Source organism: Cornus florida, unplaced genomic scaffold, assembly GCF_030987335.1.
Source record: "Cornus florida cultivar Cherokee Brave unplaced genomic scaffold, ASM3098733v1 CherokeeBrave_3.0.0_Hap2_Chr06, whole genome shotgun sequence".
Classification (NCBI taxonomy): Eukaryota; Viridiplantae; Streptophyta; class Magnoliopsida; order Cornales; family Cornaceae; genus Cornus; species Cornus florida.
The window spans coordinates 104213693-104285781 of NW_026775576.1; the positions used below are offsets into that span (position 1 = coordinate 104213693).

General features: G+C 36.8%; 1 protein-coding gene and 1 pseudogene across 1 annotated transcript; both read right to left on the reverse strand.

Annotated features, from left to right (window-relative positions):
- Positions 1-13845: 13845 nt before the first annotated feature.
- On the reverse strand, positions 13846-14967 carry LOC132313580 (zeatin O-glucosyltransferase-like; annotated as a pseudogene).
- A 6944-nt stretch (positions 14968-21911) lies between these two features.
- On the reverse strand, positions 21912-22424 carry LOC132314747 (uncharacterized). The gene has a single exon (XM_059813570.1). The coding sequence runs from the start codon at positions 22422-22424 to the stop codon at positions 21912-21914; it is 513 nt and encodes a 170-aa protein (XP_059669553.1).
- Between the last annotated feature and the right edge of the window lie 49665 nt (positions 22425-72089).

A 72089-nucleotide genomic window follows, 5' to 3' on the forward strand; every position in this document is an offset into this window, starting at 1 on the left:
CTTTGTTATGTTCTTGAAACACATTCAAATGATCATCCATAATGATAATTGGTGAGGCATTGTCTTTCAAAGACTCATTTGGATTAATAAGAAACACCCTCTCTTCATCCCTCTTCTCCTCCTTATAAATTACCATTTCCTCACCTTCTAAGTAAGCTAAGGAGTCCATTAGAGAGTTTATTTCTTTTTTAGAGCTTTTAAAGTCAAAACCACAATTTTTATACATTTCCAAAAGACACTCCTCAAGAGGGTCATTAGAGATAATAGAAGGAAGGTCCTCTTCAACAAGTTCCTCCTCCTTCTCTCCTAACTCAAGTGTGGTCAATATCTCCTCACTCTCTTGAGTAGCCATCTCCGAGATAAAATCATAATCAAAACAAGGAAAGTCCTCATTAATCATGTTATGTTCTATTGGATTAGACACTAACTCACTTGCCACTTCCTCCTCTATACAAGATAGAGTGCTAGGCATTAGCTCACTTGTTTCATTCTCCTCATTCTCATCATCCTCATCTATATACATTGAAGTTCTTGCCATTTTTTCATTTGCCTCTTCCTCCTCCTCTTGATGAGAAAGAGTACCTACAATTTGCTCAACTTGAGCTTCTAAGTTGGCTAAAGTTTGAGAATGAGAATTAATAAGTGAAGTGTGTGAAATATGCACATCAAGTAAAGCTAACACTTTTTCTTCAAATCCGGGTGAGTACTTAGAAAGTGGTGGAATTGATTCATCATAAAATGGTGGTGGAGGGCAATAGTCATAAGAATGATTAAATGAGTGATCAAGTCCATAATATGATGATGCATGAAATAAATTGGACTCAATCTCATAAGGATTAAAATGTGATGGAGGAGCATAAGGTGAAGGGATGTAATTCCCCCCCAAACTTGGATCAAACAATTCCTCCATTCACAATTAAAACCCAAATGCAAGAAAAAAAAAAAAAAAATTGGCCTCAACAAGGGCCTATGCTTGGACAAAAATTTAGCAATAAAATGAGCCTCAACAAGGGCTATCACAAGCATACAAAGAAGTGAAACAATTAAAATACAAGAGTGCCAAGAATTGTTCACAATGGTCCTTTAGCACTTCAACTCCAAATTTAGCTTTTAAGCTCCAATGATTGCTTTAAGTTCTTTGCTAGCTCCTTACTCAATGCACCTTGTTAATGAAGAACAAACTTAATAAGTAATAAAAAAAAACAGGAAATAAAAAGAAAGTAAAGACACGATCAAAAGAGTACTAATCCTAATTGAATTTCACAATTCGACGTTGCCAATTTAAAATCCCCGGCAACGGCGCCAAAAACTGACCGATCCTTTACAAGGGTCGCGATACCAAGTCAAGCTTGAAGAGTTGTGAATTTAGGAAGTGGCCAAGTTTTACATTTATAGAAAGCCACTACTACCTTTCTCTATATAAAATATAGATAGGGCGAGTAGGGATCGTCCCAAGGGATTTGATGGTGTATCGAATTGTGAAATTATGGTAATTAGGGTTAGTAGGTCGAGTGATCACACAATTGATTGGTTGGTTGATTAAGCTAAATTGAATTCAACTAAATAAAATAATATGAAGTAAACAAGAGAGAGAGAGAGGTCTTGGGGTGTAGAGATCACCACCAAGCAATACTTTTCTATACCACTAACAAGTGATCAATTGAGGGTAATGGATGTGTTGCAATATGATAAGGGTGTGTGTGCATTAGGTTGATTCAATTGGCAAGGCTGACAAATCAAGCAAGTATTGTTTAAACATCATGTGAAGAGCACAATATATCTAAACAATAGAGCATATATTGTCTAGACAATATGGGGATAGCACAATAGATCAAAACAAGTCATTAATCCTTCATTAAGCTCACAATCCACATACAACACAATATTAGAGGAATATGCCATTTGGACTCACAAGCATGGAACATCAAGAGTAGATTGTCCTCCCATCTAACATTACACTACCACTACACTAAATTTACACTACTAGCATGAAAATAAAGCTATCTAGACTAAGGGAGAGGCACAAACCATCAAGAATAGGCATAAACCATCAAATGAACCAAAATAGCATTCATTAAGCATATCATCTTGATAATCTCTAGATCTATAGCATCAATACACATAGACATGCATCAAAAACACTAAATCTAGAGATAAGCACATGAATATCCTACTCTAGCATACATAGACATATGGATAGAATAGAATAGTCAATTGGAAGCATTAAACCATACAAACCATGAAATAATCAAGATTTATATATACATGAATATCAAGATGTATCATACAACACTAATCCCTCAATAATACACAAGATTAGAGTATAGAAAGCATGCTTGGGGCTAACTCTAGCCCCAAGAGGATGTCTAGCCACTCATGGTAGTGATGATCCAACCCTCAAGGGCTAACTCCATGGCTGCTCCTTGTTGGTGAAGATCTCCTCCAATGGTGCTCTAGCTTCCCTTCTTCATCCTCTCCAAGAATAGCCTCTAAGATCAATTTTCAATGTGTGACAAGAGACTCCCTCAAAAAGTGCATCATGTTCCTTATATAGGTAGGTCAAATACACCCCATGATGAGCTGTGGTCGTGCAAGGCATATTCTCCAATGATTGGATGAAGGACGGAATAAATGAGCTGGACTTTAACTTTTTCTCGCTGGAGGAAGTTTGATCGATCGAACCTTAACTTGGATCGATCGAAAATGGGTTCGATCGATCGAACTGCATCTTGGATCGATCGAAGTGGTCTGACTCCTCCGGATAATGACAAGGCTGGGATATTTTCAAGATATTTATGGGAAAAAGACAAAAGTGGTTGGTAGGCGTACAGCTGTGGATAAGATCAATCATTTGAATAGGACAAAATAGGGTTCGATCGATCGAAGGTGATGTTCGATCGATCGAACTTGGAATTTCAGCAAAGGCCAAAGTTGGATCTATCGAGAAGTACTGTGATCGATCATAGATGTTCGATCGATCGAACTCTAAGTTGGATCGATCGAACTTTTCAGCTGCACAACTTGATTCCTTTTTACTCCTTTCTTTCTCCACTTTGCTCCCTCTTTTGGTTTATCTCAGGATTGCTTCAATTAAGCTCTTATTTGGCTGAGTTAGCTCAATTTTGGGATTAGTGCCTGAAAATATAAATAACACGTAATAAGTCTAAAACGGCAAAGTAAGATAGATAAAGGTACTAGAATGCTTAAGCTTAACGGGTTTAAATATGCACTTTTCAGTGCTCATCACAAGTCATCTGCAAGAAATTTGAATAATTAGTTGCTACTTTTGTAATTCAGGGGGGTTAGTTGCAGATATGCCAATAGTTCAGGGTTTTTTTTACATTTAACCCTAATATATATGGAATAAGACAAAAATGATGATGATGTTAAATTTAATTAAATTAATATTTTGTCAACGTCTATATAATGGTTTTCTTTTTTTATTTAATCAAAATAAAAGCAACTTACTTTTTTGTCAGGTAATTTTATGAACCTACCAATAAAATTAGAAATGCGAGGACTATTATTAGACCAACTATGTTGTATAGAGCAGAGTGTTGGCTCTAAAAAAAAAGAAGAGTAAAGCCATTTAGTGGAAATGAAGGTATTATGGTGAATGGGTGGAGTGATTAGTTGAGATAGGGTCACTAAGGACGAGAGTGTGAGAGAAAAATTGGGGGTGACTCCCATTGCTAGTGAGAAAAATTGAGAGAATATCTATATGGAAGACGTAAACATACAAAATTTAAACGAGGAAAACTAGTTGTAATATAAAATAAGACATGGAAAGAGCGACCAAAAATAATACGAGATTATGCTATTAAAAATGATTTTGAAAAGCTAAATATTATAGGTGAAATGACATGTAACAAAAAAAATCAAAAAAATAAAATTAACGTCACTGACTGCATTCATATTTATTTATTTATTTATTTTTTTTCGAAATGTTTAAAAAATGGTTACAACACAAGAACTTCCAATTAAGTTTACTATTCTCGCCCAAAACACCCTTAATTGCAGAGTTATGGTGGGAAAAAAATATTAGTGATAATGATGGTGAGGTAGCCTCTCCAATTTGAGGAGACCTTAGTGTCACGAAGTGATTCCTAAGACGCTTGGAGGATGGAAGACACGCATGCTGGTTAGCAAAGAGCAGAGTTTGACTGGGAATGGTTCCAGGGAAGGGGCGTGCAGGAGCACAGGATGGTACCTCTTCAGAGTTCAGGCAGGTCGACTCGGTTCAGTTCGAGGTGCTTGTCGCTGGTCGTGGACTTGACTATGAAGAAGGGAGTTGGCCATCCCTGCACAAACTGGTCGGGAGCTGGAGCCGTTCCCCTGACGTGGCCATGGCAGGCCGAAACCAGTCAGCATGTATCCTTGGGAGGGCAGGTCGTGGTGGCTGACCAGGGCGCTTGCGCGAGCTGAAGCAACGCCTTGGTGCCGCACGGGCCGTGCCGCTGCGCCAAATCTCTAGGCCCGTGACAAATGGTATCAGAGCAGGACTTGGGGAAAAGCACAGAGGTGTGCCCTCTTATCGATCCGGGGGTCTTGAGAATGAAGACGGTGCACTGAAAAAGCGTCGGTGGGTAATCAATGCTGTTGGAGGAGAGCCTCCATCTCCCCATGAAGATGCGTCCTTTAAGCCGGAGGGCCGCGCGCACCAAAGTTCTTGCAAGTTCAAGAGGCGTGCAAACCGTTGTGAAGGGCGGGTATCAAGTCAGCCGGAGGGCGCTTGTTTGCTCGGGGTGTCGCGGAGGCGGCATAACGTGGGGTTGCGTCCTGAAGAAGTGGGCGTCCCTTTAGCCCGAAACCCTATCATTGGGCGAGTGCAGCCTGGGGTTGTACAAGGAAGCGATGGTGGGCAGGCGAGCATACCACTTGGAGGAGACAGGCTTTGGAATGTTGGACGCAGCGGAGTCAGCGCCGCACTGCGACGAGGGCGTCGCAGGATTTGGGTGGGGGAGAATGTCACGATCCGATTCCTAACGACGCCATGAGCATAGAAGATACGCATGCTGGTCGGTTAAGAACATTCATTGACTGGGAATGGTTCCAGGGAAGGGGCGTGCAGGACCACAGGATGGTACCTCTTCAGAGTTCAGGCAGGTCGACTCGGTTCAGTTCGAGGTGCTTGTCGCTGGTCGTGGACTTGACTATGAAGAAGGGAGTTGGCCATCCCTGCACAAACTGGTCGGGAGCTGGAGCCGTTCCCCTGACGAGGCCATGGCAGGCCGAAACCAGTCAGCATGTATCCTTGGGAGGGCAGATCGTGGCTGACCAGGGCGCTTGCGCGAGCTGAAGCAACGCCTTGGTGCCGCACGGGCCGTGCCGCTGCGCCAAATCTCTAGGCCCGTGACATTAGGCTGGCCTCCCTTTCATCTATGAGCATAAATTCAGCCCTAAAACTTTGATGGTCCAAAATCTAAAATATTTTAGGAATCCAAAACCTGTAGACATTTAAATAATAATAAAATAATAATAAATCCTATATGATACATAATTTATTCAGTGAAGTCTAATTATAATTTGATACATAATTTATTCAATGAAATTTAATGTTTTATTTTATTGGGTTCTATTATTACGTGACAATATTTAATAGATTAATAATATTATATCATCGTTACAATCAATATTAACACCCATCGTTTTCAGTTCAGTAACTTCCGAAATGAACAATATAAGATGGAAACCTGGTACTGTCATTGAATCATATTTTAATCCAAAATTTTCTTGTGGATTTAATTCGATCATTTAATAATAATTTAGATCTGATTATTTATTAAATTAATAATTTTTAATATAAATGTCAATTCATCTGACTAAATATAATATATAATATGTCATACATAAATTTATGTGGATTTAGTTCGATTATTTAATAATAATTTAGATCTGATAATATATTAAATTAATAATTTTTTAATATAAATTAAAACCAATTCATTTGACTAAATACACTGTTTAATATATCATACATATATTTATGGACAATATAAGACGGAAAGTTCTGTCATCCCATCACGTCGGTTTCTCATTGAAAACTCCAAATGTTTATTTAATTTGATTATTTAATAATAATTTATATTGGCAATTTATTAAATTAATAATTTGTTAATATAAAAATTACAGCCAATTCATCTGACTAAATATAATATGTAATACATTATACATATATTAATGGACAATATAAGATGGAAAGTTCATGTGATGGTTTATCATTGAATCATATTTTAATGGGATAAGTGCAGAAAATACCTTTAAAATATACTTCGCGTAATATTTTTACCTTTTTTTAAAAAAAAATGTGCAAAAAACGCCCCTAATTTTTTCACGTTAGGCAAAAATATCCTATCCGACATAAATAAGTGTTGTAATACTCATTTTGCCCTTCTACTCTTTCGAAAATACCCAAGGGATGTTATGTGTACATTACCTTATATATATATATTTTTGAAACTTATTTCTCTATATATATCTCTAAATTTTATTTTTATTTTAAACTTTGAGAATTTGTAAAGTAAGGATTTGAATTTTTTGAAATTACAGTTTACCCTTTTAAACTAATTTTTTTTTTTTTTTTTTTTTTTTTCTTACCAACACTGTTAAACAAATAAATAATAAATAATAAAAAATAAAATTCTCAATATCAGTGTGCATTGGTTTCGTAGTCTGGAAAAATTTTATTTTCTTTAGTTTGCATTTTATTTTTGTTTTTTGTTTTTTATTTTCTATTTTTATATTTACTTTTATTTATATTTTATATTTTTTTCTCTACTTGTCCATTGTTCGCGTCCTTCAGTAGTGTCATTTTCGGTCATTTTATAAAATTATTTATTTTTATAAAATAGTTCAGTAAGGATAATTTAGTCAACTTAGGGTTTAAATTTGTCAGAGGGATCTATTTGTACGAGATTAAAATTTTAGGAGTGTTTTTTATACGAGAGGGGTATTATCTAATAGTGTCTTTTTCGGCCATCGAATTGGTGTCTCATAAAATGATTTGCTGAAGACTTAACCCGATACAGTTGGTGTGTGAGTAGAGTGTGCTTTTTATCATTGAAAAAAAAAAAATTGGTGTCCAATTGATAAAAGTTAATAAAATTTTTTATTTTTAAAGTGATTTATCAAAATTGAAACTCTTTATTATTTCAATTACTTTATTTCCTCTATTGATTCTTTCTTACTCTTTATTACTATATTTTTAAAACTAAGAATCAAATATATATAATTTTTCTTCTCCTTTTTTATTTGATATATATATATATATATATATCTTCACTCATTTTTTAAAATTTATAATTTAATATTTCTAAGAAAAATTACACACCTTAATAAATTAGATGAAAAAAAATATAATTCACTAATAAATATAATTATTGGCATCCATATATAAGTTGGTCAATGAGAGTACTTTTAGGTTTGATAAAATTAACAAAGACATTCCGAATTTCCAACCTTCACATATCATATCTTATGTATGATAAATTGATATTATTACCTTTTAACTTGTTAATTGATTTATTTGAATTATGAAATTATCTTTTTTAACTTTTAAAAAAATAAAAATAAAATAAAGCTAACTAAGCCCATTAACGTGGGCCAAAATAATTGAATGTTAAATGATGCACACCCAACCCACCACGGGTTTGGTAGGAAGCAACTTTCATATCATTAAAAAAAAAAAAAAAAAAAAAAAAAAAAAATTATAACATGATTTGCTAGTGATTTTGTTTCGTGGTTTTTTACTTTTGCTAGTGTACTGTAGCAAAGTAAAAAAGCAAAGCATGTTTTGTAATATTTGTTGTGCTTTTAAATAGCACCGACTTTCAAATTAAATTGACGCCAAACTTGGAAGTATCAAAATGATGCTTTTTGTTTGCTTCGCATCGTAACAAAATATTGTTCAAAATTTTATTATTATTTTTTTTCCCTAAAATAACATTTTTAACTAATCATTCAAATTTTCAAACTTGCAACACTTTTTACCAAACATGATTTCATATTTTTGCTTTTAAAAATCTTGTAACAAATTTACTTTACCAAATAAGTTTCTAAATAGTGTTGAACATATTGATTTCTCAGTGAATAAACCATGAGTGTGCTAGGGAATGCTATTATTTTTCTAATTCTATATATATTGATGACATCCTACTCATTTAGAATGACATGAAAAGTTTTGTCATCTTTAAAGAGGTAGTTATTCAATTACTTTGGAATGAAGTCTGAACCATTGGTACTGGTATAGGTACTGGCTGTACCTGAGGTTGATTCTGAAGTGTAGCTATTACCTCTGCTTCTATACCCCGAGCAATAAGGTCATTCATATTTTGTCATAATAAGCAAAATGAAAATAAAGATTGAATATTTGGATGAAAATATTAAAGGTACCTATTATGTCACAAAAACTTTTTAATATATAAAGATTGAATTTTTGAAAGAAAAAATATAAACATATTCTACAATGTATTCTAATAACTTCTACTTTGAATCAAAGTAAAAGCACAAAGTAACTTTGGTTGCCAAACGAACACTTAATAAAGCTAAAGATACAACATGTCAAACAACTACTCAATTTTTTATACAAACGAAATTGCCCATCCGAGTCGAAATTACAATCTCAAAGATATCTATCCATAAATCAAACAAAGAGGAAAAGGGGTTTCATATACTCCTGTTAATTCTGCTTCACAATCATTAGCAATCACCCATTAAGTATTAGTATTTCAAAAAAAAAAATTGTAAATCACATAAATCTACATTCCCGAATTCAATTTTCCATATATCAACTAAAATAAACTACTAAAAGTGGCAGAATTGTTTGTGCCAAGAGTATAAACAATATATATTCAACATAAATAAACGGTATATTAAAATAAACAAAATTGATCTTATGTTGTATGTTAATAATTCGGAGTATTTTATAAAAAAATGGTATTAACAATATATTTAACATAAATAAGTATTATTTACATTTATCCATGGATACACATATATATTTATATTATTTTTTTCTTTTACATATCTTAGTTTATAAAAATATATATGTAGTCCTTTGTATCCATGCTTCATGAGTGAGAGTTTATTTAGTGATGAATTCATGCTGATTTATGTGCTGTGAAACGAAATCTCATCTTATGTGTGTGGTTTTTTTTTTTTTTTTTTTTTTTTCTGAATGTATTTGTTTTATATATACAAATGAAACACGTGGAGAAAGTGATCAGGTAGAGACCACCAAGAGAAACCAAAAACAGAAAACACAATCCGAAAAAGTGGTAGGTAATACAACACCTACACCTCAAAAAGGAAAGAAACAGATAATGTCAGTATCTTGACATACACTTTTTATAGTCTTCAGTCTCATAATATTTGTCTATGTTTCTACTAGATATACAAAAAAAATTTCCTCCACTTTAAAATTGAATGTATTATTTTTTATAATATTTTTAAATTATTTTATTAATTAAACAAGTGTATTAATTACGAAATATTATTTTATCTTTTAATAAGAACATATTTAAAATTTCACTCTTATCAATATAATAAAAAACTATTGAGACTATACTATCATAAGAAGTTGAATTTAAGTCACATAAAGCGAAAACGGAAGTGAAAGCGAGAACGAATTTGAGGGCGGAAGAGAGAGAGTGACATAATTAAGAGTGTGCTTGGATAAAAAGGGGAGAAAAAAAAAAAGAAATAATAAAATTAGTTAGGAGAGAAAAGAAAAGAAAAGAAAGGATAATAATAATTTCTATTCATTTTGGATAGATAGGGGAGAAAAGAAAAAAAATGATAATTATTCTTCTTTGGATGAGATAGAGAAGAGAAAAGAAAAGAAAAGAAAGAATAGTGACCAAATTATTGCCCTAACCTTTTATAACCACTTCATACATTATCCATTTCCAAAATACTTGTTTCTTTTTGATAGTTTAATGCCATGGGTAAAAACAAAAGTAAAAAATAAAAACAATGGGTGAAAACAAAATTAGATAGGACTCATTCATCAGTTGCCTGCTCAAATAAACAATAGCCTGCTCAAAGTTTTGTTCAGCCTCATATAATTCAGCAATTTCCTGCACATGAAGAAAGTATTCCACGTCATCATTCTTCACAACTTCTTTATTTATTTATTTTTTATATATATATATTTTTTCTGAATACAACTTTTATTGTATCATCTTGAGCAACGATCATACAAGTGTATTCTACATAATCATAATTTGCAGGAGTCAAACATCGATGATTATGCAGATTAAAATTATGGCAAACAAGGGTGACATTAAAGGAAATTTTGTTCAAATTCAGGATCTAAAATCTAGAGAACCTGATTTACAGCTTGCTCTAGGCAATTTATGGACTCTGCAAAGCATCCAATGTTAAAGAGGAGCATAAATTCTTCTAGCTTAAAATGGAAAAAAAATACTAGTGATGAAAGAAAAGGCTAACAATTCATGTGATAGTATCACTAGAAGTTCAAAAGAATATAATTAAAAAAAAGAAAAAGTATTACAAGGCTAAGGTGAACCATTCAACACGGTTGAAGGTAACATTAATCTTTAACCTTTTTTATGAGCATGCGAAAAATTTATTTTTGTTGTATCTGTTATGCCTATCCGACTCAATCCCTTCCCATTCTAAAATTTTTAAATCTGAAACTTTTCCTCAACCTAAACCACACTGTAGAGGATCTGTAATAACTTTTAGCATTATCATATATCCTTATATTCCACTAAGCATATTGGGACATAAATGGAATTACATTTCTATATGTTGATTTGTAGAGGACATTTTTGATATTAATAATTTATAACTTATTCCATTATCCGTTCTCTCTCTACCTTTTCAAATTGGGAGAGAAAACATATAAGGGATAGAGAGGGATAGGCTATCTCTCCCTATCCTCTATTTTCTCTCTACTTAACCCGCCCAAACACACTCACACTATCATCTCTTTTCTTTTCTCTCCCTATCTCTCCAAATCAATCCTACCAAACACACCTTAAGTCATAAATAGTGAGAATTTGAGTCCAAGTGCGCGTAGAACGTAAGAGCGAAAGCACGCTGAGAACGTAAAAGCGACACTCATTAAGAAAAATTGTGTGATCTAGAGTTGAATTTAACGAACAAAACATGTATTTTAGGAGAGGGGGAGTAGTATTTTGGTATACTTGTATCATGTCATGTATGGACACTTTCTGAAACTTTGAGAAGGCTGAGAGTGGTGAATGAGAGATGAAAGGGCGTGGACCGTGGTAGAATATAGATCTTACACCACTGTAAGCGGGCCCTGGACGTCGTTGGTGTGGAATAAGGATCTAACACCACTGTATGCGGTTGGTATTGATTTTCACGCAAAATTGATTTAAAAATTTATGATATTTTTATAATTTAAATCAATAAAATATTAAAAGACAATATAGACTTTTCACATCCCTTTAAGAGCTGTTTGGATTCAATTGCTAACCGAGAGTATCATGAATTGTTAAAATATAGAGATTATTACATATAAATAGTGCTAATGACTCGTATTTATCATTTAATAGAGTCAAGGTCCCATAATTTTGAAAAAATAAAAACTTAAAAAAAATATTATTTATTTTTAGTGAGGTACCACTTTTTGTGCATGTAGGTATCATTTTCTTGTGCACAAAAATAGTACTTCTATGTCCAAAACAAAAGTGGTACCTGCATGCACAAAAAGTGATACCTCCGTGTACACAAAAAGTGGTACCTATATGCCTTAAAGTGGTACCCCTCAGCGATGGTAAACAGTGTCTATTCATGTACATGTTAGCATTTTGGTCAATTTTATTTTTTCGAAATTATGAGACTTTGACTCAATTAAATAATAAATATGAGTTATTAGCACAATTTTTATGTAATAATTCTTAAAAATATAAATAAATTAGTATTTGGTATCAATACAAGAAATCAAATCAAAGAGAGTGTTATCCTAAATAATACATATATCCAAATTATTAAATGGAATAGAGGCAGATTAGGTTGGAATAAGATACATACGTTGGAGCTTACCCTTGTACCTAAAAAAACAGATACATACGTTGGATAGACTAGAACGTGCGTGGTAGTTGTTAATCCCACAAAGACAGACGCATACCAATCATAGATTCTCCAAACACATGACTTGACAGTAGTGTTGGCTTTTTATTATTGTTTCAATGCTTCACATTTTCCTCCACGTTGATCCATTATTTGCCCATATTAATTACATGCGCCACTCAAGGATAAGCTATTTTCGAGTTTTGGTCTTATGACTCATGGTCGGGTCTTACCTTGGCCACTTTTGTGTATCACGTAGGAAGGGAAAGAAATGGTCGGGTATTCAATTTTGATTGCCCTGCAATCATCTGTTGGTTCTCCCGCTATTATTTATGCTGTAGGTGGTGGTACCAGCTTGGATCCTTATTTTGGGGCGTTACTTGTTTGCTCGCTCTATGGGGTTTTTTTATGGTCTTGTTCAGCCTCTTATTAGGGCTTGGTTTGCTTTATGTTTTTTTTTTTTTTTTGAAAGTTAAAATTTCAATATATAAATTATATGGACAAAATTACAAAGGGCCAATACAATCTGTTAGCCAAAGGCTAAACTATAAGACATGAGGCCCAGTTAGACCAAACCAGGGACAACAACCCCAACTGAAAATTGAAACGATGAAAAACATGGCCGTTACAGGCTACAATTGTGCATTCCGGTAAACATGGAGACTACTTCCTCCAACCTTCATCATCTTGATGATTGATCCGGCGGCTCTGGTGGGGGATGAAAAATCGCTTCAGGCAGTTCCCATTCATTAGCAGTTCTTCGAGCATTCGCTATAGGAGGAATTGATGATGTCATGACTCATGAGTTTTGTTCTTACAGAGTCCAAGGTGAGGTGGAGGACTGAGTTCGCGGATAGGCATTTCTTCTTGAAAATTCTGCGGTTACGCTCATTCCAAACATGGTATATATACCAGAGAGGCAAGACACATTTTTGAGATTGGATTGCTATGGTATGTAGAGTTGCCCTTCCAATGGTGGTAATCAGTTGTGGCCACGGTGAAATGTATACATGAGGATGAAATACCAACTTGAGCGGGTTTTCTTTTAACACATGGTTTATTTACTGGGGAAAGAAGCTAGAAACAAAAAATCAGCTTAAGAGGGAGAGAGAAGCATAACATGAAACATTGTACAGTTTCAGCTCTTAAATTAAATTTTGATCTCAAAACTTTTGCTACTAGTGCAAGCAGAATCCATGATTCAATTTTTACTTAGCCGTATGGGGAAAGAACTGTGATTTGTCTGCATGTGTAATCTAGCTACAAAAATACAACAATAATAATAAAAAAAAAACTATATATATATATATATATATATATACAGGGACGGACCCACTGGATTCTTTTTTTTTTTAGCATTTTATACTTCAAATTTTGATAATTTATGAAGATGCCCCACTATAATTATAATTTGCCCCACTGATTTTTTTTTTTTCATTTTATACTTAAATTTTTTTAAAATTTATGAAAAAAACCCTACTAAAATTACAAAAATAAACCCATCATATAATTTTGTACTCACAAATTAAAAATTCGCCCCCCCTCACCAAATTTTCTGGGTCCGTCACTATATATATATTGAAAGATTAAGCAAACACACTCACTAAAAAGACTCGAATATTCAACACCCCCACAGGGGATCGAGCTAGGAGAACTTATACAAAACTCAACAGATTGACTTGCATTTTAATTAGCAAAATATTGGTAGTTATGTATGCACAACACAAGACCTCATTAATTGAAAGGAAAATTCTCAAAAGATATATATGATCATCTTGTGATTCTTATGATAATCTAGTGATATGGGAAATGAAGGAATCAAACTCCAATCGTGAAACCCCACCCTCCTCCACCGCCTGTCGGACCTCCTGGCCCAACTCCGCCGCCCTCTTCCTTATTTCCTCTCCTTCTTTGGACCCCATCAATCTCCTCACAGCTGTTTCTATAGTCAATGAATCCACTAACTCATCTCTACGTGCCCAATCCTTAACCACTAGACCAACTTTTAACAACTTAGCTATCAATACAGCGTTCCGAGGCTGGTCTGAATGCATGGGCCATGCACCTATTGCCACTCCCATTGTTATGCTCTCCATGCACGAATTCCATCCACGGTGACTCATGAACCCACCTGTTGATGTGTGCCCCAATATCTCCAATTGTGGAGCCCATTCTCTCACTACAATTCCTTTCCCTTCCACTCTCTCTTCAAACCCTTTTGGCAGTACTTCAACTAATTTTCTCTCTCCTCCGTCAAACACATCCCCTCTGTCGGCATCTCTCAACACCCAAATGAACTTATTGTCACTCCTTTCCAACCCCGCCGCCAGCTCTTTGATTTGTTCATCAGACAATGAAGTCGTCGTCCCAAACGAAACATACATGACCGAGTTTTGAGGTTGCTTGTCGAGCCAGTCTAAACACGGATGGTATGATTTCTTGTTATGAGATACTGTGACTGGATTGAAGGTTCCAAGTGCCCATTGCTTGTTGTTCTTGTTGGTTACTTCATTCGCGAGCAAGTCTAAATATGGACTTTCTATCACTCTGCATGTGTTGTAAAGATGGCCTGAGCTGATATTGATGTGATCAAATTGAGTGTTGATGAATTTGAGAAACTCAGAAGTGAAACATCCTTCATTGGAAGGAAGGTCTTTTAGTATATTAGCTTCAACCTCGAAAGGTCTTCCCATGGTTTCCCAACAGTGGCAAACGCGGAGACACTGTGAAAATTGTAGGACTCCGCGTTTGGTATGGAAGCCACATCTTGGACCACTGAAGCCATTAGAGAGTCATGGATTACGATAATTCTTCCTGTTTTGGGTGATAATTCTCTTAAAAGGCTCCTGACAGGCTCGTGAAGTTGTGATGATGCTTCGAATGATGGTTGGAGGTGTGAGGGGAATTTGATAGAGGAATTAAGTGGCGTAGTCAGGAATTTCCTTTAATAGGGGTAATTTTTAATAGTAATAATATATATAATTTGAACCAAAATAATATTTGTAAAAATTAAAACATTGATTCATAATATTTTTATTTAGTACATTCACAATTGCCCTCAACGATTTTTCATATTCTGAAATCGTTGAATAATAACATCATTATCAACAGTAGTAAATATGTCTCTCTCAATATATATAACCATCATATCATTCATCCATTGGTCTTCCATTCGATTGTGCAGTCGAGCTTTCAAAATATTCATGGCATAATAATCGTAAATTTAGATGATGATAAAAAATATATATATATATTAGATTACCTGTCTCCACACTGCAGTATTTGTTTGGATTTTATGAATTTTTTGCAGTATTTGTTTGGATTTTGTGAAATTTTGAAATATTGAAGACTCGCCCAAAGAAAAATGTTGAAGACTGAAAATGTGAAGGAAACAACGCATTTGTTTATGGTAAAGTTAAAAGTGTGAAAGAATATTTTGTATTTTTTTTGAGAAAGTAGGAAAGAATATAATATTTTGAGAAAGTGGAAAATAAATATCATATTTTTTGGGAATATTTTATTCCTTTCTTTTTTTTGGTGTAGTACTGTGAATGGTCAGTTGGTTATATATATATAGTATATATAAGTGTATTGCCAAATTTTAGTGGGGTAATTATACAAATATAAAAATCTTTCCATATAAAAAATAAAATAAAATAAAAGTTCAGTGGGGGCAGGTGCCCCTACTTGTCCCTCTGTGGCTATGCCACTAGAGGCATTAGGGTTTGAAGGAGGAAAGAGAAATGAAGGGGTTGTGAAGTCATGGAAATGGACACTGGAGATGTCAAAAAGGTGGTTCCCATAGTGGATGCGGAGTTTGGCTTAGAGGATGTGAGTGGCGGAGCTAACATAATGGACGGGTATGTTGTAGGATGCAATGAGGCGGGAGAGGTGGAGGAGCTGGTTGAGATGGCCTTGTGCCGGGAAGGGCACCATGACCACAACCACTTGGGAGTTTTCTAGCCCATGGTGGGTGGCCATTGGGAGGGTTAGTTCTCTACGAGGTTAATTTGGGTTTGGGTTTTGTGGGGGGGAGTTTTATAGGCGGTGGTAGGTGTCCTTGACTTTATTTAATTTATTTATTTGTCTTTAACTTGCATATTGAATGTCTTGTTTTTGGAGAGTAAATTTTTTTAAGGGAACATGTGATCGAGTCATGTATTGTCCTTTAGCTGAAAGTTACTAACTTGTTCTTTTAAGTTTTGAATATTTAAGTTTGAACAAATATGAAAAGATGTAAAATATATTGTTCGGGACAAAAGGAATTGTAACGACCCTAAATGATGCCAAAATTTTAAAAAAAATTTCAGCATGACCTCCGCTAAAAATCATCCTACAACAACCTGTTTAAATGCATTTTTAACCTGTCCCAATACAAATATCATATAATACACTCCATGGTGGTACAACCACTTACTATATCATCCAAATATCATATTTACAGTCCCAAATTACAAGATTAATATCAAATGTCCATATTTTGCAACATTTAGACAGCTTATACAAAAGTTACAGCCCATAGGTGTAATTATAATATTCAAAGTCCATAAGTCATCGTACAAAATACATTATGCTTAGTCTTACAAAAATAGAGTGACCCAAGTACAAAAACAACAAAATAAGCTCTTAATCCATACTAAGTCTGTGGTAGAATGTCATCCGCCACTTCTTTCCCGTTTCCTGTAAAAAATGTTAAATAAAAGGGGTAAGCAAAATTGCTCAGTAGGTGGTGCCTAAGACACACCTCTTGTGTCCCCGTGAATCCAAACAAAGAATAGGACAATAGGAATTTGGGGTCATGCAAAGCCGAGAAAACACAATATCAATTCTAAGTTCAAAGCAAATAAATTTCGTGCCATGAATGCAATGTTATGCACGTCACTCCCCATTTTAAGAAAACATCATCATTTCACAAACTGTTAATATAACCCGCCCTTTGGTGACTTCGCAGCGACACGAGAGAAGGATTGGCTACTGTCCCTGACCTTTGGTACCCCCGCAGCGTCATTTGGGACCCAGATAGCTCAACCACGCTAGGGCAATCTCCTTAATTCCCTCTAGGCTATATTAACACATCGGCCCTTTGGTGACTCCGCGGCGACCGGGTTTTTCTCAAAAACCGATTCATCAAATTCTCCCCAAAAATTCCCTTTTCATTCTTATCAAAACATTGTACCATTTTTCTTTCGTGCCCAATGCTATTGATGTATGTCACATGCTTTTACCATTTCAAAAAAAATTAGAGAAAAATTTCTACTACACAATTTAGCATGTATCCATATAATAAACACTTAGGCATGACAATTAACATATTAAGCATACTTTACAATAATTTTAGGAGAATTTCTATAAACTTTCATGAATAATTTCTAGCAATTTATCAACACAATAATATAGAGAATCCCATAATCAAGTATATTTTTCATACAATTCAACAATTTCACATACTCACATGCTATATATACAAAATCAAGTCATTTAAAAGGTAAATAAATCAAATTGATCATGTTTGACAACAATTATGGTAGAATGACTCAAAAAAGCACAAGATAGTGTGAATTAGAGACCCCTACCTCTATTACATGCAAAACCCCCAATTTGCACCATAAACCCTCAAACTGGGTCAAGATTTTTGGACTCCTTAGGTTGTTCAAAACTAAAATTGCTGGTACACACGTGTAGAGCTCGCTATGCTCTCCGTTTTGCCGCAAACGGCACTCAAAATTACTAAGAAATGATGAATTAATCAGAGGTTGAAGTTGCAAAGGAAAAAGAAAAAGAAAAAAGGCAGTGAGAAAAAGAACACTGGCCGAGAGAGAGAGAGAACACTGATTGGAAAACAAAAAAAAAATGGGTCTGTATAACCCTTTGTCACATGTGGTAGTAAATAATAGGAGTGGGTCCCCACCACTAATATACATATATATAAAAATCACTTAAACATTACATTCTCCCCAACTTTAAAAGATTTCATTCCCGAAATCAAGACATACCTGAGGAAGAAAACAACGCTGGGTACTTGTAGCGAACCTCCCGTTCGAGTTCCCAAGTAGCCTCCTCGACTCCGTGGTGTCTCTAAAGAACTTTCACCATTGGTATCGTCTTATTCCTCAACACCTTCCACATCAACCCAACTCAAAATGTGAGATGGATCCAGCTCGTACTTCCGTAACATTGACACATGGAAAACATTGTAAACTCTGTCCATCTGTGGTGGTAAAGTAAGTCTGGTAAAACAAGTCTGTAGGTAACCTCTCCTACTCGGTCCAAAATCTCAAGCGGTCCAATGAATCGTGGCGATAACTTGCCACTCTTCCCGAATCTCATCAACCCCTTCCGTGGAGAAACCCGTAGAAAAACATGGTCTCCCACCTTAAAAGATAAAGGTCATCTCCGCCTATCTGCATAGCTCTTCTGTCGGCTCTGAGCTGTAAGTAACCTTTGTCTGATTAGCTTAATCTTCTCAGTAGTCTCGAGTACTATTTCGGGTCCTAAGGCGGCGGTCTCACCCACCTCAGTTCAACAAACAGGAGACCTACAAGGTCTACCATACAACGCCTCAAATGGAGCCATCTGAATGCTCGCCTGATAACTGTTGTTGTAGGCAAACTCAATAAGCGGAAGGTGATCCTCCCAACTACCTCCCAAATCAAGCACACATGCCCTAAGCATATCCTCCAAGATCTGGATAGTACGCTCTGATTGGCCGTCTGTCTGTGGATGGAATGCCGTATTGAGATGCAATGCTGAACCAAACGCTGCTTGAAGTCCTTCCCAGAACTTCGAAGTGAACTTGACATCCCTATCAGAGACAATGGTTACTAGAACTCCATGCAACCTTACAATCTCCTTCACATAAAGTACACCAAGCTTCTTTGCATCATCTGTTGCCTTAATAGGCAAAAAGTGAGTCGTCTTGGTCAACCTGTCAATGATGACCCATACGGCTTCATTGCCTCTCCGTGACCTTGGAAGACCTGTCACAAAATCCATAGCAATATGTTCCTATTTCCACTGTGCTACAGGTAATGGTTGCAACAAACCAGCTGGTCTCTGATGCTTGGCTTTCACCTGCTGACAGGTAAGGTACTTAGCCACAAACTGAGCAACATCTTTCTTCATCCCGTTCCATCAATACTGACGTCTCAAATTATGATACATCTTGGTACCACCTGGATGAACTGCAAAGCGGGAAGTGTGAAACACCCGTAAGACGTCCTCACGACAAACCGTGGGAACCACCAACAAACCCCTGAACCGTAGACCCCCATCTGCATGCAAGGTCCAATCTTTCACTGTCTCAGCACCAGAGATCAAGGTGTAAAGGGCATCCAAATCTGGATCTTGTTTCTGCGACTCAATCACTCGTCTGACAAGAGTAGGTTGACTAACAAGACTAAACAAGAACGCTGGCTCACTGTCAATATCGTCATCAAAACAATACAATCCCATCTCTGCCAAATCCTTAAGCATCTTCCATTTTGGGATGGCCAAACTAGCCAAAGTTCCACGAGATTTCCGGCTTAAGGCATCTGCTACCACATTTGCCTTGCCCGGATGATACTGTAAGTCAAAATTATAGTCCTCCAAGAACTCAACCCATCTTCTCTGTCTATTCTTCAAGTCCTTTTGGGAGAAAAGGTACTTGAGACTTTTATGATCCGAGTACACCTCGAATCTCTCACCATACAAGTAATGTCTCCAACATTTCAAGGCAAATACAACTACTGCTAACTCCAAATCATGAGTAGGGTTCGAGACCCATAAGCCACTACTCTACCATCCTGCATCAACACACATCCCAAACCATCACGTGAAGCATTACAATAAATTACATAACCTAAGCCATGCTCAGGTATCGCCAACACTAGAGCTGTAGTCAATCTTGTCTTCAACTCCTAAAAAGATGACTCACAGGCTTCATTCCAGACAAACTTGATCCTTTTCCGGGTTAAACGGGTCATAGGCGCTGCCAAACGGGAGAAATCCTTTACAAATCTCCGATAATAACCCGCTAGGCCAAGGAAACTCTGGATTCCAAAAACATTATTGGGTTGCTCCCAATTCAAAACTGCTTCAACCTTTGATGGATCTACTGACACTCCACCTTCTGAAACAACATGCCCCAAAAATTTCACCTCCTGTAGCCAAAACTCACATTTCTCATATTTGGCATGCAATTGGTGCTCCCGTAAAATCTGTAAAACAATACTCAAATGTACCTCGTGCTCCCCCCGAGATCGTGAATACACGAAAATGTCATCCACGAAAACTACCACAAACTAGTCCAAGTAATCGTGAAAGACGCGGTTCATCAAGTCTATGAATGCCGCTGGCGCATTAGTCAAGCCAAAAGGCATAACAAGAAACTCATAGTGTCCATACCGTGTACGAAACGCTGTCTTTGGGATATCCTCATCCCTAACCCGTAATTGATAGTAGCCTAACCTCAAGTCAATCTTCGAAAAACAACTGGCTCCTCTCAACTGATCAAACAAATCATCTATCCTTGGCAAATGATACTTACTCTTGATGGTGGCACGATTCAACTTCCGGTAATCATTGCACAACCTCAAAGAACCATCTTTCTTCTTATCAAACAAGACCGGTGCTCCCCACGGTGACACACTCGGTCGGATAAAACCTTTCATCCTCAAATCATCAAGTTGCCTCTTTAATTCTTCCAATTCAACTGGTGCCATACGATATGGTGCCATAGAAATCGGCCTGGTACCTGGCATTAAATCAATAGAGAACTCTACTTCTCGGTGTGGAGGCAACTCTATCAAATCCTTCGGAAACACGTCCAGAAAATCACGAACAACAGCAGGATAATCCTCTTTCCCAACATCATCTTCTTCGGCTATAAGGCTAGCCAAAAAGTAATCACCACGACTCTATCCACGAACTCCATAAAACGATGAAATGTGGGAATCACTCCGATCTCTCACGAAAAAGAAACAGTCTCCCTCGGGAGTGCAAATTGTAACCCTTCCTTTGTAACAGTCGATCGTAGCATGAAATGAAATTAACCAATCCATCCCGAGAATGACATCAAAGCTAGTCATCTCCAGGAGGATAAGGTTAAATATAAAAGTCTGCCCAGCTATCATAATTGAACAATCCTGCACAACTCGGCTCAATGACACTGAAACCCCAACTGGTGTATCAGCACACAACTCCCGATCCATGAAACTGACCTCTAACCCCGATGCAAGTGCAAATAATGATGAAATGAAATAATGAGATGCACCAGAGTCAAACAAAACACGGGCCCAAGAACCAAACACTGGAAATATACCTCGGAGCACTAAAGATCCAGGAGATGTATCAGTCGGTGCAAGTGCAAAGACACGTCCCTGCAGTGCCTGTACCTGTGAACTACTCATCTGAACACCAGACTGCTGTGCCGACATAGTAGGAGTATCCCTCCTAGCTGGTCGTGAACCCTGAGAAGACATTGCAGGCTGTGGTGGTGGCGGCGGTCTGAATCCTAATTGAACTGTAGCCGACTGTGACGGCCTCTGCCGTGACCCTCTGCCACTACCGGTGCCTGCTCCTTGACTCGGACAGTCTCGAATCAAGTGGCCCTGCTGGCCACACCCATAACAAGCCCTCGGAGCTGAAGAAACTGAAGTCAATCTCATGGAACAATTGGACTTATAATGTCCAGGCTGCTGACACTGAAAGCAAATAACTCCACTCCTATCAGACCCAGCTAGCAACGGAGTGGTAGGAGCAGATCGTGCAGACTACTGCCCCTGAAACTAAGATGAACCACCCATGTTCCTTTTCCCTGAAGGTCCCTCTGCAGATGGTCCCTCTGCAGATGGTCCTATATTCTTCTTTTACCTCCACTGTTCCCTTCTTGCTTCTTTATCTTTGGCCTCCACCTCTAACATTAATGCCTTTTCCACTGCCTCAGAATAAAACTTGATGCCCTGTGCTATTAACAACGGCCTCATTTTGTAGTCAAGTCCGGAGATAAACTTCTGAACCTTATCAACTTCATTACTCACCATCTCTGGAGCAAAGCGGGAAAGAGACGTGAACTTGTTCTCATATTCTGTCACTGGCATATTGCCTTGGATAAGGCTAATAAACTGATTCTTTAACTCCCACTTATTGGAGGCAGGGAAATATTTCTTATAGAACAGCTCCTTGAATTTATCCCTACTCACCTCTTCAACTTTATATTGATTTGTTATCAATTTCCACCAAAACTTGGCATCCTTTGTGAACTTGTAAGTGGCTAGGATAATTTTCAAGTGATCCTCCGTCACATTCATAGAAGTTAATTGAGTTTCAACTTGCTCCATGTAGTCATCCGCTACCATAGGATTTGCACCACCTTCAAACATTACCGGCATCAATTGAGAAAACCCTTTAATAATCTTGAGACACTTCTGAGCTGACGTCTCCTCAACTTGAACTGTAGGTTGTGGTGCCGACTGCGACTGAGCCGCAATCGTTGCCCTCACGGCACTTTACAACAAATGATTCAACTCCAGTGCTAAAGAACCTTCACCTACTTCTACAGGTGCTTCAACATTATCCCTCTTTGTGGGGACAACTCTTGGGGGAATCAAGTCTTTAAGAAGTGTGTCCTCATCAACTGGCTCCGCCAGATTGGAGCTCAAGCTCTCGCCAACATCACCCCTTATTTGCTTAGGGCCAACTTCCCTGGGTTCTTCACGCCGTGACATCGTTCTATAAAACAAATAAAACGATTCAATAACGATAACACTTAGGTCCAACCGTGAACAACTCAACATAAAAGGATGCTATACTAACATTTAACATCCAAGACTAGGCAATGAACACATTAATATAAGCATATAAGCACATAAGCACGTAAGCATGTAAACAAGTAAATAGTTAAGCATGTTTTTGCACATAGCAAAACACTTTAACAATTAATCACATAAACTATGCAAATGACTTCCCATGCAACCCCTATGTAGGCCTCTACCCGTCATCCTACTGGTTTTCGAATCTCGGCTCTGATACCAAATTTGTAACGACCCTAAATGATGCCAAAATTTTAAAAAAAAAATTCGGCATGACCTCCGCTAAAAATCGTTCTACAACTTGTTTAAATGCATTTTTAACCTGTCCCAATACAAATATCATATAATACACTCCATGGTGGTACAACCACTTACTATATCATCCAAATATCATATTTACAGTCCCAAATTACAAGATTAATATCAAATGTCCATATTTTGTAACATTTAGATAGCTTATACAAAAGTTACAACCCATAGGTGTAATTATAATATTCAAAGTCCATAAGTCACCGTACAAAACACATTATGCTTAGTCTTACAAAAATAGAATGACCCAAGTACAAAAACAACAAAATAAGCTCCTAATCCATACTAAGTCTGTGATAGAATATCATCCGCCACTTCTTTCCCGTTTCATGTAAAAAATGTTAAATAAAAGGGGTGAGTAAAATTGCTCAGTAGGTGGTGCCTAAGACACACCTCTTGTGTCCCCGTGAATCCAAACAAAGAATAGGACAATAGGAATTTGGGGTCATGCAAAGCTGGGAAAACACAATATCAATTCTAAGTTCAAAGCAAATAAATTTCGTGCCAAGAATGCAATGTTATGCATGTCACTCCCAATTTTCAAAAACATCATCACTTCACAAACTGTTAATATAACCCGCCCTTTGGTGACTCCGCAGCGACACGAGAGAAGGATTAGCTATTGTCCCTGACCTTTGGTACCCCCGCAACATCATTTGGGGCCCAGATAGCTCAACCACGCTAGGGCAATCTCCCTAGTTCCCTCTAGGCTATATTAACACACCGACCTTTTGGTGATTCCGCGGCGACCGGGTTTTTCTCAAAAACTGATTCATCAAATTCTCCCCAAAAATTCCCTTTTTCATTCTTGTCAAAACATTGTACCATTTTTCTTTCATGCCCAATGCTATTGATGTATGTCACATGCCGCAGTTAACCCTTTTTGTAGGGGTCACTGTGCAATCAACGAAAGTTATTGCAAAATACCTCGTCTGGAGCCTGGATTCTTGTACGGGATTTATTTTCACATTTCGTCAAGTCATGGACTCTTGGAATTCCGTTCTAGTCGTTTTTCTCCAGTTTCAAAGTTTCTGGACCCGGTTGCCGTCGAACTTGTTCGGAGCATAACTTTCTGTTCGGGACTCAGTTTTTAACGCCGTTTCTTCCGTTATTCATATTTTCTCATTTTAAATCTTTTTCATTCACAGAGTTTTTCTGTTTGAGCACGTTTGCTCAAAATCCACTTTTCCGGACCTGGCGGGGCCCGTTTGGGCACTTTTTGAGATTTCTATAAAAGGGGGATGAGATATTTCATTTTTCATCTTCCCCACTCCCCTTGCACGACCTGAAGCAGCCATGGATATCCATGGAGCTTCCACATTCTCTCTCCTCATTTGATTTACTTTTCCTAAGTGAAAAGTCTTCGGCCTTCACGTTTTTTGTTCCCCTAGATGTGTTATACCATTCCCCCTTATTAGAAATCATTTTTGACCATTTCTTGAGTTTGTGTTTGAAGTTAAGTTATGATTTTCACGGGGCTTCCTTCGGATTCATGTAGATCGTGTTGTCCCCGACAAAACCCTTCGGTTTTGGCGGATTCAGAACACTTTTCTTCCGGTAGGGATTTGGGATTTTCATCTCAAATTGAGGTAGGGGGTGTTATAATTTATTTTTTTGTTATATTGTATGCTTGTGATGCTTATACAACTTGATTACATGCTTGGATGTAAAATCTAGGGATTTTATTATTTATTTTTCTTGTGAAGGATTTAATTTTCCCGGTTGTCCATAGCTTTGTTTAATCATGTGGCATAATAGAATATTACCCTTGATATGTTGATTGACATATATTAAATCTAGATCATTTGGACAAGTATTGAAGATTTTATTTAATATTTATCTTGAATAAAATACTAAATTATTTGGCCTTAACTAGCTTGAAATCAATATGTGTTAGCATATTATATTAGGCCTTGGCATGCTCTCCAACATAGGTGAATTTGAGAGAAATTGGAAGTGTTTTGAAATCTAGTAATATTTAATTAATTAGATTAATTAAATTACTCCAAGTGTACTATTCATCTCGTTGGAATTCTGACTTGAAATTCTTGATGTGCATGGTATGTAGTTTTATATATATTAAATCTAAAATATTTGATTAGGTTTTGAAACCTTTAAATTATATTTTTTCTAGTATTAAAGTTTAATACTCAAGGTAGTATCTTGCTTAGAACTTACTTGTATCATGGTTTTAAAACAAGTCTTGACATGTTGTATAACATACTTTAATTTGAGGTCATTTGGATGACTTTTAAAATCTAGAGATTTTAATTAATTAAAATCCATTCAATTGTTCCATGAGCTAGATTAAGTTTCTAACCTTGTATTCATGATTTCCTTGGCAAGTTCCTTCACATGTATTAAATCAAGAATAATCGGATGAGTCTTCAAACTTATATTTAATTAATTCACTTGTATGGAATTTAATTCACATGGTTGCATCTTGTATGTAATGGACTTGTAACTTGACAATGAACTTGGCCTTGACTTACCTTGAAATCTTGATAATTTAATCTTTGAGTAGATTAAATTTCCTTATATGCTTCTATTGAGTTAATCATGCCTTGTTAGTGAATTCTTGTTAGACTTGTGAATTTGACTTGAATTCCATGGACTTTATTCTTTTTATCAAGCTTCGTGAACACTTATATCTTGATCTCAATAATATACTTAACAAACATGCACATTTGTCTTGGAATGGTTTAATTACACATGTGTTGCTTAGAAAGTAATTAAATCATGCATCTTATACTTGTGGTATATTTACTTCAATGAATTCCATGTGTTATGTATCTTGGTTGTTGTCTATATAATTGCACACTATAATTTATTGACATTTCACATGCCATGATAGTTGATGAACTTAGGGCATGACTTGTGTGTTCCAAAATCTTGGTTGTGCATGAAACGTGGTTAATGCATTTGTTGTATTTGATATAATCTTGGGTGCACAACTTGTTAATTTTGGGACTTGGGATATTAATCAAGAATTGTCATGGTTAGGACTTGGTTCTAGTATGGGAGAGTGTCCTCCTACATTATAGTGCGCACTAGAGGAAAGGTACCCATGGGTTAGTAGCCTTAAAGTGATCTTAAGAGTACGATTTTAATCCAGGCGATATCCGAGTTTCCACATTGGTTGATTTCACTCTTTAAATTTCAAGTTGCTATTCCTTGAAGATTTAAACTTGTCGTGCATGTGAAATGCTCCAATCTTGTTTACTTGCATAGATATTATGCCTTATTATGTCTTTTCGTGTATAACTCTTTTCGTGTTTCATGGAATGTTCCATTCTTGTTTAATTGCATAGATATTATATTTTGCTCTTCATCTCGTGTATTACTTCTATCGCGTTAATTGGAATGCTCCAATCATGTTAATTGCATTGATAATGTAATTCGTGTTAACTTGTATTCGAGTATATTTCTTGTCATATTAATTGGTATGTTCCAAACCTTGTTCAATTCCATTAATAATGTGATACTTGTATTTTAGTATCCTTTTGTCGTTTTGTATGAAATTATTCTAAACCTTTCTTAATTGTATTGATAATGCAATTCATGTTAACCTATGTTCAAGTATCTTTCTCATCATGTTCTTGGATTATCCCAGTCTTGACTTGTTTCATGTATGTAGATATATCATGATTCTTGTTGCTTATACTCCATGATAGCTTAGGATGATCCCTGAGTCTAATATCTAACATAGACGTTAGGTGGCATGATCCCTTTTGAACTATATCATGTTGTCCTAAAAATCTCTAAAGAAATTGAGTCGATGCATGCTCATTCTCTACGAGTAAACTTGTTTACTCACCCCGAAGTTACTAGGGGATTTGATTAGATACGAAGACTTCGTTCGTGATGCTTGCTGTTCAGTGGGATGACTTTTAGCTTTTCAGTTTCCATTTCATGCAAATGTTAGCATCAACTATCATTTCAAAGCCTAATGTATGAAACTTGTATTCTTTGATTCTAAATATGTAAAGTGTGCATAAGTACACTCTTTTCTTTGTATTCAACATGTATGAGATGAGGCCGGAGGCTAATGACATGTAGCTTATATTCTATGCACTTTTACTTTTAAAGCTTATTATGAAAATATTGAAAAATCATTAGTCTTTGCTTTATAACTTTTGCATCGGGCATGGAAATTCCATTCTTTCTTTTTCATAGGGTTCCTATGATCGTGTATGAGGTGTGGCCAAGGGCCAAACACCATTTCATTCTAGGTCTTGCATTGTAGTTCCATTTATTCCATTTTAAGGCATTTTTGGCCGTTGAGAGGTCATATTTTGCATTCTTGACATTTTGGGGTCGCGGACCATTGGGACGCGTCCTAAATTTCTTTTTACGTGTGTATGCATGTCCACATTTCACAAAACCCTTGAGTTTCAACTTTTGACCTATTTTTGGACGATTTATTGAATTTTTTTGAAAAATTCCTCCACGGGGTGTCATTTTGAGTTTCCCCTTGTTTTTAGCATGTTTTGAATGCTTCAACGATGTTAGGAGATGTTTTCAAACTTGTCCAGATCATGTATAAAGCTTAGAGAGCCTTAGAAATGAACCTAGCATCACATACACCATTACAACAGCTTTTCATAGTAACAGCAGGAGTTTCGGTCGGCTGATGAATCCCTCGAGACCATTCCAGTAGGCTTTTTAGGAAAAACCTTGTGTCGGCCGGCTGACGATTGGGGTTCGGCCGACCGATGATTGAGTTTCAGCCGGCTGACCATTGCATTTCAGTCAACCGATCCTCCCTAGAACCCTCTCCCTCTCAGCATCTATTGGACAGCTTTGAAGTTCCAACTTTGGGAGATCATATCTCTTTCATTTCGAATCCGATTTGGGTCATTCTTGACTTTAAATTCAAGAGCTCGGAGTTAGCTATCCAATGGTACCAATCACACATCATAACTCCATTTATGATGAGAGTTATTCCAGTTCTACTGAGATAGGGTCGTGGTAATCTTCAAACGGAGAAAGCCATGTTGTTTTAAATTCTTATCTTTTCCGTCCGGACTCCGAATCAGGCGATTCTTGGGTCTAACCTTGTTCATTTTTTGTTGTCTTTCCAATGGTGTGCTCAATGGCACCTATATCAATTTAAAAATGACCATTTTGCCCTTGGTTCATTTCTTTTCGGATTAGGCATTCTTGCTTCATTTGTTTGGCTCGTGTGAGTTTAGTGGCTTTATGGGGAGTCACTTGTGATACCCCTCGGATCCGAGACACGGGTTGATCAGGCCCAGGCCCAAACCCGAGGGAAATATCGAACAATTAATACTTTAATGAACACAGAATACAAATTGAAATAAGAAATAAAAATAATAAGCTGGAAGAAACTAGAAATAAAATCCTTTATAATTAAATACTTAAAATCCCATAATCCAAAACTCCATAAGTTTAACAACTCGGGAATCCATCTCTAGTGGACCCTAATAAAAATCCCAAACTAAATGAAAGTAAAACTGAAGACAAAATCCAAATCTAATATCTGGAAAAAAATCCTACGTTGTCGGTAGAATGGAAGATCGTCTCTGCTCAGCACGAACAAGTTCTAGACTGGAAATGTGCGATACCTAAAAAATGATGAGTGGGTCAGGCCCATATGCAAGTTCTATACTACTACTACCCAAACAGAGACCAGATATGCATGTACATCCTACCCAATCCAACAATAACTAATAGTCTGTAAATATATATATATATATATATATATATATATATATATATATATATATAATCACACTACAGGACTCTTACTGGACTACAGGCCCATCTCAACCTGACTAGTAGACACCATGCGAAAACGCACCCAAAGGTGAGCATGACTACCTAGTCCTAGCAAGGTACACATCAAACCATCATAGTCAGTTATGCATCCCAATGCATATATGCTCCCTAACGAATGACTCTGAGACTCAGGCTCATATCGTGGCATCATAAAAATATATTTAAATTCCATTCCAAACCAAAGTGCCACTCAATTATTTATTAATCTGACACAAAATATAGCTAGGACTTAACCTTTAGAGTTAATCCGTCCCTTAATCCAGAGTAGGTAGGACTTAGCATTTTTGAGCTAATCCCCCTGGTATGACACCGTCCCATACCGGTGCATACAAACCATCTATCTAGTATTGATAATATATATATATATATATATATATATATATATATATATATGATAGCATAACATATCAATATCAACATATCCAATCATAAGCATAACAAGAATGTTTAATTAACATGCTTGTTTAATACATCCAGTACCTGATTCTCTGACAAATTTTTTAAATGCAGAGAAGAAACATAACCATCATGTAAATCACAATAAGCATAATAATAATAATAATAATATATACATGCTTACTTGTAATTACTCCACAACATCCCACAAGTTGACATAAACAAATTCTTGGTAACATCAACTAGTTTCATATTAAGTATTAACTGAATTTATATTAGTTAATAGGCTTAATCCCATACCACTGATATATGATTTACATATCAAACTCCTAATTCAATTGCTATTTTAAAATTAATCAACTTGAATCGTCTACAAAATTTAAACCATGTAAACTTCCTTAAAAGTGTTTTACTGTCACTTATAAATATATATAATCATTACGTAATCTAATAAACTTAAATTAAATTATAGGAACATGATTTAACAATATTACCATTCCCAGATAAATTGCAACTCATAGGGTTATGCACTTAAAATCCTCTGCCTCTAAAACAGTCCACAAGTTCACCTGAAACTATAACGGTTTAAATCTACCGATTTCTTTGTAATTTATTATGTATCATCACACCCTCGGGATATCTAATAGGACTTAGATACTACTGAAACATCCCTGCATAGCTCATAATAGCATCTGAAAACACCAAATTCTGAAACCTGTAGCCAAAACCATCACTAAAAAGGCGAAAAACTGAAACCTGTTGAAGGAGCCGGCTCCACACAAAGTGGAGCCGCCTCCATTCTATGATAGATCCGGCTCCATCATGATGGAGCCGCCTCCAACTTCCTAAAGAGTGCCCCATCCTTAGATTGAGCCTGCTCAATCTTTTAATGGAGCCTGCTCTATTCCTCCTTCCCCTGTGCATCTTCTTCTCCAGTTCTGGCGGTGTCCGGCATCTGTATCCCTCAAACTAAGTTCATTACTGATTAAAACTAAGTCTTAGGGAGTTCTAAAGTGAATTAAATTCATGACTTATTAACCAAATTATATGGAAAAAGAATTACACAAAACAGCTTCTAAGTGGATTAAAATCCATACAAGAACACATACTGTTTCAGGTATCTAGCCCTGCGTCCCAGATTAATCTTAAGATTTCCCACTATGTTTTAGAACTATTAAAATTCTTAATCCATCAATTGACATCATTAAAATCATGAATTAAGTAAAACAAAACAGTAAAACAAACAACACTGTAAAACGAACAATTTAACAGTTCATAAACATATGTTTATTAAACAATGCAAGCATGCGAACCAGATTTGTTTTAATCCTTATTTCATCCTGAGATTGTGTTAGGGATGCAAAGAACACAGGTCAAAGAGGTAGAGCTAGTTATAAAACTTGCCTGTGAGACTCGGTTCAGAAATCTCAGCGTCTTTCTTCTAAGTTTTCCCGGCGCCCCTTTGGTTTTCCTCCTCTCTGTTTCTTCTGTCTCCACAACGTGGTTAGGGTTCTAAACCCTTGACAGCCTTATACAGATATATTTATAGGTTTATAAGTTTACATAAAACCCTAGTTTAATTTAAACCCTACACTAAATCCTTAGTCGGCCCATATGAAACCTAATTAATGCTTAATTATGTCGGCTACATACGTGACGTCTAAAACCAAAACCCTTAATTAATCCTACTAACATAAAACTCTATTTATAGAAAATCCATTTATACTAAATTAAATCATTTAACAATTAATTCAATTTCAAGAAAAATAATTAATTCTATTTAAAGAAAACAATTACATCCAATAATTAAAACCCAATTAAATAAACAATTAAATAAAACAATCAAATAAAAACAAGTCATTTAAATAATTCACAATTAAATCAACAAATTCACAACTAAATCAATAAAACACAATTTAAATAATTAAATAAATTCTAGAATTATCCTTGTTAAATTAGGGGTATTACATTCTTCCCCCCTAACAACAGGAATTCCGTCCTTGGAATTCGCTCTTACATTCTTCCCGTAATTCAGGAAACTGCGAGCGAATGACATCCTCCCATTCCAAAGTAAACTCAGCCTCATTGTGATGACTCCACTAGATACGAACTCAAAGAAATAACCTTATTACGAAGGATTTGATCCCAACAGTAGATAATACGATACGGTGGCTCCAAATAAGTTGTATCCGGCTGCAACTCAAACTCCCCAACATCGATATGCTGATACCGATCATCATCTCACAGAAGTTTCCGCAACATTAAAACATGGAACACATTGTTTATGTGATCCAAATTATCCGACAATGCCAACCTATAAAATACAGCTCCAACTCGATCCGTAATCATGAATGGACCGACAAATCGTGGAGACAACTTCCCTTTCTTCCCAAAGCACATTACACCTTTCATAGGAGACACTTTGAGTAGAACTTAATCCCCAACCTGAAACTCCAAAGCATGAGTGCGACGATCCGCATAACTCTTCTGCCTACTCTGAGCAGTACGCATGTGATCCCTAATAAGAGTTATCTTCTCAAAAGTATCCTTGATGAATTCAGGACCCAAGAATCTGCTTTCACCAACCTGCATCCAACAAACAGGCGATCGACACGGTCGGCCGTATAACACCTCAAATGGTGCCATCCCAATAGTCTTTTGAAAACTATTGTTATAAGCAAACTCCATAAGTGGTAAATAGTCCTCCCGGTGGCCCTTGAAATCAAGAACACATGAACGGAGCATATCTTCCATGATCTGATTTACCCTCTCAGTTTGTCCATTAGTCTGAGGATGATAAGCAGTGCTAAGATGCAACTCTGTACCCAAAGCCTGCTGAAAACTCTTCCAGAATCCTGACACAAAGCTAGAATCCCTATCCAATATAATAGACAATGGAATCCCATACAACTTCACAATCTTAGTAATGTAAAGTCTCGCCAACTGCTCCAAAGTGAAGTCAGTGCGAATAGGCACTAAATGAGCTGACTGGGTCAATCTGTCCACGATGACCCAGATGGAATTGCGATCCTTAAAGGAATTTGGCAAGCCCTTCCACAAAATCCATAAAAATGCTCTCCCATTTCCACTCCGGTATCGGTAGTGGCTATAGAGCTCCTGACGGCCTCTGATGATCAATCTTGACCATCTGACAAGTACTACATTAAGAAACAAAAAGAGCAATGTCTCTCTTCATACCTGCCCACCAAAACTGCCGCTTCATATCCTAATGCATCTTGTCACCTCTTGGATGAACAGAAAACTCCGAGTGGTGAGTCTCAGTCATCACGTGTTTCTTTAACCCGTCTGCAGAAGGTACTACCAACCGTCCCTTATACCTCAAACCTCTATCAGCCCCAACATAGTAAAATGGGACCTCTCTAGAAGCTATCTCTGCAAACTTGTCAATGCACTGCTGATCCGTGAGTTGTGCATGCAGGACTTTGTGAATGATGGAAGGTGTAACCACCAAGTAAGCCATAAAAGCATCTGACAACTCATCCACGGTCTTCAACGCTTTCCACTCAGTAGTGAATAAAGCAGAAAGACTACTAACAGGTCAGCGACTGAGTGCATCCGCCACCACATTCGCTTTCCCTGGATGGTATTGTATAGAAAAGTGATAGTCTTTTACAAACTCCAACCACCTGCACTGTCTCATATTCAGCTCCTGCTGCGTGAACAAATATTACATACTCTTGTGGTCGCTGAACAATCTGAAGGACTCACCCAACAGATAATGCCTTCAAATACGTAAGGCAAAGACCACAGCTGCTAACTCTAAATCATGTGTTGGATGATTAAGCACATGAGGCTTAAGCTTCTTAGATCCATAATAAATGGGTCACTCCTCCTGTATCAAAACGTATTTAAGACCCTGCAATGAAGCATCCGTGTAAACAAGATACTCTATTCTGTTCTGTGGTGTAGACAGAACTGGTGCAGAAGTCAACTTCTTCTTAGGCTCATCAAAAGCTTGCTGACAATGTTCACCCCACACGAACGGCACACTCTTTTTAGTCAGATGAGTGAGTGGTCCCGCTATCTTGGAGAACCCCTGGATGAACCTCCTGTAATATCCTGCCAAACTGAGGAAACTCCTAATCTCGATAGGTGAAGTAGGTTGTCCCCACTTGAGATACCCCTCGGATCCGAGACACGGGTTGATCAGGCCCAGGCCCAAACCCGAGGGAAATATCAAACAATTAATATATAACCGAACACAGAATACAAGATGAAATAAATAATAACAAGCTGGAAGAATACTAATTGAAATCCTCAAAATATAATAATTGAAATCTGATAAATCCAAACTCCAAACTCCATAAGTTACAACTCGGGAATCCATCTAGTAGACCCCTTATTATTAAAAATCCCAATTGAACTAAAAACTAAAAAAGAAACTTAAGGTAAACATAGAAAAGATTCCTACGTAGTCGGAGGAACGAGTGTCTGTATCTGCTCTGCACGTCCAAGCTCTAACCCTGGAACTGACGAACACCTGAAAAATAAAAGAGTGGGTCAGGCCCACATGCAAGTCCTATTCTACTACGATCTAAACAGTAATCCGATACGCAGATACATCCTAGGAAGACTCAACAATATATAGAGTAGTCCATATGTATATATATAGTACACACTATAGGACGCTCACTAGTCGAGTAGGTTTGTCTCAGCCTGAATAGAGATACTATGTAAATCGCACAATAATGTGGTCATGTGTACCTAGACCTACCAGGGAACAACACCTATGTCCAGTTATCCATCCTAGGCGATATACGCGACCTAACCATGGTCCTGAGACTCAAGCTCATACCATGGTACCATATAGTAAATATATAAATCCTTGTACTCCTAATACAAAATATCAACCATCAGTATTGTGGTTTGATATATGTATCACCAATCCATCCTAAAACCACCATAGGTCATTCAATCGTTTTATTGATATGACACAAATATGTGATGAACTTAACCTTTTTGGTTAATTCATCATTAAATCCAGGTTAGGTAGAACAAAGTGTTTGGAAACAGTCCATACCCAGTACGCCACCGTCCCATACCGGTGCATACAAATCCTCCATGCAACACAGTTAACAAAAATAGCACCATATACATTTATTAACTATACTCCAGAACCCACATACAACCAATCTAATGTGTGTATGATTCAAATATATATCCAGTATATGACCTAGAAGTCACATTCTGGTCCTTTAAAATGTTAGAGTAAAACACAGCAACTAACTTCTCTAAAACAGTACCATAACTTGATGCAATAACTAGTATAGTTAAACATCAATTAATTTCCATTTAAGCATACCTATATATTTTTCCAGAATATGTAATATATGCTTATACAACAGTTGAACCATGAACAACAGTTTAAAATTATACTAGAAACCAAAATGCTTTATAAGAACAGCAATTAATGTCAATGTAAAAATCAACCTTCCACACACAGTGTATTAATTAACTGTAGGTTATTTCATGCTTTAAAATTAATACAAACATGCTTCCCAATCCTTTTAAAACTCTAGAATAGTTTTATAAACCATCCACGACCCCTAGAACAATTCAGAAACCCTCTTACAGGCCAACCCAAAAGTCAAAAACGTGAAAAATCAAAAAAATAAAAGAGGAGCCGCCTCCACCACAAGTGGAGCCGGCTCTACCCCTTGTAGAGGCAGCTCCACCCTTATGGTGAGCCGGCTCTACTCCCCTGTGACCCCCTGTGACCCGTTTGCGCGTAGTTTGATCATCTTCTTCGTCTCCGATGGAGTTCAGAGGCTCTGTACAATTTTTATAACTTATTATAAAGTTTAACTGATGTCCTAAAATTAATTAAAATCATGCATTCATTCCAAAACACACAAGGCTAACAAGTTTAAAAACCCACGCAAACAGATTCTTAACAGAGTAACTTCCCACACCCAAAACAGATTCATACAATGATTTTATAGTCGATTCAACCATGCTTCCAAGATTGATATTAACTTTAATTTAATCTGTTTTAATGCTTAATTAACCCCTGGAGTCTAAATAGGCATGCATAGAACACGAATTAAAGGGAAGGAGAAGAATAGTGACTTGCCAGTAGTTTTAGATTTTGAAACTGAAATCCACTGTCTCTAAAGTTTCTGACAATGTCCTAGATTGCCGTCCCACTGCTCCGGTGCTCTTGGTTCAACCCAGAAGCAACCCCGTTCCTTTTTCCTTAAAGCTCCCTTTTAAACTCTCAGAACTCTCTGTGTATCTCTCTGTTTCACAGTCGTGACTATGAGAACTAGGGTTTTGTTTTGTAACCCTAAACCAACGTAGAATATGCGTATATATAGACTTTTAAATTCTAAACCCTAATCCTTATACAACTCCGCCCATTTAACAACCTTGGTTTAACAGTGCCGGCTACATGAACTTACGTAAATTTATAATAACAATGACTTAAATAAAGAAATAAAAACAACCATTAACAACCAATTAAATACTTAAAATAATTAAAACAATTTAAATAATTAACAATTTACAAAATAATTAACAATTAAACAAAATACCCGCAATTAAATAATTAACACAACAAATAAGGAAAACAATTAATAAAAAAAAAACAATTAAATCAAAAATAAAATACCAGAAATATCCTTTTAAAAATTAGGGGTATTACACCACTCAACCACCGCTAAAACCTTGGCTGTATCTACTGGTATTCCCGTTTCTGACACCACGTGACCTAGAAACTTCACTTCCCGCTGCCAAAATTCATACTTCTCGAACTTGGCATATAACTGGTGCTCACGAAGCATCTACAAGACTATCCGAAGATGTCTAGTATGATCGTCCTCTGACCTCGAGTAAATCAATATGTCATCAATGAAGACAATGACAAATTGATCCAAGTATGCCCTGAAAACTCGATTTATTAAATCCATAAAAACCGCTGGTGCATTAGTCGTCCCAAACGGCATGACACGAAACTCATAAGAACCATATCTCGTGAGAAACGCTGTCTTAGGAACATCCTGCTCCCTAACCCTCAGCTGATGATACCCAGAATGCAGATCAATCTTGGAGAAGTAAGTGGCTCCCCATAACTGATCAAACAAATTATCAATCCTGGGTAAAGGGTACTTGTTACGTATAGTAACCTTGTTCAACTCCCTGTAATCTATACACAGGCGAAGCAAACCATCTTTCTTCTTCACAAACAAAACCAGTGCTTCCCAGGGTGAAGTACTCTTACGGATAAAGCCCTGGCTGAGTAACTGCTGAATCGGATCCCTCAGCTCCCTCATCTCCACTGGTGCCATCCTGTATGGTGCCCTAGCAATAGGCATAGTGCCTGGAGCTAAATCAATAACAAAATCGATCGCGTGACTAGGTGGCAACCCTGGAATCTCTAAAAACATCCAAAAAGTCTTGTACAATTGGTATGCTATCTAATGACACAGTAACTTCCTCCTCCATTTTCGCCTCCACATGGAACAAGTAAGTGTTAGTGCCTCCATTAGAACGTGGCATCGCGATGACATACATATCCTAACCAGGTATGGTGAATACAATAGACCTACCTTAACAGTTAACTTGGGCATGGTAATAAAATAACCAATCTATCCCATGTATCACATCATAAGTGTACATGTCAATGACCAAAAGACTGGCTAGAAATTTGAGTCTGCCAATATCTAGTGTCACAGGCCTATTATTCCCATGTAAAATGGTTGTATTGCCAAAAATGTAGAAATTGAGGTTTATTGCATACATGTGTCACCATCCTAAATCCCAACTGTTTTGAACACTCCGTAATGCAAAACACTTAAAGTAACCAAAATACTCCGTAGAGCAAAACACATAAGGTAAAAAAAAAAAATGCTCCAAAATCTTCCCATTTTTAGATTATCGTTCTATTCTGGGAATTCCTCCTTCTAAACCAAACCTACCATATTGAGTTTACACAAGTTCGCTTATAAACTCCTTGATAATCATCCTGTCCCAACCCAACGTATCAAATTAGCAAACATCTGTTTGCCTACCAAAATCCAAATCACTCCACTGTGATAATCATTTATTATTACATCATACACAATCCAATATAGTCTAAATAAAGTGTATAAACCACAAAATGATATCACTAAACACAATAAAAAAAATGGCCAAAACCGCTAGTTTACTTTATTAAAACTTTTCCAAACCATAAACTTCCAAAAGAATAATCATAAAATATTCTTTAACAAAACTAGTGTATCTGATCAAATCCATACTACACTTTTAGTAATCCTTTCTCTACTACTAGTAATCAAAATTACTCTTAAAAGGAAAATCATCCATGAACTCCGGTGCCTTCCATCTTGGATGCTCCGGTATCTCCTCCATCCTGATCTTCTTCGGGATCTTCCTCTCCACTTGGCTCAGCTTCGAGCACCACCGAAGTTGTGTTGGGTCCACAGTATGGTGGCCAATCCCGCACACAAGAAACCTTCCTTGGCTTATACTCTGAGACAACACGAATTAGAAACAAATCCTTGGTTTCCAAGTCTGCCTTCTTGGTTTGCCTTTGCAAAGGAATCATCGGAGTAACTTTCCTCTTCTTTTGGTCCCTCTTTGCTTTTATCGCGGACCACATCCTTCTCCTAGTGCCAAACATTCTGAAATTACAGAATAAACTTGACATCAGTACATTCTAAATGAACCGTAAAGGAATTCAATGAATCCTAAACTTAAGCTCTAATCAAGAGATAACGTTACGTGGAAGACTTAATACGAAACATTTTAGAGACACTTAAACCTGGAGTGCTCTGATACCAATTATGATACCCCTTGGATCCGAGACACGGGTTGATCAGGCCCAGGCCCAAACCCGAGGGAAATATAGAACAATTAATACTTTAATGAATACAGAATACAAATTGAAATAAGAAATAAAAATAATAAGATGGAAGAAACTAGAAATAAAATCCTTTATAATTAAATACTTAAAATCCCATAATCCAAAACTCCATAAGTTTAACAACTTAGGAATCCATCTCTAGTGAACCCCTAATAAAAATCCCAAAATGAATGAAAGTAAAACTGAAGACAAAATCCAAATCTAATATCTGGAAAGAAATCTTACATCATCGGTAGAATGGAAGATCGTCTCTGCTCAGCATGAACAAGCTCTAGACTGGAAATGTCCGATACCTGAAAAATGATAAGTGGGTCAGGCCCACATGCAAGTTCTATACTACTACTACCCAAGTAGAGACCCGATACGCATGTATATCCTACCCAATCCAACAATAGCTAATAGTCCATAGATATATATATATATATATATATATATATATATATATATATATATATATAATCACACTACAGGACTCTTACTTGACTACAGACCCGTCTCAACCTGACTAGTAGGCACCATACGAAAACGCACCCAAAGGTGGGCATGACTACGTAGTCCTAGCAGGGTACACATCAAACCATCATAGCCAGCTATGCATCCCAATGCATATACCCTCCCTAACCAACGACTCTGAAACTCAGGCTCATATCGTGGCATCATAAAAATATATTTAAATTCCATTCCAAACCAAAGTGCCACTCAATTATTTATTGATCTGACACAAAATATAGGTAGGACTTAACCTATGTAGTTAATCCGTCCCTTAATCCAGAGTAGGTAGGACTTAGCATTTTTGAGCTAATCCCCCTAGTATGACACCGTCCCATACCGGTGCATACAAACCATCCATCCAGTATTGATAATATATATATGATAGCATAACATATCAATATCAACATATCCAATCATAAGCATAACAAGAATGCTTAATTAGCATGCTTGTTCAATACATCCAGTTACCCGATTTTCTGACAAATTTTTTAAATGCAGAGAAGAAATATAACAATCCTGTAACTCACAATAAGCATAATAATAATAATAATAGTATATACATGCTTACTTGTAATTACTCCACAACATCCCACAAGTTGACATAAACAAATTCTTGGTAACATCAACTAGTTTCATATTAAGTATTAACTGAATTTATATTAGTTAATAGGCTTAATCCCATACCACTGATATATAATTTACATATCAAACTCCTAATTCAATTGCTAATTTAAAATTAATCAACTTGAATCGTCTATAAAATTTCAACCATGTAAACTTCCTTAAAAGTGTCTTACTGTCACTTATAAATATATGTAATCATTCCGTAATCTAATAAACTTAAATTAAATTACAGGAACATGATTTAACAATATTACCATTCCCAAATAAATTGCAACTCATAGAGTTATGCACTTAAAATCCTCTGCCTCCAAAACAGTCCACAAGTTCACCTAAAACTATAACGGTTTAAATCTACCGATTTCTTTGTAATTTATTACTTATCACCACACCCTCAGGATTTCTAATAGGACTTAGATACTATCGAAACATCCCTGCATAGCTCCTAATAGCATCTGAAAACACTAAATTCTAAAACCCGTAGCCAAAACCATCACTGAAAAGGCGAAAAACTGAAACCTGTTGAAGGAGTCGGCTCCACACAAAGTGGAGCCGCCTCCATTCTATGATAGAGCCGGCTCCATCATGATGGAGCCGCCTCTAACTTCCTAAAGAGCCGGCTCCATCCTTAGATTGAGCCTGCTCAATCTTTTAATGGAGCCTGCTCTATTCCTTCTTCCCCTGTGCATCTTCTTCTTCAGTTCCGGCGGTGTCCGGCATCTGTATCCCTCCAACTAAGTTCATTACTGGTAAAACTAAGTCTTAGGGAGTTCCAAAGTTAATTAAATTCATAACCTATTAACCAAATCATATGGAACAAGAATTACACAAAATAGCTTCTAAGTGGATTAAAATCCATACAAGAACACATACTGTTTTAGGTATCTAGCCCTGCGTCCCAGATTAATCTTAAGATTTCCCACTATGTTTTAGAACTATTAAAATTCTTAATCCATCAATTGACATCATTAAAATCATGAATTAAGTAAAATAAAACAGTAAAACAAACAACATTGTAAAACGAACAATTTAACAGTTTATAAACATATGTTTATTAAACAATGCAAGCATGCGAACCAGATTTGTTTTAATCCTTATTTCATCCTAAGATTGTGTTAGGGATGCAAAGAACACAGGTCAAAGAGGTAGAGCTAGTTATAAAACTTGCCTGTGAAACTCGGTTCAGAAATCTCAGCGTCTTTCTTCTAAGTTTTCCCGGCGCCCCTTTGGTTTTCCTCCTCTCTGTTTCTTCTGTCTCCACAACGTGGTTAGAGTTCTAAACCCTTGATAGCCTTATACAGATATATTTATAAGTTTATAAGTTTACACAAAACCCTAGTTTAATTTAAACCCTACACTAAATCCTTAGTCGGCCCATATGAAACCTAATTAATGCTTAATTATGTCGGCTACATACGTGACGTCTAAAACCAAAACCCTTAATTAATCCTACTAACATAAAACTCTATTTATAGAAAATTCATTTATACTAAATTAAATCATTTAACAATTAATTCAATTTCAAGAAAAATAATTAATTCTATTTAAAGAAAACAATTACATCCAATAATTTAAACCCAATTAAATAAACAATTAAATAAAACAATCAAACAAAAACAAGTCATTTAAATAATTCACAATTAAATCAACAAATTCACAACCAAATCAATAAAACACAATTTAAATAATTAAATAAATTTCAGAATTATCCTTATTAAATTAGGGGTATTACATCACTTCAGTGCCTTGGGGATGCCGTACATCTCTTGAGGCCATTCTAATTCTTTTGCTTCCGCATCTTGGATATTGTTCGGGTCATCGCAGGACACGCAGGGTTGAAAAATCCAGGGTCGTCTCAGAAGTTCTTGTGTTGTAACCTTTTTTAAGACATTTCGAAAAAAAAAAAAAAACATATGAATGCAGTCAATCACATTAATTCTATTTATTTGATCTATTCATTTCACCTATAATATTTAGCTTTTCAAAATCATGTTTAATAGCATGATCTCATATTATTTTTGGTCACTCTTTACATATCTTATTTTATATTACAACTAGTTTTTCTCGTTTAAATTTTGTATGTTTCATATAAATATTCTCTCAATTTTTCTCACTAGCAATGGGAGTCACCCTCAATTTTTCTCACACTCTTGTCGTTAGTGACCCTATCTCTGCTAATCACTCCACCCATCCACCATAACATCTTCATTTCTGTAAAATGGCTTTGCTTTTGTTTTTTGTAGAGCCAACACTCTGTTCTATACAACATAGTTGGTCTAATAACGGTCCTCACATTTCTAATTTTATTGCTAGGTTTATAAAATTACCTGGAAAAAAAAGTAAGTCGCTTTTCTTTTGATTAAATAAAAAAAGAAAACCATTATATAGATGTTGACAAAATATTAATTTAGTTAAATTTAACATCATCATCATCTTTGTCTTATTCTATATATATTATTAAGTTGAGAGATTTTTATAAAAATTAAAGAGCAATTATGAAAAGATGGAGTAGAAAAAGAGACTTCTCTCCCATATCTTTAAGCAGCAGACATTGAATATGATCAAGAGATAAATTCCCAAATGTAATGAAAATTACGGCATTTCTTAAACTTGGATGAGTCTTATGAGTGAGAAAGTGATTTAGTCCAAAAATACGTGGTTTCCTCAGCTCTGATCGTATTATTAATGTGAAAGCAATTTAGAAAAAAGTGACACTTATTATTCCTGTAATGTTTAAGTGATTTATATATATATGTATATTATTGGTGGGACCCACTCCAATTATTTACTACCACATGTGACAAAGGGTTATACAGACCTATTTTTTTTTTGTTTTCCAATCAGTGTTCTCTCTTTCTCTCGGCCAGTGTTTCTCGCTGCCTTTTTCTTTTTCTTTTTCCTTTGCAACTTTAACCTCTGATTAATTCATCATTTCTTAGTAATTTTGAGTGCCGTTTGCGGTAAAACGGAGAGCACGGCGAGCTCTACACGTGTGTACCAGCAATTTCAGTTTTGAGCAACCTAGGGAGTCCGAAAATCTTGACCCATTTTGAGGGTTTATGGTGCAAATTGGGGGTTTTGCATGTAATAGAGGTAGGGGTCTCTAATTCACACTATCTTGTGCTTTTGTGAGTCATTCTACCATAATTGTTGTCAAGCATGATCAATTTGATTTATTTGCCTTTTAAATGACTTGATTTTGTATATATAGCACGTGAGTATGTGAAATTGTTGAATTGTATGAAAAATATACTTGATTATGGGATTCTCTATATTATTGTGTTGATAAATTATTAGAAATTATTCATGAAAGTTTATGAAAATTCTCCTAAAATTATTGTAAAGTATGCTTAATATGTTAATTGTCATGCCTAAGTGTTTATTATATGAATACATGCTAAATTGTGTAGCATGTATTGTAGAAATTTTTCTTATCTTCCAAAAGATATTTTCTTAGATACCCCTGAAATAAAATATCTTCAAAAGATATTTATGAAAAACACCCCAAGAAAAGAAAAAAGATTTTGAAGAATTGTGCATCCATACCCCTATGGACACCGGGAGCAACCAGAGTACTTTCTTGCAAAAGTAAAGATACGTATTTCGAGGAAACCACTTAAGATGAAGGCACATGAAGTCAAAAACTAACTCCGAACACGAAAAATGAGGTTGTGCCAAAAACTGGCAAACGGAGAAAAGACAGAATAGGGAAAAAGACGAAATAGGGAAAAGGACAAAAGTGAATAGTGTCCCGAAAAGTGAAAATGCGGAAATGACTCGGTCCTCAAAGGAAGTTGTCAATCCACACGAAAGAGTCTCAGAAGCCAATTCTGAGTGCTCAAGATGATACTAAACGATGAGAAACAGAACTCAGAAAAGAGAATTAAACGGAAAAAATTTATCCGTAAAATTTCAGAAAAAAGGAAAGGAAGGCAAATGACCTGGTCATTACAACTTCCAATGAGGTTTACTACTCTTGCTGAAAACACACTTAATTGCAGAGTTATGGTGGGAAAAAAAATATTAGTGATAATGATGGTGAGGTAGCCTCTCCAATTTGGGGAAACCTTAGGCTGGCCTCCCCTTCATCTATAAGCATAAATTCAGCCCTAAAACTTTGATAGTCCAAAATCTAAAATATTTTAGGAATCCTAAACCTGTAAACATTTAAATAATAAAATAATAATAATAAATCCTATAATTTGATACATTATTTATTGAGGTAAGTGCAGAAAACACCCCTCTAGTATACTCTGAGTAGCATTTTTACTTCCTATTTAAAAAAGTGTACAATAAACACCCCTAATCTTTTGAAATTGTGCAAAATTATCCCTTTGTGCAATAAACACCCTAAAGGCTACGTTTAGTACGGTGAGAATGAAGAGAAAGGATAATATTAGTTATGAGGGGAAGGAAAGTGAAGGATAATTTTATCCCTCAATCGTGTTTGGTTGATTAATGAAGAAAAAGAAAGGGAAGGATAATAATTTGGGAAAAGAAGGGAAAAGAAAGGAAAGGAAATATTTATATAAATTTACTATTATATCCTTTTATATTTTAAAAGATAAATTGATAAAAATATATATATTTTTAGGGCAAATCATTTCAGCCTCCGCCTCCATCTCTATTCTCATTCTCAACTCTGCACTTGCCCTCTTCTCTCTCTCTCTCTCTGCAACTGCAATTTGCAAAATCTACATTTCAAATTGTTTAAAAAATCAAAACCTATATCGGCATACCATTTCAGATTGTTCAAAAAATCAAAACCCATTTCTTTCAGTTTCCATCGCCCGCTGTTCCAGTTTGGGTTCGCCGTTTGCAAGCTTCAGCCGCTGTCTTTCAACTCTCCAAGCTTGCCCCCCTCTCTCGATGCAACTGCTAACTTGTATGTATATGGGTTTTGTTTTAATTTTTTTTTTCTAAATTAACTAATCAAGGTCTGTAACTCTTGTTTTGCAAACTAAATCCTAAAATCAAGTGTAATATTAATTTTGTGTAAGGGTAAATTTGGCATCAGAACTAATTCATCAACCCTAACTTTCCCTTTCCTTCCATTTCCTCCCATTTTTGGGAGGTTAAGAAAATTATTATTCGTGCCTTGAGTTATTCTTCCAAAACCATCCATCACATTCCCTTTCCTTTCCACCATTTATACCAAATATAATTTTTTAATCACCTTTCCTTTCCTTTTCTCCCTTTTCTATTGCACCAAACTGACCTTAAACTATTGTTGTAATACCCATTTTGCCCTTTTAGTCTTCCAAAAATACCCATCCTTCTCTCTTTACTCTCTGCTTCCAGCTCCTCCCACCACTGTCTTCTTCTTCTTCTTCAACCACCGCTTGATGGTACAACCTCTTTTTCCTCCTCACACCATAATTCACCCCTTAACTCCACCCATTAATCTCATCCATATATATACACACACAACAATCTCAGGGTACCAACGGCAGTATCGATGGCTTATGGGTTATGAATTAGAGGTGGCGGTGGCCGGATCTCGATGATAAGTGGCTCGTTGAGACCTCAGCCAACAGAGAGAGAGGATCAGATAGAATGGTTGGGTTGAATCGCGGCAGACCCGGTTACTTCGTTTAGCCGGGAGACTGCGACAGTGCTCGGCGAGACAGATCCGTCTTCTGTTCGGAGCCGATATTGCTCTCTGAAAAGGAGATTTCAACCCTTCCCCAATCCTCGCCCTCTGTCTTGTTAGCTTCCTCCACTCCCATTCTCACATCGATATCGATGAGCCCTTAATTCATCTCATTCGTTATGAAGCCTTGTCCAAGATCGATCTCGCTGGACGCTCCCTCATTCCTCAATCTGATTGGTCTCTTTTTCTCTACATATAGATTTAGACACACTTATATATTTTGCTTTAATTAATTATAGCACATTTTTGCATTTCTTTAATTGATGTTAGGATAAAGTATGTTTTATGGTGTAATTTTTTTTTTTTTTTTTTCCGCTCTCTTCCAATTTCGCATTTGCTAAACATGAAAATGCTTTGTAGTTTTCCTTTTCTCCAGCACGGCGGAGATGAAAGGCATGAGTTCACGGTCGCCTCCGCCACCATTTCCCCTATCAAAGCCACAGCCTCCGAGGTCACTGCCACCCGAATTGCTGAATGGGTGTACAAAACGATGACGTAACTATTTATTGTCCTTTTTGGTTTTTTTTACAAAATTTTGTATTTTTATATATTTTATAAAATTATTGACTAAAGGTACTTTAATCAAGTTTGGTTTTAAATGTATAAGAGGGACTTGATTGCTCCAAATTGAAACTTGAGTGGTGTTGCTTTAGTCAAGTTTGGTTTTAAATATATAAGAGGGACTTGATTGCTTCAAATTGAAACTTGAGTGGTGTTGTTTGCACGGGAGGTGTGTGATATGCACCGTAAGTATACTTGAGGGGTGTTTTTTTGCACTTGAGTCTTTATTGTAATTTGATACATCATTTTTATTCAATGAAATTTAATACTTTATTTTATTAAGTCTTATTACTATGCGACAATATTTAATAAATTAATGATACTATATCATCACTACAATCGGTACAACAAGCAAGGGCGGGTGTATGCATTGATATTAGTGTATGCATTGATATTAACAACCATCGTTTTCAGTTCAGTAACTTCCGAAATGGACAATATAAGATGGAAATTTGGTACTGTCATTGAATCATATTTTAATTCAAAATTTTCTTGTGGATTTAATTCGATCATTTAATAATAATTTAGATCTGATAATTTATTAAATTAATAATTTTTAATATAAATGTCAATTCATCTGACTAAATTTAATATTTAATATGTCATACATAAATTTATGTGGATTTAGTTCGATTATTTAATAATAATTTAGATCTGATAATTTAATAAATTAATAATTTTTTAATATAAATTAAAGCCAATTCATCTGACTAAATACACTGTTTAATATATAATACATATATTTATGGACAATATAAGACGGAAAGTTCTGTCATCCCACCACGTAGGTTTCTAATTGAATCATATTTCAATTCAAAAAACTCCAGATGTTTATTTAATTCGATTATTTAATAATAATTTATATTGACAATTTATTAAATTAATAATTTGTTAATATAAAAATTAAAGCCAATTCATCTGACTAAATATAATATATAACACGTTTTACATATATTAATGGACAATATAGATGGAAAGTTCATCTGATGGTTTATCATTGAATCATATTTTAACAGGATAAGTACAGAAAACAACTTTAAAGTATACACCGCGTAATATTTTTACCAAAAACGCACCTAATTTTTTTCACATTATGCAAAAATATCAGCTCTGACATAAATTAATATTGTAATACCCATTTTACTTTTTTACTCTTCTAAAAATGCTCAAGGGGTGTTTTGTGCACATTACCTTATATATGTATATTTTTGAAACTTATTTCTCTATACATATCGCTAAAAACTTTACTTATTTATTTATTTATTTTAACTTTGAGAATTTGTAGAGTAAGGATTTGAATTTTTTGAAATTCTAATTTACTCTTTTCTACTAAAATTTATGTTTCTTTATTTATTTATTTTTCGTACCAACACTGTTTAACAAATAAATAATAAATAATAAAAATTCTCAATATCAGTGTGCACTAGTTTCGTAGTTTGGAAAAATTTTGTTTTCTTTAGTTTGCACTTTATTTTTGTTTTTTATTTTTTATTTTTATCTTTACTTTTCTTTTATACTTTTATTTTTCTTTTATATTTTTTTCTTTACTTATCCATTGCCCGCGTCCTCCAATAGTGTCATTTTATAAAATTATTTATTTTTATAAAATGATTTAGTAAGGGTAATTTAATCAACTTAGGGTTTAAATTTGTCAGAGTGACCTATTTGTACGAGATTGAAATTTTAGGAGTGTTTTTTACACGAGAGGGGCATCCTCCAATAGTGTTCTTTTCGGTCATCGAATTGGCGTCTCATAAAGTGAATTGGTGAAGACTTAACTCGATAAAATTAGTGTGTGAGTAGAGTGTGTTTCTTACCATTGAAAAAAAAATTTGGTGTCCAATTGATAAAAGTTAATAAAAAATTTTATTTTTAAAGTGATTTATCAAAATTGAAACTCTTTAATATTTCAATTACTTTATTTCCTCTATTGATTCTTTCTTCCTCTTTATTACTATATTTTTAAAACTAAGAATCAAATATATATAGTTTTTCTTCTCCTTTTTTATTTGATATATATATTTATCTTCACTCATTTTTTAAAATTTATAATTTAATATTTCTAAGAAAAATTACACACCTTAACAAATTATTTTTTTTCCTAGTTATAATTATTGGCATCCATATATAAGTTGGTCAATGACAGTACTCTTAAGTTTGATAAAATTAACAAAGACATTCCAAATTTCCAACCTTCACATATCATATCTTATGTATGATAAATTGATAATATTACCTTTTAACTTGTTAATTGATCTATTTGAATTATGACATTATATTTTTTAACTTTTTTTTTTTAAAAAAAATTAAAAATAAAGCTAACTAAGCCCAATAAGGTGGGCTTGTAACGCATTAAAATAATTGGATGTTAAATGATGCACACCCAACCCACCACGGGTTTGGTAGGAAGCAACTATCATATCGTTTAAAAAAAAAAAAAAAAAAAAGTTTTACAACATGATTTGGCTAGTGCTTTTGTTGGGTGGTTTTTTTACTTTTGCTAATGTACTGTAACGAAGTAAAAGCACGAAGCATGTTTGATAATATTTGTTGTGCTTTTAAATAGTACCGAAGCACTTCCAAATTTGAAGCCAAAATTAGAAGTATCAAAATGATGCTTTTTTTTGCTTCCGCATTGTAGCAAAATATTGTTCAATTTTTTATCCTTCCTAAAATAACATTTTTAACTAATCATTCAAATTTTCATGTTTTCATGTTTTTACTTTTAAAAATCTTGTAACAAATTTACTTTACCAAACAAGTTTCTAAATAGTGTTGAACATACTCTAAAAATAGAAACATATTGTATAATATATTCTAACAACTTTTGTTTTGGATCAAAGTAAAAATACAAATTAACTTTGGTTGTCAAACGGACACTTAATAAAGTTAAAGATACAACATGTCAAACAACTATTCAATTTTTTATACAAACGAAATTGCCCATCTGAATCGAAATCACAATCTCAAAGATATCTATCCATAAATCAAACAAAGAGGAAAAGGGGTTTCATATACTCTTGTTAATTCTGCTTCACAATCATTAGCAATCACCCATTAAGTATTAGTATTTAAAATAAAAAAAAAATGTCCATCACATAAATCTACTTTCCCGAATTCAATTTTCCATATATCAACTAAAATAAACTACTAAAAGTGGCAGAATTGTTTTTGCCAAGAGTATAAACAATATATATTCAACATAAATAAACAGTATATTAAAATAAACAAAATTGATCTTATGTTGTATGTTAATCATAATTCGGAGTATTTTATAAAGAAATGGTATTAACAATATATTTAACATAAATAAGTATTATTTACATTTATCCATGGAAACACATATATATTTATATTAATTTTTTCTTTTACATATCTTAGTTTATAAAAATATATATGTAGTCCTTTGTATTCATGCTTCATGAGTGAGAGTTTATTTAGATGAATAGGAATGCTGATTTATGTGCTGTGAAACGAAATCTCATTTTATGTTATATTTTGATTTTTTTTTTTTTTTTTTTTTCCCCTGAATGCATTTGTTTTAAATATACAAATGAAACACGTCGAGAAAGTGATCAGGTAGAGACCACCAAGAGAAACCAAAAACAGAAAACCCAATCCGAAAAAGAGGTAGGTAATTCAAGGGCGCAAATCCTCTGCTGTGAGATTTTTATGCGGTCCTGTTGTGAGTTTTAAGTGGTCTATATTTTGCCACATCATTTTTCATTTAATAGCTCTTAAGGCAGCGTTTGAGTGGAATTGAGGCAGCGTTTGGATCTTTCTTCACTACCATTTATAAGTATCTTCACACACAAAATAAGTTATGCACATAATACAGACTAAGTAATGTCACATACAAACTTAACTCAATTCAACATACTGTGTTGGGCAATTACACCACCATTTATAAGTAATATTTCACCACCATTTATAAGTATCTTTACCCTTAAATTAAGATATGCACATAAATGGTGATATTACTTTCAGACTCCGTTACTTTTTAGATCATGTGATGTTACTTTTAAATGGTGGTGAAATGTTACTTATAAATGTTGGTGTAATTGCCAAACACGGTCTCAATTGTCAAATGGTGGTGAATGACGTGACCAAACATAAACCACATAAGAACTTTCAACAGGGGACAATTTGGGAATCTACAACAGAGGATTTGCGCTCGGTAATATAGTACTTACACCTCAAAAAGGAAAGAAACAGATAATGTCAGTATCTTGACGTACTCTTTTTATAGTCTTCAGTCTCATAATATTTGTCTATGTTTCTATTTTGAGATATCTAAAAAAAATTTGTTTCACTTTAAAATTGAATGTACTATTTTTATAACATTTTCAAATTATCTCATTGACTAAACAAGTGCATTAATTACATAATATTATTTTATCTTTTAATAAGAACATATTTAAAATTTCACTCTTATCAATATAATAAAAAATTATTAAAATTCTACTACCATAAAAGGTTGAATCCAAATCACATAAAACGGAAGTGGAAGCAGAAGCAAGAGCGAATTTGAGAATGGAAGAGAGAGAGTGACACAATTAAGTCATAAATAGTGAGAATTTGAGCCCAAGTGCGTGTAGAACGTAAGAATAAAAGCACGTTCAGAATATAAAAGCGACATCCGTTGAGAAAAATTGTGTGACTTAGATTTGAATTTAACCAACAAAACATGTATTTTAGGAGAGAGAGATTAGTATTTTGGTATACTTGAATCATGTCATGTCTTACTTCATGGACACTTTCCGAAACTTTGAGAAGGCTGAGTGGTGAATGAGAGATGCAAAGGACGTGGACCGTGGTTGGTGTAGAATATAGATCTAACGCCACTGTATGCGGGCCCTGGACGTGGTTGGTGTAGAATAAGAGAAATTATTGTATGGACCAAGTCCATACACCTCACTTGGCTGAGTTGGTGGACTACACCAATTAATTGTAGACACATGTAATAAAAAATTATTTTTATATTCAATTTGCCACATTATCAACATCTCTCTCCTCTTTGAGCCTTTCCAATCGGGCTCCATCTATTATTCTCGTTCTCAACTCTGAACTTGCCCCCCCTCTCTCTATTTGCAACTACAAACTACAAAAGCTACAAGAATCAGAAGTTCAAAACCCATATACTTCAGTTTATCTGTCTGTTTGCAAGAATCAGAAGTTGAAAACCCATATCGGCATATCATTTTGGATTGTTCAAAAAATCAAAACCCATATCTTTCAATTTCCATCGCCGCTATTCTAGATCTTGTTTGGAGCATACACAAGAATCAGTGGCTATAACTGGGGATTCAGACCCTTTTAACTTGCCATCGTTTTAGAGAGAGAAAGAGGAGAGAGACTATTGGGTTTTGAATTTCTGATTCTTGTAGATTTTGTAATTTACAGTTGCAGAGAGAGAAAGAGGGCAAGAAATGGAAATTGATTGGGAAGGAACAGCGAGCGATGGAAACTGAAAGATATGGGTTTTGATTTTTTGAACAATCTAAAATGATATGCGGGTTTTCAACTTCTGATTCTGGCAGACAGATAGATAAACTAAAATATATGGTTTTTGAACTTCTGATTCTTGTAGATTTTGTAGTTTGCAGTTGCAGAGAGAGAGGGGGCAAGTTCAGATCTGAGAACGAGAATAGAGATGGAGGCGATTGGGGAGGCTGAAAGAAGAGAGAGAGAGACCTTGCAAAAGTGATGTGACAAATTGAATATAAAAATATTTTTTTATTACATATGTCTATAATTAATTGGTCCAATTGGTATAGTCCACCAACTCAGCCAAGTGAGGTGTATGGACTTGGTCCATACAATAATTTCTCGTAGAATAAGGGATCTAACACCACTGTATTCGGTTGGTATTGATTTTCACGCAAAATTGATTTAAAAATTTATGATATTTTTATAATTTAAATCAATAAAATATTAAAAGACAATATAGACTTTTCACATCTCTTTAAGAACTGTTTGGATTCAATTACTAACCGATGGTATCATGAATTGTTAAAAAATAAAGATTATTACGTATAAATAGTACTAATGACTCGTATTTATTATTTAATGGAGTTAAAGTTTTATAATTTTAAAAAAATAAAATTTTATAAAAACACTGTTTACCTTTACTGATGTACCACTCTTTGTGCATGCATGTACTAATTTTTTGTGCACATAAATGGTGCTTTTATGTCCAAAACAAAAGTTGTACCTGCATGCACAAAAAGTGGTACCTTTGTACACACAAAAAGTGGTACCTATATACCTTAAAGTGGTACTCCTCAGCGAAGGTAAACAGTGTTTTTTCATGTTCACGTCAGCATTTTGGTCAATTTTATTTTTTATAAATTATGAGACTTTGACTCCATTAAATTATAAATACAAGTCATTATCACTATTTTTATGTAATAATTCCTAAAAAAATAAATAAATTAGTATGTGGTATCAATACAACAAATCAAAATCACTGAGAGTATTATCCTAAATAATACATATATCCAAATTATTAAATGGAATAGAGGCAGATTCGGTTGGAATAAGATACATACGTTAGAGCTTACGCTTTGACCTTAAAAAAAAAAAAAAAAAAAATACATACGTTGGATAGACTTGAACGTGGTGGTTGTTAATCCCACAAAGACAGGCGCGTACCAATCATGGATTCTCCAAACACATGACTTGACAGTAGTGTGGGCTTTTTATTATTTTTTAAATGCTTCACATTTTCCTCCGCGTTGATACATTATTTGCCCATATTAATTACATGAGCCACTCGAGGAAAAGCTATTTTCGAGTTTTGGTCTAATGACTCATGGTCGGGTTTTACCTTAGCCACTTTTGTGTATCACGTCGGAAGGGAAAGAAATGGTTGGGTATTCAATTTTGATTGCTCTGCAATCATCTGTTGATTCTCCCGCTATTATTTCTACTGTTGGTGGTGGTACCAGCTTGGATCCTTATTTTGGGCCGTTACTTGTTTGAAGGATTGCAACTTGAGCGGGTTAATCTATCCCAACCCAAACCCAAACCGAAATTTTAAAATTTGGACTTTAGATTCACAAATCGAGTTTATGTTCGGGTTGGGCTCGGGCTCAATCCGAATCCAACCCGAAACCCATTTTTTTTTTTTTTTTCCCTCTTTTTTTTCCCTCTCTCTTCCTCTCTCCATCGTCTCCTCTACTGTCGTCGCCGCCACTGCTCATACATACAAGTTAGATAAAACTGAAATATATGGGTTTGAGAGTTGAGAGACAGTGGTTGAAGCTTGAGAGTTGCACAGAGAGATAGATAAAATTGAAACAAAACCCATACATATAAGTTACCAGTTGCACAAAGAGAGGGAGGCAAGCTTGAGAGTTAAGAGACAGTGGCTGAAGCTTGTGAACGACGAACCCGAATTGGAACAGCGGGTGATGGAAACTGAAAGATCTGGGTTTTGATTTTTTAAACAATCTGAAATGATATGCCGATCTAGGTTTTGATTTTTTGAACAATCTGAAATGATATGCCGATATGGGTTTTGAACTTTTGATTCTTGTAGACAGATAGATAAAACTGAAATATATGGGTTTTGAATTTCTAATTCTTGTAGATTTTGTAGTTTGCAGTTGGAGAGAGAGAGAGGGGGGGGGGGGGGGCAAGTTTGGAGAGAATGGAGATGGAGGCGATAGGGGAGGCTAAAATGATTTGCCCTAAAAATATATATTTTTTATAATAATATAATCAAATATATATAATACATATAAAATAATATATATTACATATATATATATATATATAAATTTCAGGAAAAGAAAAAATTTATATAAAAAAAAAAAACTTAACCCGTCAATTTGACCCAACTCGTCCAAAAATATTCGGTCCGGGTTATGACCATAACCCATGTTGAGTACAATTCGGGTTAGCTTAACCCAACCTGATTCGGGTTGGGGTTGAAGTTGGGTTGGGACTGGGCTGCGTTGGGCCAACCCAAGTTGCAGCCCTACTTGTTTGCTCGCTCTATGTGGTTTTTTATGGTCTTATTCGGCCTCTTATTAGGGCATGGTTTGCTTTTTGTTTGTTTTTTTCTTTTTCTTTTTTTGATTATTAAAATTTCAATATATAAATTATATGGACAAAATTACAAAGGGCCAATACACTCTGTTAGCCATCTTGAAATTCAGAGAAAGAATACGAGAATTAAAATTATGTTCGATATTTTCATTGATGGTGTTACATCCAATTTGTAGAATAGAACTTAGCTAAAATAGGTAACCAATTACCTACCAATTAGCCCTAAATCAGGGAGTAAATAATTCAATCCTACAGCTGTACTATAATGGATAAAATCTCAACACTCCCCCTTAAGTTGGTGCATAGATGTCACACATGCCCAACTTGTCTAAAATTTTTGAAAACACTTGATTTGAGACTGCTTTGGTGAGAATGTCAACTAGTTGATCCTCAAATCGAATCTTAGGCAACTCCACAATTTGCCCATCCAACTTCTCCTTAATGAAGAATCTGTCTATTTCGACATGCTTCGTACGATCATGTTGAACTAGATTATGGACAATATCACATGCTGCTTTATTGTCATAATATAGTCGAATAGGTTACCCAGGTAGATAACCCAAATCCCGCAAGAGAAGTCTTTACCACAATGTTTCACAAAGTGCAAGCGCCATACCTCTGAATTTAACTTCTGCACTCGGGCGAGCAACAACATTTTGTTTCTTATTTCTCCATGTAACAAGATTACCTCCTACAAAAGTAAAGTGACCAGAAGTAGATCGCCTATCATATATAGCTCTAGCCCAGTCAGTATCAGTATATGCATCTATGTTTTGATAGCCAACATTTTTAGTGAACAAAATTCCTTGTCCAGCAGCATATTTCAAATACCTCAAAATATGCATAACTGCATTCATATGTTGCTCTCTAGGATCATACATAAACTAGCTAACAATGCTCTATGCATAAGCCAGATTCGGTTTCGTGTGTGCTAAGTACATCAATCTCCCTATAAGTCTTCGATATCTTCCTTTATTAGCAGGTACTTGGTTGGACTCAACACATAACTTCAGTCCTTCTTCCACTGGTGTCTCAGTTGGTTGACATACTGTCATGCTAGTCTTTTGTAATAGATCTAAGGCATATTTTCTTTGAAATAGAAAAATTCCTTTATTAGATCGAGATACTTCGATTCCAAGAAAATATCTTAAAGGATCTAGATCTTTTATTTCGAATTCTCTGAACAAGTACTTCTTGAGAGCTTTCATTTCTTCAGGATCATTTCCTGTAACCACCATGTCATCTACATATACAATAAGTGCAGTGATCTTACCCTATTGTTTCTTCATAAATAACGTGTGGTCTGAATTGCTCTGACGGTAGCCAAAGACTATCATAGACTTTGTGAATCTTCCAAACCATGCTCTTAGAGATTGTTTCAACCCATATAATGATTCTTTAACTTGCGGACCTTTCGACTATAATTTTCGGGTATCATGCATCCTGGTGGGAGATCCATATAGACTTCTTCAGATAATTCACCATGTAGAAAGGCATTCTTCAAATCGAATTGTTGCAATGGTTAATCCAAGTTCACAGCTAAAGACAACAAAACTCGAACTGTGTTGATTTTGGCTACAGGTGTGAACGTATCTGTGTAATTGATTCCATAGGTTTGGGTGTAACCTTTTGCCACCAATCTTGCTTTAAAGTGTTCAACTGTGCCATCGACTTTATACTTCACAGTGTAAATCCATCGACATCCAATTGGTTTCTTTTTTGGTGGAGGATCAATGAGTTCCCAGCTTCACTTTTTTTGTAAGGATTTCATCTCCTCGTTCATAGCTGTTTTCCACTTAGGATCAGTTAAGGCTTCCTGCACATTGTTAGAAATAGATATAGTGGATCATTGATTTACAAATGACAAATTTGATTATAATAAACGATGGTTCGACACATAATTGCTCATAGGATACTTAACTTTACTAGAAAGTTCGGGTTCATATGTGGGTTTAGGAATACCTCTAGTGTGACGCGGTGGTAATTGTTTTCTGAGTGGCTCAGGCACTAAATCAGGAACATCCTCAGCAAGCGATTGGTTTGAAATATTAGTTGCGAGGCACTCGAACTCAGATGACAATGGGGTTGGCGACATACTTTCCATTTCTAGGCGTTCATCACCACTTTGATCCAAACTTATACCACTCGAATCCAATTCGCCCGATTCCTGATTGGTTAGTCCAACTTGTGAGTTATCAACACTAGTATCGCTATCCTCAAAAGTATGATAATCATAATCTAGAGTCTGAATATTGTTCTGGTACTCCCCTTGAAGTTCAGACGCAGAGGAAAAATACATAGAGTCTTCATGGAAGATAACATCCATTGTGATAAACATTCGTCGAGTTGGAGGGTGATAACAACGATACCACTTTTGATGAGTAGCATATCTGAGAAAAACACATCGTAATGCTCGAGGAGTTAGCTTGTTGTGTTGATACTTATGGATGTGTACAAATACTACACAACCAAAGACATAAGGAGGTAGATTTGGGACGGTTAGGGTAACAATTACGTCAGTGAGAGCTTGTAATGGTGTTGGGAAGGCAATAGAGCTGGAAGGTACTCGATTGATTAAATATGCTGCAGAGGTAAGTGTTTCTGTCCAATACGATAATGGTATATGCACTTCTATCAATGAAGCACGAATAACCTCCAACAAGTGTCGATTTTTGCGCTCTGCAACCCCGTTTTGTTGGGGTGTATTGGAACAAGTGGTTTGATGAATAGTTCCACATGCTTCCAAATACTGCTGAAAGTCAAAACTCTGATATTTTCCACCATTATCAATACGGAGAACCTAAACATGTGCATTGTATTGAGTTTCAACCATTTTATGAAACTTCTGAAACAATAAGTTCATTTTACCGTTGGACTTCATCAAGCACAACCAGGTCATCTTGGTACAGTCATCAATAAATGTAACAAACCAACGGGATCCACCTAAAGTAGTGACTTTGGACGGACCTCAAACATCAGAATGTATAATCATAAAAGGAAGTGGACTTTTACGTAAACATAATGGATACGAAACATGGTGGCTCTTTGTTAATTCACAAACATCACAGCGGAAACTAGAAACATCAAATTTTGCAAACAAATTAGGAAATAATTTTTTCAGATAACCAAAGGAAGCATACCCCAGACGTCGATGCCACAGCCAGATTTCAGATTTCTTTTTCTCCCCCTCAGAACCATCCACTGTCAATGCTTGTCATAGCATATCAGAACTTTTGGACATCAAGTCCAAGTAATACAGTTTCCCTCGCCTAATACCACAACCAATCGTCTTCTTTGTTTGGATGTCCTAAACACACAAAAATCAGGCTAAAAAATGACAACACAAGATAAAGTTGTGGTTATTTGGGAAACTGATAAAAGATTAGATACCAAAGATGAAACAACTAAAACAGAATCTAAATGCAGATTATCAGTGAGTGTCAAAGATCTTTCTCCAATAATTGGGGTCGAAGTTCTATTGGCAGTAGAAACAAATTTGTGTGATGATGAATTAAGAGGTGAAACCGGTTTAGAATCAAATGTCATATGATCTGTGGCACTAGAATCAATTATCCATGCACTATTAGTAACATGTGTAGAAATATTGAAAACCTTACCACCATTATCTGTTGTCTTAACAACTGCTGCAGTGGAGGTCTTCGTTGAATTCTTCTTCCAACAGCGATGATCCCACCATTCCGGATATCCCCAAGTTTGAAACAACGACTTTTGGTATGACCAGTCTCGTTGCAATAAGTGCATTTGTAAGTAGACTTGTCTACTACAGATGATTCAATATTTGTTTCACTCATTTTTTTTTTTTTGTATATATATATATATATATATATATAATGAAAAACAATAGATTCAAAACAAAAGATTCAACTGGCATCTAGGATGGCCGTGACGGCAGATCCGAGGACGGCTATGGACAGTGATTCGGCAGTTGAGGGCTGCAGATCCGGTGAAGGTTATGGATCGGCCAACTGGCGGGCAAGGTGCGTTGCATCGCCGGCGAAGGCGGAGAAGACGATGGCCATGGAAAGCGGTCTGCCGTGGCTGATCTGATTTGAGAAGAACCCACCAGCGACAAACTGGTGCAGCGGCTGGTTTAGCCTCGATGGGGACACGACCGATTAATTAACAGCCGGTGGACAGCGCAGTGGGGAAAACGGCGGCTTGCGATGGGGACGGCTCGCGGCAGCAAGTTTGGAAAGTGGCCGGCGATGGAGAAAAGCTTAGTGAGTGATTTTGCCTTGCTGCAAATGCAAGTGAACATCTGTAGTTTGATTGGTCCAAAGATGGGGATCTGTGACTGATGATGATGGCGTGGGATCTTGGACTTATGATGGATGGGAATGTATGGTTAAATAAAAAATAAAAATAAAAATAATGTATGGGTCGATGAAAAAAAATAAGATTCGAAGCTACGATTTAAAAATGGCTCTAATACCATCTTGAAATTCAGAGAAAGAATATAAAAATTCTGATGATATTATACTCAATTTATAGAATATGATCTAACTAAAATAAATAACTAAATCACTAAATCAGATAACTAAATCAGAGAGTAAATAATTCAATCATATAATTGTACTATAACACAAACCAAAGGCTAAACTATAAGATATGAGGCCCAGTTAGACCAAACCAGGGACAACAACCCCAACTGAACATTGAAACGACGAAAAACATGGCCGTTACAGGCCACGATTGTGCATTCCGGTAGCACATGGAGACTACTTCCTCCAACCTTCATCATCTTGATGATTGATCTGGCGACTCTGGTGGGGGACGAAAAATCACTTTAGGCAGTTCCCATTCATTAATAGTTCTTCGAGCATTCGCTATAGGAGGAATTGATGATGTCATGAGTTTTGTTCTTACAGAGTCCAAGGTGATCGAGGTGGAGGACTGAGTTTGGGGATAGGTATTTCTTCTTGAAAATTCTGTGGTTACGCTCGTTCCAAACATTGTATGTATACCAGAGAGGCAAGACACATTTTTGAGATTGGATTGCTATGGTAGGTAGAGTTGCCCTTCCAATGGTGGTAATCAGTTGTGGCCACGGTGAAATGTATACATGATACTTCATGAGGATGAAATACCAACTTGAGCGGGGTTTCTTTTAACACATGGTTTATTTACTGGGGAAAGAAGCTAGAAACAAAAAATCAGCCTAAGAGGGAGAGAGAGAAGCATAACATGAAACATTGTACAGTTTCAGCTCTTAAATTAAATTTTGATCTCAAAACTTATGCTACTAGTGCAAGCAGAATCCATGATTAATTCAATTTTTACTTAGCCGTATGGGGAAAGAACCGTGATTTGTCTGTGTAATCTCGCTACAAAAATACAACAACAATAATAAATAAAAACTCAACATATATATATATATATTGAAAGATCAAGTAAACACACTCACTAAAAAGACTCAAATACTCTACATCCCCACAGGGGATCGAGCTAGGAGAACTTATACAAAACTCAACAGATTGACTTGCATTTTAATTAGCAAAATATTGGTAGTTATGTATACCAATATGATCATCTTGTGATTCTTATGATGATCTAGTGATATGGGCAATGAAAGAATCCAACTCCAATTGTGAAACCCCACCCTCCTCCACCGCCTGTCGGACCTCCTGGCCCAACTCCGCCGCCCTCTTCCTTATTTCCTCTCCTTCTTTGGACCCCATCAATCTCTTCACAGCTGTTTCTATGGTCAATGAATCCACCAACTCATCTCTACGCGCCCAATCCTTAACCACTACACCAACCTTTAACACCTTAGTTATCAATACTGTGTTCTTGGGCTGGTCTGAATGCATAGGCCAGGCACCTATTGCCACTCCCATTGTTATACTCTCCATGCACGAATTCCATCCACAGTGACTCATGAACCCACCTGTTGATGTGTGCCCCAATATCTCCAATTGTGGAGTCCATTCTCTCACTACAATTCCTGTCCCTTCCACTCTCTCTTCAAACCCTTTTGGCAGTACTTCAACAAATTTTCTCTCTCCTCCTTCAAACACATCTCCTCTGTCTGCATCTCTCAACACCCAAATGAACTTCTGCTCACTCTTTTCCAACCCCGCCGCCAGCTCTTTGATTTGTTCATCAGACAATGAAGTCGTCGTCCCAAACGAAACATACATGACCGAGTTTTGAGGTTGCTTGTCGAGCCAGTCTAAGCACGGATGGTATGATTTCTTGTTATGAGATACTGTGACTGGATTGAAGGGTCCAAGTGCCCATTGCTTGTTGTTCTTGTTGGTTACTTCATTCGCGAGCAAGTCTAAATATGGACTTTCTATCACTCTGCATGTGTTGTAAAGACGGCCTGAGCTGATATTGATGTGATCAAATTGAGTGTTGATGAATTTGAGAAACTCAGAAGAGAAACATCCTTCATTAGAGGGAAGGTCTTTTAGTATATTAGCTTCAACCTCGAAAGGTCTTCCCATGGTTTCCCAACAGTGGCAGAAGAGGGCAAACGCGGAGACACTGTGAAAATTGTAGGACTCCGCGCTTGGTATGGAAGCCACATCTTGGACCACTGAAGCCATTAGAGAGTCATGGATTACGATAATTCTTCGTGTTTTGGGTGATAATTCTCTTAAAAGGTTCCTAACAGGCTCGCGAAGTTGTGATGATGCTTCGAATGATGGTTGGAGGTGTGAGGGGAATTTGATGGAGGCATTAGGGTTTGGAGGAGGAGAGAGAAATGAAGGGGTTGGGAAGTCATGGAAATGGACACTGGAGATGTCAAAAAGGTGGTTCCCAGAGTGGATGCGGAGCTTGGCTTGGAGGATGTGAGTGGCGGAGCTGACATAATGGACGGGTATGTTGTAGGATGCAATGAGGCGGGAGAGGTGGAGGAGCTGGTTGAGATGGCCTTGTGCCGGGAAGGGCACCATGACCACAACCACTTGGGAGTTTTCTAGGCGGTGGTGGGTGGCCATTGGGAGGGTTAGTTCTTAATTTGGGTGGGGTGCGGGGGAGTTTTATAGGCGGTGGTAGGTGTCCTTGACTTTATTTAATTTATTTATTTGTTATATTGAATGTCTTTTTTTGGAGTGTAAATTTTTTTGAGGGGACACATGAGTCACGTTCCTTAGAAATTTTTTTTTTTTTTAAGTTTTAAATATTTAAGTTTGAACAAATATGAAAGATATTGTTTGGGACAAATGAAATAATAAGTGTCACTTTTTTCTATTTATGAAAAAAGATTTAAATTGCTTTCACATTTATAATACGATTAGAAATACAATCATAGATGAGGAAATCACGTAATTTTGGACTAAATCACTTTCTCACTCATAAGACTCATCCAAGTTTAAGAAAGCCCATATTTTTTATTACATTTGGGAATTTCTCTCTTCATATTCATTGTCTGCTGCTTAAAGATATGGGAGAGAAGTCTCTTTTTCTACTCCATCTAGTCCATCTTTTCTTAATTGCTCTTTAATTTTTATAAAAATCTCTCTCTCAACTTAATAATATATATGGAATAAGACAAAGATGATGATGATGTTAAATTTAACTAAATTAATATTTTGTCAATGTGTATACAATAGTTTTCTTTTTTTATTTAATTAAAAAAAAAAAGCGACTTACTTTTCTTTCAGGTAATTTTATGGACCTAGCAATAAAATTAGAAATGTGAAAACCGTTATTAGACCAACTATGTTGTATAGAACAGAATATTGGCTCTAAAAAAAACAAGAGCAAAGCCATTTAGTAGAAATGAAGATGTTATGGTGGATGTGTGGAGTGATTAGTATAGGGTCTCGACGAGAGTGTGGGAGGAAAATTGGGGGTGACTCCCATTGCAAGTGATAAAAATTGAAAGAATATCTATATGAAACATACAAAATTTAAACGAGAAAAATTAGTTGGAATACAAAATAAGATATGGTAAGAGCAACCAAAAATAACTCGAGATCATGCTATTAAAAAAGATTTTGAAAAGCCAAATATTATAGGTGAAATGACAACTAATATTTATGAAATCATTTTCTTTTCTTCCCTGAATTGCTACATCTACCAGTTTAGGATTTTTATCATTACTCAAGCTCGGCTCGTTTAGTTAACGAATGATCCCGAGACGAGATCGAGCTTTTCATAAATAGTTCGATTCATTTACAATCCTAAATATTACCATACAAGTCCAAATACATTTCATAAATTTTGATGAATGAAATTAAATAGGTTCAAGAATTAATTAGCTAAATTTAAATTCACTGAGAATATCAAATGTTAAATGTCAATAGACTCATAAATGCACCTTATTTGAGAATACATGAATTAAGAATCATCCAAGACATATATATACGTATATATATGTATATAATATATTCATGACTTGATTGTTCAAGAGGGTATGAATCAGAATAAATTAAATTTTAAGTATATACATAAATATTAGTTGCGAGGTTGCTGTAAATAGGATGTGGAAGGTTGAAAATAATTCTTTCTTCAGAAAAAATGGGGAACTAAGAAAAATGATTCATTCTTTTAAAAATCAGATTTGTTTTGATTCTTTAGGACCATGTATCACGGTTCTTTCCCCAATTATGAACTTTCATCTAGTGGTAGGTATATTTATACATATATATACACACACACACAGAAACACAGCATCCTTGCGATGATATGCTCAATTAAGTTTGTGGGCAATCAATCCAGCTCATAGTGTGGTTACTGTGAATGTTATATAAACGCAGTACACACACACACACACATATATATATATCATACATATATGCTTTATGTGAAGACAGCCATTTAAGTCTGGGCGACCACCTCGTAATATGGCTACCATGTGCATGCGTGTTGAACGTGTTAATACTGTAGTTTTGTGGGCTACTCATTCAAAAAAGTAGATATTGGGACTCCGGAGTTGTATTCGGTCCCCAAAATTTATGTTCCCAATATGTCACTATTATGCATTGATTTTCTGTCCAAATCTTGAAAAATGCAACCTCCGGATGATTTCATAACTACTCAGAATAATTTGGTGACAAAAACCCATTTTTTTTAGACATATATAACAAGCGATTTATCGTATTTATTACATATGTGATATTATGACACAAGACACTATACAAATTGAAATATCAGGAATGAATTTAAGTTAATCGATGACTCTTTATTACTATGCTGTAAGTGTAAAATTTTGCTCAACCAATAATGATTGAGAAAAATTAAACAACTCACTAAATAAATAATAAAAATAAACAAGAACAGTGTGTAGAGATACGTAGAATTGTTTGATCCCTTTATTGGAGGTCTAAGCTTCTATTTATATACAAAAGTTAGAAGAATTATGGTAGGACTCGCGTTATTTGTCCTCTAATTCTTTCTATATATCAATTTCTTTACAAATAGAATTCTTTCCTCTTTATAATTCTTTCCTTACTAGATTTTCCTTACAGAACTTGCTTCTTTTGGTGACTCATTTTTCTTGCAGGACCGGCTCCTTCTTTAAATGAATTTGGGTCGCATTTAACTTAGTCCACATGACTGCTGGCGTCTTGATTCGGGCTTTAGTAAAGCTGGTAGTTAGATAACAGTAGTTTTGGGCTAATGACCAACTCAACTTGGGCTTCTGACGAGATGGGTTTTGAACTTTATTGAAGATAAAGTTATATTTATGATGACGTGGACTGCTCTTATTGGAGAGAGATTTTTCCCTTCACACTTTGCCCCCAATTCCCTCTTTAATTGGATTGCGGCTCCTATTAAAAAGGGAATTGAAGTTGCACGGTTGTTTATTTTACAAAAAGACGGTTCGAAGATTGCCTATTGCCATTCTGCCTTAAGAGATTCCATAAGGGTTACTTTTGCTCTCACTACGTTTCTTGCATTCTTCACTCCGTCGTCTTATCAGGTTAGTTCTTCATCTTTTTCTCTTCGATCTTGCATTATGAGTACTTCGACTACTCCTGAACGTATAGAGATCGTAGATTCTGAGTCCACTCCCTCGTCTTCCCCTAATCTCATTAGGGTTCCCCCACCTAGGGTTTCGAACTTTCCTAAACCTGTAAGTGACTCGGCTAATCAGCCAGGTGCTTCCCCGATCCAGGATGAAACATCCACCTCTGGGTCGGACAATATCCTCACTAAGGAAGAAAGAAATGCAATTTTATCTATTCGTCGCATCCCGTTCTTCATTGAATCCGTAATGGAAGAATTCGAGATTCTCGAGGGGGTAGAAATTGCAGAGTACCCCAAAGGAGCTGATTTTTGTGCCGGCGAGGGCGTCGAGAAGACGAGTTGCTCCTCTCTGTTGGGCACCTCAACGCTCTTAGGTTCCCCCTTCATCCTTTCTATCACTTAGTCTTCAACAAATTAGGGATTGCACCTCTGCAAGTAAACCCTAACTTTCTTCGAGTAATCTCAGCACTCCTCATTCGCCGATGGCGGGAGAGTCTTGACCTGACTCTGGCTGACTTGCTGATTACTTATTCTATTTCTAAGCATGGAACCGAACCTTGTCGTTTCTTTTTCACTTCCCCCTTGCACCAAAGGATGTGTACAGACCTCCCTACTTTTGAGAAGAAGTGGAAAGATAGGATGATAATTGTTAAAGGGAGATGGGCCGTGCCCCAATCGAGCAAACTCCCAATCCCTCGCAAGTTCGGGAAGTTAGGTATAGAACATTCCCCTTTTCTTCATGAAGAGTGCTCTGGCTGTTTGCTATGTCGAGTCTTATTCTTTCGATATATTTACGAGTTTCTTGGTGTTTTTTCAGCAATATTTCCTTCTTCGGCTGCCAAGAAGAGGCTTTCCTTCCTGGAAAGGCAGGTCTGGAGCGACCCTCCCTCGGTCGAGAGCTTACTCACTTCTGCGAGTCTTAAAGCAATTGCTTCTAGAGCTGTAGCCGCTGATCTCATGGACCTCTCACTTCCATCATTTGACAGCTTCCCCATGACTGAGGAAGAAAAACAGAGGGCTGAAGCCTTAAAGAGGAAAGCTGCAGAGAATGCTCCGTTGACTATATTGCGTACAAATGAGTAGGAAAAGGAGATTGACAAAGTCCCTTTGAACAAAAGGGTAAGGCTGAACCCCTCTTCAACTGCGAAATCCAAGGGTGCTTCCAACCCAAAAAACAAAGGGAAGAAAACCGAGGAGATTAATCCTGAGGATGAGGTCAGCGCTTACGTCCTTGCCGAGGCTGGGGCACCTTGGACTCCTTCCTTCTCGAGGGCTGACAAGTCCATCCTCCATGTTGGTGATTCTATGACCACTGACCCATCTGCAGCACTGGCCGTTGCTCGGGGAATGTGGCTTCCCAAGGATGAAGAACTTATCGGCAGAATGGGGTTGGAACAGCTACTCCCATCTGCCCCTGTTCGAGCCATAAAGGTTTGCTCCTTCCTTCATTTCCATTGTCATAGTTGCCTTACAAACTTTCTACATTGTTATTATCTCATGATGCAGGGCTTGTATGATACTATGGCCCTCTGTGCTATTGCTGAGGCTCAGTCTCTTTCCCTTAAGAAGCTGGAGAAAGACCTCAGTAATTCTGAGAAGAAGGTATCCCATGCCATTGCCAATGCACAAATTGCATATGAGGCTCGGGATGTTTACAAGAAGCGGCTGGCTGCTTCTGATGCCAAAGTTGAGTCGCTGGAGGCTGAAGTCCAACGTTTAAATGACGCCCTTAGCACCTGCATCGTTGCCGGGAGGCAAATGCAAGGTCGTTACTCCAGTCTGGTGCGCTTGTCAAGTGCAAAAGCTTACCGGTCCGGCTTCAATCAAGGCTCAGGCCCCAAATCAATGGATCCTGATGCCTTTGATGTTCACATGGGGGTGTCCTTCCCTTATACAGAGGGTTCGAAGGCTCATGAGGTTGATGTGCTTTTTGCTGAAATGGTAAAGGCTCACCCGGAAGATCCTCCGAGCTCATCAACTCCTGTAACTCCTGGTCCTTCAATTCCTCCATCTGCAAGTCCAGCTGTAGTAGATGCTTTCGAATCTGCCCCGTTTGATCCGAAGAGGAAGTAGGATCAAACAAACATATGTATATATATATATATATATATTTTTTTTTTTTTGTAATGGAACAATTTTGAGAATGAATGATATATCCTTTTCTTTTATTCTGCTTCGATTGCGTGTGCTTGTATGCTTATGATATTGCACTCTGTTGAGAGAATTTTTTTTTTTTTTTTTTTTTTTATAAGGAAGGTACTCTGCTTGAAGGTTCCTTATTTGTTTCAATCCGAAGCAAAATAAATAAGAGGTTTTCCAAGTCGGACACTCAGTGTCTAAGGCGAGGTTTTTGCCGAGCCGGACACTTACCTTCCGAGGTGAGATTTTTGCCGAGCCGGACACTTAGGGTCCGAGGCGAATGAATTACTCCCCGGTGTTGAGCCACAAGGAGGTTTTGCCAATCCGGACGCTTAGGGTCCAAGGCGAGATTTTTACCGAGCCGGACACTTAGGGTCCGAGGCGAGATTTTTGCCGAGCCGGACACTTAGGATCCGAGGCAAATGAATTACTCCCCGGTGCTGAGCCGCAAGGAGGTTTTCATACATATATTCTTCTCTTCATCGTTTTTTTTTTTTTTTTTTTTTAAAACAACTTGCCGATGACTCAAAAATGATATGAGGCCAAGAAAGCGAGTAACAATGGCTGCGAAGTTTCCTATTTGTTTACTTTGGAGACTTTCCTCCATTGATACTCCCTTCTTGGCAACTATATGTCATGGACTACGCATATATTAACCACATTTCCTTTCTATTTTTATCCGATGTGGGACAAAGAGCTTTAACCATAGGTCAAAACGCATGGTTTTTAATAACTTGTTTCCAACATTGCTTTGCATAAAAGCATAAAATTGCATAATCATAGGCATAAAATTTGAAAATTTCAAATTTTCTTTGCATAAAAATTTCTTTGCATAAAAATTGCTAATGCATACTGCGACGCAAAATTGAATAATCATAGAATGATGGTATGGCCCCATTTTTATGGAAAGAAACAAATAGATGCAAACTAAAGTAAAGCATGGCTAACTGTGGGCTTACGCAGTCTTATTTGTAAAGAATTCTTAATAAAATTGACAAACTTAACTAATGGAAATACCGTTTAAGGTGTATTGTATTCCAAGGACGCGCAATGGGACGTCCGTCAGCTTCGGCCAAATGATATGCTCCCTTCCCCACTACTTCGGTAATCCTGTAGGGTCCGGTCCAATTAGGTTCCAGTTTCTTTACATGAGCTGTCTCTTGCTTCAGAACCGAGTCGCCTACCGCAAAACTCCGGAATCTGACACGTTTGTTATAACTGTTGCGCAGCTGCTGCTGATGTGAAGCAAGCCTAATTGCTGCAGCATCCCTTTTTTCATCGAGGAGGTCGAGACTATATTCGAGCTGCTGACTATTGTTTCCTTCAAGCAACAAGGATGTCCGAAGGGTTGGAATCGCTGCTTTGGTTGGAATTATTGCTTCGGAGCCATAAGCCATGGCAAAGGGACTCTCCCCCGTGGGCTGCCGTGGTGTGGTTCGGTATGCCCAAAGCACCTGAGGGAGATTCTCGTACCATTTCATTTTGAGTTTTTCCAATTTCTTCTTTAAACAACTGAAAATGGTCTGATTAGTTATTTCAGCCTGTCCATTCCCTTATGGATGACTAACTGCAGCTAACTTTTGTATAATTCCATACTCAGCAAAGAATTTTCTTATACTTCTATTGTCAAGGTTCTTATCATTGTCCATCATAATGACTTTTGGGACCCCAAACCGGCAAATGATGTTGTTCCAAAGGAAACTTTTCACCTGCTCATGGGTTACACTTGAGTAGGCCTCAGTTTCTACCCATTTAGTGAAATAATCTGTAGCCAGTAGCACGTACTCCTTTTGTTCCACAGTTTTGCGTAACGGGCCCACCATATCAATCCCCCATTGTGCGAATGGCTATGGATTTGCCATTGCGTGCAAATCTTCGGCAGGTTGATGCATCATGGGACCATGACGTTGACATTTGTCACACTTCTGAGTATACTCTTCTGCATTCCGAGCCAAGTACAGCCAGAAGTAACCTTGAGTCAGGACTTTATGCGCGAGGGATCTACCCCCAGAATGGTTGCCACAATCTCCGTCATGGATTTGTTGCAACACCACAAGAGCCTCAGTAAGGCTTAAACATTTCAGGTAAGGACCTGAAAATGACTTTCGGTATAACTGATTGTTAATGATGGCATATTTAGCTGCGGTGAGACGGGGCTTCCGTGCTTCGGACTTCTGGTCTGGAAGAACTCCATGCTTAAGGTAGGCTTCCAATGGATCAATCCAGCATGGTTCTCGAGGAATAACTGGAATCACCATTACTTCCTGCGGAGGATTAATGCTGGGCTGGTCCAGAACGGCAATCGGCACAATCCAAGTCAGATCTTCATTTGAGGATGACGCTGATGTCGCCAATTGATCTGCTTCAGTATTCTCAACATGAGGTACCTGATAGAATTCGATCTGATCGAGTCCCCGTGTAACGTGCTCTACAACTTCTTTATATGCTTTCATTCTTTCCTCTTTGGGATGGTACTGACCTGTCACTTGATTTATAACAAGTTGTAAGTCACTAAAAACCTTTAAGCAACGTACCTGGAGGCTGCTAGCCAATCGAAGACCAGCAAGTAATGCCTCGTACTCGGCCTTATTGTTTGTAGCCAGGAACTTCAAACAGATAGATTGCTGCAGCTTGGTGCCTTCGGGTGTTGACATTACAACGCCTACCCCTGCACTTGCTTGATTCGAGGAGCCATCGACTCGAAGTTCCCACTGTGGTTCAGGGTGTGCCGGCTCTTCGGGAGTATTTTCATACTCGAGAAGAAAGTCTGCTACGGCTTGTCCTTTGTGCGACACCCTTGGCTCATAAGTTATGTCGAAGGAACTAAGCTCAATAGCCCACTTGGTAATTCTCCCAGATAAATCGGGCTTGGAGAGTATACCCCGTATAGGATAGTTGGTGAGTACCACAATGCTATGAGATTCAAAATAATGCCGAAGCTTCCTCTTGGCATAGATCAAGGCTAAGATGACTTTTTCTGCTTTACTATATCGCGTCTCCGCATCTGTCATGGTCTTACTTGTGTAGAAGACTGGATATTGCCTCTTTCCTTCCTTTCTAATCAATGCTGCACTTGTTGCTATATTAGAAATTGCCAAATACATAATAAGAACTTCCCCGGGTTTTGGAGATGATAGAATTGGTGGTTCGGCCATGTAACCTTTCAACCGATTGAGGGCCTCCTACTACTGAGGTTTCCATATATCTTTATTCTTAGATCGTATCGCATCAAAGAATGGTTTGTACTTATCTGACAATCGGGATATAAACCGGCTGAGGGCTGCGATCCGACCAGTAAGAACCTGCACCTCCCTGCGATTTTTTGGTTCCTGATTCTAGATGAGGGCCTTGGTCTGAGCCAGGCTTACCTCTATCCCTCTTTTATTCACTATATGGCCGAGGAATTGACCTGATGATACCGCGAATGAGCACTTGGATGGATTCAGCTTCATGTTCTACTTCTTCAAGGTATTGAAGACTTCCTGTAGATGCTTCGGATGATCTTCTTTCTTCACACTTTTAACCACCATGTCATCTATATATGCTTCAACTGTCTTTCCCAGCAGATTATCGAATATCTTGTTGACAAGGCGTTGATAAGTAGCTCCAGCATTCTTCAGTCCGAAGGGCATGACCCTGTAACAATAAGTCCCCTTTTCTGTAATAAAAGCCGTTTTTTCTTCATCTTCGGGGTTCATAGGAATTTGATTGTAACCCGAGTATGCATCTAGGAATGTCAGCCTCTCGTAGCCTGTGGTAGCATCAACCATCTGGTCTATCTTGGGCAGAGGGTAGCTATCTTTAGGGCAGGCTTTGTTGAGGTTGGTATAGTCTACACAAACCCTCCATTTTCCATTATTCTTTTGTATGACTACCACGTTCGACAGCCACTGTGGATATTGTACTTCTTGAATGAAACCTGCTTGCAACAATTTGCTCACTTCTTCAGCTATAATGTGATTGCGTTCAGGGGCAAACCTTCGGTGTTTCTGCTTAACCGTTTGAACTCCGGATCCACCTTCAGACTATGACAGGAAACTAAGGGATCGATCCCTACCATGTCCGAGTGATCCCACGCAAAAGCATTTGCATTGCTCCGGATAACATCAATTAATGCCTCCTTTTCTTCGGACATGGAAGAAGAGCCTAGATAAGTAACATTCTGAGGGTCGCCGAGGATAACTTCCACGACTTCGAGGGTCTCCTCGGTGGGCTTCGCAATTTCCTCTTCCTCCTTTACCTTAAGATACATGGGCAGAGGGCTCTATAATTGCTATTTGGGTCCAGTTTTGGAAACCACACTTGGTTGCTGTTGAGTCGACACCCTCTTCGCCTCAACTTGTGTCAACATATAGCATTCCTTCGCTGCGACTTGATCACCCCATAGATTAATTACTTCTTTCCCGTCCGGAGATAAGTACCGCATTACCTGGTGAAGGGTGGATGGAACTCCTCTCATCCGATGTATCCAGCCTCTTCCCATGATGAGATTGTAAGAAGGATGGATCTCTGTTAAATCAAAGTTTTCCTTCAAAGTCCTCTTCGTCGCGATTATGGACAAGTCTATTACTCCAAGGGGATCTACTCTTGTGCCATCGAATCCCATCAACGGGCTGGAGGTAGGTCGAATAGATGATGACGGAATCCCTAACTGATGAAAGACCGTCTTTGTGATTATGTTGGCGCTACTTCCTGGATCTACCAAAACCTTCCTGATCATACAATTGGCCACTAAAAGACTGATGACCAATGGATCCTCGTGGGGGAGTTGCACTCTGGATAAGTCGTCATCTCCAAATCCAATACTGATGCTACCCGAATTAATAGCATTGACCGATGATATCTTCCTGAGCTTGTGGGTCACCCTCAGTCTGGATCTGTACACCTCCTCGGACTCTTGATCATTTTCAGACCTGCCATGTATTGTATGGATGACTTTTACTTGCGTACCTTCTACCTTGCGGGGATAGACCTCGCGGGGCTTTGCATACTCCTTTGTCATGAGGTAATCCATCAACTCATCTCTGGCGATCATATTCTCCACCTGTCGCCTGAGGGATCTGCAATCGTTGGTTGAATGCCCCGATGATAAGCGCAATGCTTGCTTTTGTCCCTTTGCTCCAGGGGTTGCTTTATTGGCTGCGGAGTTGTGAACTTCGTCTTATTCTCTTAGAAGAGCCGAGCCAAGGTAGTTCGAAGAAGTGTAAATCCTTCCTTTACCCTTTGCCTTTTTTCAGGTGCCTGGGTGACCGGCATTGAGGAACGTTGGCTTTTTTGAATCTTTGGAGTTGGAATTCTTTCTCGAGGCTTGTTTTCCACTGTCACGAAGGTGGCGTGCTGCGCTCGGTGGGCTATATTTTCCTCAAGTCGAATGTAGATCTGGGCCCTGGCATTTAGAATCTGCTTGTCGGGAGGAGAATACTTGACTAAGTAAGTATGGAACTTCATCCCCTGAATCATCGCGAGTTTAAATGTCTCTATAGTAGTTGTGGGATGACAATCCGTTATTTCTGATGCCTCCATGTTGAATCTTGACAAGAAATCCTGCAATGTTTTCCCCCTTTTCTGCCTTATGGTGAAGAGGTTGGCAATGCTCTTCTTTTGTTTCTTATTACCGTAATACTGTGCCAGGAACATGGTGCATAGAGTTACGTAATCCGAGATGGACTTATGCGGTCTATTCCTGAACCACTCTAGTGCTGTTTCTGTCAAGCTGGGAGGAAAAACTCTGCACATCCAATGGTCATTATGATTATCCAAAGCCATCTTTTGAGCATAATGATCTAGGTGCCGAGAAGGATCCCCTGTTCCATCAAACTGGGTGAAAGAAGGCTTGGTGAATTTCTTGGGCCTCTCAACCAGATACACATCGTCAATGAAAGGAGTTTTGACCAAGGAATTTTTGTGTTCTCTAGCCATCTCGGCAGGTGTCTGAATCTTCAAGAGTCTCTTCTCGTTAAATGCATCTTGAACACCTGCACCATCTGGGATTCCATTGGACCACATCGTAAGCTTATGGCTGGATTCGACTTGCTCATCCTGTGTGCGACGAGGGACATTGTCTGAAGCCGCAACCTCGGATCTTGCCTTCCGTTGTTGCTGAACCTCATTCGACTGAGCCTCATTGGGTCGTGCCCCATTAGGTGGAACCCCATCAGGCGGAAGTCCAGTAATCGGAGGAATATTCTGACTAGGGGGTTTTGCTGTGTCACCCACTGGTGGCGGTGGTGCCAACTGAGCCAGCATCGTTTGTAAAGTGTTATTCTGCTGTTGAAGCAGGGCGATCTGAGCCACGCTTGCTTCGTTTGCCTGACGAAGTACGTCAAACTGGTGTAGAAACTCTTCACGCATCTTTTGCATCAACTCCGTCGGTTGATCT

Bases quoted from the DNA above. Each gene is read 5' to 3' on its own strand.
- LOC132314747 (XM_059813570.1), bottom strand. From the start codon at position 22,424: ATGTTTGAAGGTGGTGCAAATCCTATGGTAGCGGATGACTACATGGAG.